General features: G+C 39.0%; 1 protein-coding gene across 4 annotated transcripts; it reads left to right on the forward strand.

The window, feature by feature from the left end:
• Positions 1-32,732: 32,732 nt before the first annotated feature.
• hps3 (HPS3 biogenesis of lysosomal organelles complex 2 subunit 1) lies at positions 32,733-54,730 on the forward strand. Of its 4 annotated transcripts, none has more exons than XM_061738610.1 (25): positions 32,733-33,003; positions 33,945-34,120; positions 34,229-34,300; positions 34,720-34,813; positions 34,993-35,066; positions 37,212-37,424; positions 37,736-37,805; positions 38,184-38,275; positions 39,118-39,235; positions 39,851-40,004; positions 40,083-40,165; positions 41,062-41,236; positions 41,482-41,563; positions 41,767-41,924; positions 42,089-42,190; positions 45,859-45,967; positions 47,193-47,431; positions 47,646-47,823; positions 47,943-48,176; positions 48,633-48,833; positions 48,942-49,124; positions 49,917-50,021; positions 52,786-52,992; positions 53,108-53,195; positions 53,927-54,730. In XM_061738610.1, exons 2-25 carry the CDS (start codon positions 34,070-34,072, stop codon positions 54,052-54,054), a joined length of 3,210 nt encoding a protein of 1,069 aa, XP_061594594.1. In that variant the 5' UTR covers positions 32,733-33,003; positions 33,945-34,069; the 3' UTR covers positions 54,055-54,730. The 4 variants fall into 4 exon arrangements, with proteins under 4 accessions (XP_061594594.1, XP_061594596.1, XP_061594595.1 ...); XM_061738612.1 differs by having other exon boundaries at positions 39,854-40,004; XM_061738611.1 differs by having other exon boundaries at positions 38,187-38,275.
• Positions 54,731-72,089: the final 17,359 nt, after the last annotated feature.

Raw genomic sequence — 72,089 nt, forward strand, 5'->3', positions numbered from 1 at the left:
ACTCTCCACCACCGCAGCGGCTCAGGTGGTAGAGCGGATTGTCCAATGATCCAAGGATTGGTGGTTTGAACCCCACCTCCACTGATGGTATCGCTGGTATGTAGATGTGTATGAACGAATGTGTATGGATGTTCCGGTGGTCGGACAGACCGTCGGTGCGGATTGGCAGCCACATTTCCATCAGTCTGCCCCCAGGGCAGCTGTGGCTACACATATATGTCACTTTTACACCAGTACCTACTCAGGCCGACTCCACTCGCCACGCCTTGCCCTCGTTTATTTTCGATACCCAGATGAGAATTAATCCAGGAGCGAAGCTGCTGTGACGTATTGGATTGTGTGAGCTAAACGAAGAAGACAACAACACTAAAGATGTAGAACCTGGAGGAGATGATATATGTGGTGCTGGGTCTGTGACTTGTGTTTGATATCAAGTTAAAAAATGAGAGTGAAAGAAGCTTCAAGCGGTTACGCTTTTTTTTTTGTTTGTTTTGTCTCAGCGCTGCTGAAAAGTCAGCTGGGAGCCACGAGCAGCTATGAAGTGACCAAGCTCCTGGTAGATCTGGTCGTTCCTTATCGCACGTCTAGATCCTTTTTTAATTCTCTCCTCAGCCACCAGGTTTATGAACATCTGCACCTCAGAGCTGGATCACAAAACAGACTTTAATGCTACCATTGCTGCTCAAATAAAATGAACAAGAAGCCGCGAGTCGCTCTTTCGCTGATTTCCGCCTCCTGACTCAGACGTCTGACTCCAACCCCCGACCAATCGGTGGTCTGTAGTGTGATGATGTCAGATACAGCCGACTCAGCAGCTTAGAACCTCGGCAGAATAGATACAGAAAAAGTATCTACTCGGCACGCCTCCACCTGCCTCCACCCGTAGTGGAGAAGTGCAAAACCGAGGCGAGTCAAGTCGGGCTGAGTAGGTACTAGTGTAAAAGCGCCAATAGTTTACCATTACCAAGTGTGAATGAATGATAAACGACCATTGTAAGGTGACCTTGGGTTCAATGAAAAATGCAAGTGATTATCATTATTACGTTTGCCCCCACTTTATTGTATATTTATCGATAAACGTATATTCATCGTATGTATATGATAGTTGTTGTATATTGAAAGTTGTAAAGTTGTTGATCTATCATCGTCATCAACATAAGGCACTGAGTTATTCCATAGCCAATAAGCTACTAGATCTCATATATGTCCCACCTCCCCGCTGTAGATTGACGTGGCATTGATTTGACACTCGTTTCAGAATTGCAACTAAGAAAGATGGTTCAAAAATGGAGATGGTTTTAAGAAAAGTGTAAGCGAGATTGATGGCTGAACTCTCGATTAGGTGGTTTGATTTCTTGGTTACAGGTTCTGGGTTGTGGTTCTCATATATTGGACTTGGATTCACAGATTTTGGGTTTCAATTTTGCGCTGAATTGACGGCACAGAACACAACTTGAGGAAACCCACTAAAGCATGGACAGAACATGCAAACTCCACTTCCTCGGAATCATTTGCAAGTTTTGCAAACGATTCCCTTTTCAATTCCAGTAGGCATGAACGACGTCATCATTCATGTTGCATAAGCCGGCAGTCAATAGTAAACATTGCGCCCAAGTGATACAAACGCTCGAAAGTCTGGTTACATTTCAGTAAAAAAGACAATAACAGGGCAACTTGCAATACTTGACAAGTGAATATTTCGTCAAAGGCAGGAAATCCTGACAACATGCAAAATCATTTGCGCACACAGCATGCAATAACAATCCCTGAATGCTGCGTTTTCGATCCGCTCCAGATTAACGTCAGTAATTCTCAACTCAGCAGCAGCAGCAGCAACGTTAGCATGTTTTTAGCTAATAATACTGCAGGTAACTAACTAATGACCACTGCCTATCATATTAGTGCCATTTGCCTCATCGATGTCCTTTTTTTCCAAATGAGAATCGATAAGGGAATCGATAAAGAACCGAATCGTTAAGCAGAATCAAAAATGGAATTGGAATCGGAAAAAAATTCAAAATGTTCAGTGTTGCTGCATGAACACAAATATATGACGTCTTACTCAGATGGTTGGGTGGCCCATTTGACATTTAAGCAACATACGGTAAAGTTTTATTTTTGAAAACATCTCCTAATACAAAAACACTGCACTCAGCATTTGAGCTGCTCATGATACACCGTATGTGTTGGTATGATATCTTACACACCCACCCACACACACATGGAAACAAACAAACTAACAATGCCTCGTAACCGATAAAGTATAAAGATCAGAAATCCAACAATGAACGGTTATGAAAAAACTTAAACTCAAAACTTCTCGCTTCTTGAAGATGTTTCACCTCTCGTCCAAAAGACTTCCTCAGTTTTAACTACCGGTAACTGGTGAGGAATTTTTACATTACAAAGATTACATTATGTATTACTTACAAAATATAAATCACCAAAGTTTTGGTTATATCAGCTCAACGTCAAAAAAACAAACAACTTTGGACAAGTTGTTTAGCCTTTAAAAGCTTAACTACAAGTACTGAGGGATTTGGATGTTCCTATCTGGGATCGGTGCAACTCTAAGAACAAGATATTCCTCTTTCAGACTTGTGGGAGATAACGGCAGGATGTTGGCGGCACAGTTGGTGTTACTCACACACAAAGACAGAAACAAGAAGATGTTGATAGTACACTTCGTATTAGCTCTAGGTCATGTTGATGAGTCTATCACCTTCACGAGAGAGACGTCTCAGCTCATCCTGCAAACTGGCAACAAGAATGATCCAACATGTAAAGATTCCGTTATAAAACATGTGTGCACATGTGGTTATCATGGCCATCATCAGGTGGGGGCCAGGGGACACTCTGGACAGGCATCCAGTCTCTCACGCGTAATTGTACATATATTAGTTAATCTGCGTTGCTGTGTTGATATTAATCTCAATATTTAATAGTTCAAGAGGAAAATTGTCTGCCTAGTTTTCTGCTATTTTTACTCAAAACAACCAAACAACACGACCAGGATGAAATCTTAAAATTAAAGTGGCTTGATCTTGGGTGATGGAACATGTTGCTCCCATTCCACTCCTGGTAGAATAAACAAACAACAACAAAAATTCTTCAAGTCAATAATCCCATTCACTCTAAACTATCCTCTAATTATCTTCTTGATTTTCTGAAAGCCATGTTTATCTTCGCTTCAATTTCTAAGGTGCGACCACAAATGCCCAGGTCTGCTAACTTCCTGTGCTGCCCACTCATGTGATGTTTTGTGGTTGCCTGTATTGTGGATTATCGTCCACGTGAAAAAAAACTAAACCAACAAACTCTCATTTGAGGAGAATAGTAATACATCATGTCCATCAAGGTGAAGTTTGGGCCAGAGAAAAAGCTGACCAGAGAACTGAGCAGTTACGCAGAACTAGCTCAATTTCCAACCATATTATGGGGGTCTTAGTCTGGTAACATTAATTTGCTTCTTTAAATGTAGCTTTAAGGCTCTTCACCTCCCTTTGGCACTGCAGCCTCGTTCTCCTGTGTCCTCGTTCTTCCATTTCGTTTACTATTTTTTCAAAAACGAGGCAGTTACGTTACGATCCTTCTAGTTTTCTCTCCATATACTAATGAGCTCTAACCCCTCACTCTCATTCCACTGATTTGCTCTATCACTGTTCTGCAGTTTGTAGGCTTAGTGAAGTTTTTAAATTGTACTGTCTGTGCCTACTTGCCGGTGCATAATTGTGACAAATGTCGATGTAGATTGATGTAAAAGTTGCATCAAATCCGCCTTGAAAAAAATCAGACCTGGGTCTGTTTCAGGACCACATATGGAAGTGATCTAAATCTGATTAAAAAAAAAATAATCAAATCCGGACAAGACTTCAATGTTCACACTACTCCTGAAGAAGTCTGACCTGGTCACTTGACCCCCCCAAAAATCTGATTTGGGCCACTTTTGCGTGCAGTCTGAACAGGGTGAGTTGTAACTCTACAGTTTCAGTCCGATTATTTCAATAACTCATTCTTTTCTAAGTCACATAACACGTGCCACATCTTCTATATTCTCCCCAGACAAAAAGTAACTTTCGACCATTTTCATAGAGTTTTTATGAACTTCAAGGCTTAAAATAAAAGCAATGCAGTTAATGACTAAAAATAACAAAAAGATTGCTTATAAAAAGTTAAAATGTTCAGGTTCTACTTTGTAACCTCGAGTTTCGAGCAGAGAATCTCTGCTCGCCTCGGCTGCTGGTTATTCTGGGTTGAATCGAGTGAATGCAAAGAGGAAATTATGTTCTCAACACTTCCTTAAGCTCAAATGTTTAGGTTTCTATTAAAGCATGAATGATGTTCTGTTCTTGACTGCAAGAGTAAACAGGAGGAAAATACCTTAAGTTGTTTTTAAAATGGATTACAGGAGGTTGTTAACATGTCACATGAAACAACTGACTACATTTCACGATAAAGTGATATACTTATGTGGGTATTTCACACAAAAAGGCCTACCACAAACCCCAGGGCCAGGATTAGGTATAGGTAAAAGCCGTGGAGGCGTGTCCCTAATAGTCATTTGGATTGCATAAGCCCAGTTTTAATGCAAGCCATTTTTCCCACAGAGCCGTGTTCAAACATGTTAGTTTAAACGTTACTCTGGTGTTTTGCATAAAACAAAACAAAAAAAAGAAAACGGTGACCTCTAAGGTTAAAATTAAATTGCTGTCATTCTTCTCAATGGTGTCTGGTGGTTTTGATTGATATTATGGTTTCAGTCCCCCGCTGACACAAGGTCCTATTCTCATTCACAAAAACAACTCAACAGCAGTTTTTTCATGCACCCTGAATTAAACTGATTTCATTTCCACAAATCAAACACTGACAAGCATATTGTGGGGAATATTGGGGTTGGAGGACTTGCCTGAGGACACTTGGACACATGGACTGGAAATCAAAGTACCGAGCTAAAGATTGGGGGAGGACTGACTTACTGTCGAGTCACTGTGGTCCCCAGAGATTAGTTTTTTAGGCAAGATATAAAAGGTTAAATGTTTTAAATCCTCATAAAATTTAAAAACTAATGTCTGAATGTTGCTGAAAACATTTCTATGATAAGGTTTTTATTGTACAATGCAATTGATTTCAGCATGGTAAAAAACATCAGGTTAATTCCCACTCAATGGCACAAGGATACCACCTGCTGATGTCAGTCTGCTAGATTACAAATGAATAATTATTGTGCACTTTTCCTCTTGTTGCCATCAAGACTCCTTTCTCAGGCTCCCAAGTTCCACACACACAAGTATTGTTACAGATGTTGAAATATTTCATCTGGACAGGACAAAATGCCAGGGGTGTACAGGGGTCATACAATCAATGACCTGTGTGGAATTTAGATCTGGGAACATTAAGTTGTTTAATAAAGTAAATAATAAATGACCTTGAAGCTATTTTTAAGAGCCAAATGCCTCATTAAAGACCAATTATCCATGCTACGTATGTGTGTTATCATGAGTCACTATGAAAAAGTACAGCACACAGTTAAGACTAGATGTTGCAAGATAAAAGCACAAACAGTGCTGCTGCCTCTTGCTGTCAGCGGTCGTGACACACCGGGTTCAATGGACTGCCTCTTATCAATGAAAATCTGAAACCATCATCTGACTTGTTGTAGTTAAAACTACAAATGAAAACCAGGTGGTGATTAGTTAATCTTTAAAACATTATCATCAGTCTCATCCCCATAGCAATAGCTGTAAACAAACACAGCTAAAACTAAAATTCCTGAAAATATGTGAAGTATGAGTATGCAAGTGTTGGTTATGCTGGCGCATCCAACTTTACCCTCAATTGCACTAATTCAGGCAAATCTACTTGTACTTGTTCTTTCACGTTCAGCTCATTTGTCCATTCCCTCTTTTTTCAGAGGCGTTGCCGTGGCGGAGCTTGAAAGTCTGCATATTGAATTGGCACATGTTTTACACCGGATGCCCTTCCTGCCCCGCATTGCATTATCATATGCAATGACAATAAAGGCTTTTCTTCATGGAGGATACTATTCCTTATGGGTTGTGTGGTCTTCATCTTGTAACCAAGCATCTCTCGGACCAACGATGCGGTGTCCTGATTCCCTTTTTCTCTGTCACTGATCTCCAGCTGTAGTAGTAGATTTGTTGTTATTCGAACATTGAGCCATGTCATCATCGGTTATTCGGGTTTCAAAGTATCCAATGTTCCCACGTGGGGGGAAGGAAATGAAACAGGTTTTTCATTTATACTATGGACTTTATATCCATGAGCTATTTCTCAGTTAGTAAGAGATATCAGACTAAATAGTCTGCGCATCATGTAAGAGATTTAAGAAATCGAATCCCTGAAAAATGTTCAGTTCCACTAAAATTGAGTGTGTGGTTTTCTTACGTTTGCAATGACTGAACTGAATAATGTTTATACTAAACTGCGTCACTTTGACCTCACCTGTGGTCTATGCAAGCATTTAACCCCCTATGACTGTACTGGCTACAACATTAGGTATGGTGTCATCACGAATGACTCTGTTACCAAGACAACCTCTAGATTTCACATTATCATGCATGGGAAACCGAGCAAATAAAAGAGGTCTGTCTCTCTGTCACACACACATGCATGTGCACACATACTTATAAAAGTGATTAAACCCAGCAAGACTCAGTACTCTTCTCCTTACCAACTGAGAGCTTTGGATGTGTTCATGTGTGCATGTGAACACTTACAAAGTGTGTTTGTCACTCAGCATTGTCCTCACCCGTACAAACCCTTCCCCCTCCAGCAGACCCCTCAGGCATAAACATGTCTTTACACGAATGCTACGTCTTGGCTACCTCCACTAATGCTGATGGGTATGAGAAGGTAAACAACTAGATGGAACGGATCAGAGGATGTGTGGCCAACATGCGTGGAAGTATTTCAGTACCTCTCCTCCTCTCCCGCTCCTGAAGGAGGCGCAGTGAAGTGAGAAGGTGCAAGCGGTGAAGATGATTGTAGACCCCGAGCACCACAAGGTCATATTCTGAGACATGGAGCAGATCCTGGAAAACACAAAGTGCAGTTCATGTTTACTGATACTGTAAATTACATGAAATTCATCTTAAATATCAAAACAATGAAATGGCGGTGACACACTGGGATAACGATACATACCCCTCACATTCGTTGAAGTATATATGTATAATGCTGCTCTCATGCTTTTTAGTTTACACAATCAGCCTCAATGAGGACTGAATATCGTCTAATGGGTGAATTTCTAAAATTATCTATTAATGTTATGTGGTGTACGGGCGGTCACAGGGACATTATAAAACCAACAAAGCAGCTAGTGTATATTAACGATTAATCTGGACATTATTATTATTAGTTTTGAATCAAATGTAGAGTAGAATCGAGACAAATATAATTCAATATGCCAGAAATGGAAAAAGTACTCGTTAGCTCAGGCTTTTTTGTTGTTTGTAAGTCTGAGAAACACTAAAGTTAAAGCATGAGTTTTTATTCTTTTTTATTTTCTTTCCTGTGTCAATCTTAAAGAACGTTCACACAATTTTTTTTAGATTTATCGGGCACATTAGGTGTATTTGCACAATGTATCGGTATTGCATCGTTTATCGCCGATACCAGCTTTTACTCAATATCGGATCGGAAAAGAAATTGGTGGTATCAAAAATCACTAATGGACACCGCCAGTTGCGCTATAGTCTTAATTTTGGCCCAATCCTGCTTCTTCCTATTTATTGACCAATAGTAGAGGAGCTGGACCAAGAAGGGCAGCCCTCCTCATTTCCATAATGAGGCAGAAATGCATAAGGTAAAGTAAAAAGAGGAGACGAGGGAACGTAAAAACAAGGAATGCATGTATAAGGAAAAAATATATACATATATATATTTCTTGATGAAAATGCATGTACAAGGAAAAGGAAAAAACAATATATATATATAATTTTGGCTGACGATGTATATTTATATATATATATATATATATATATATATATATATATATATATATATATATATATATACATATATACATATAAATATTACATATAAATATTATATGTAATTATGTCAGTTTTGGCTCTCCCAATTAATGTACCTCCAGATATAAAACTGTCATCAGCTACAAACACCCTGAACCAGAAGCTGCACCTGATGAAACATGGCAACTGGCTAAAATTGAAAAAAGAAAACAATAATTAACATTTTCTCTATTGATTCCAATTTCCAGTCTTCTTACATGGACTTGCAAATACTGATTTTGTTCAATTTTCTTTTCTTTTGTTTTAGAACTATACACATTAATGTAATCAACAATGAAGTATACCCATAGCTGAGACTTTAACCTCTTATCCTCATAACACTGAGCATGTTTAGTAACTTCCAAAAAACGAAGTTTTGTTGTTTTTTGTCAAATTACATAGACAAATGAGTCTTACTAGTTTCCTTTTTTGGAAAAGGTTGTACTTTTTCCCCCACTTTTACAGATGCAGTAGTGTAGAGAGGCATTAGCAAAAACATGAATCTTCATTTAAATGGACTTTCATCTTGAAGCCAAGACGAAAAAGTGAGATGAGGATTTCTGACCCTTTGACCCCTGGCTACAGTCACCTTTGACACCATCCTCAACCATCATCAACCCTGATTTTGGGAAGCATCAGGTGGTCATCTGAATGAGTTTGACACCTGGACACAGAGACAAGAACTTTCTGGGTCATTCTTTAGTATCCAGGCAGAAAATTAGAAATGATAATGATCATGTTTTGTTTGTTTCTTCCCATCATGCATCTTCAGATCCAGCTCTTAATTCATCTCTTACTTTATTTCTCAAATTTCTGCATTTATTTGTCCTTTTTCTACTACCATGCTTTAGAAACATTTTGCTAGAAACTGTGCTTCTGTTTTATTATCTTATTAATTAAAAAAATCAATCCATAACAAAAGTGGGGTGAGATTAAACTTGCAGGGGGCTGTCTTTATTCTGGGCCACAATGAACCCCAATACATTTAAAAATAAATGTCTTGAATGTTTAGCTTCTAATAATCAAAGGGGACTTATGGAAAGAAAAAACATTTTATACTTGAGTAAATTTATTTTGGCATTACCAACTGCCAGCTGAAATGTAAAATAACACAACCCTGTCATTTTGTTTGGGGTGATCCAAGTCTGAAAATGTCTCTTCATATTTTCAGGGTACTGTGACATAACAGAGCGATATTACCCAGCCTAATCATTCCCTACACTCAACTTCACATTATGCTGGACCTCAGAGGTCGGTACCACAAAGCTGCAACACCAGTTTCATATTGGAGTGGACTCGCCATTACCTTATTCTGTGGGTTTTATGACTTTTGAACCAGCCGATACCGATTGAGATCAGAAATATTTAATTAATACATGATAAAAGTGTGTCAACTTTTCAAACAGATATAACTCCTTTGAAATAACGTCATCGTAAAGATTAAGACTTGACATGACTCTCACGCTGGCTATAAAGGTGAGAGAGATGAGTTGCTGGATGAAGTGTGTTTTTGAGTTAAAAGGATGCAAAGTTCTGCTAAGAGAATATTAAAGTAGAAGGTAGTAACACAGGACATTTTTAAATTCATGCTTAAAGCCTAAAGCTTTTCTAGACAGTAATAACTTCACTCGTTGATTCTTATAAACTGCTGCCATCTCCTGCAACCCCATCCAAAAAATTTAACCTGAGCAAATTAACTGATTTTGAGAATCAAATGATCCTTTCCAAAAGAAAACTATATTCTTTAGAAGGTTTACCAGCCACGAGTTTACTTGTCTCATGAGACAATAGTGTTGTTCTTGGTGGAAGTAAGGAAGCAGTCAGTCTAGACAGTTTGGTGGCTCCAGAAGTGTAAAAGAAAAACACTTGGTTTGCTGCTGACCCCCTCTAAAAGTGTGCCGTTTCCTCCCCTCGTGTTGCGCCTGTCATTACATCCTCTTGACACACGAACGAACGAACGAACAAACACACCCTGACTGACTTCAACACATACTCTGGCATTAACATAAATTACCCATGAAAACAGACAGCAAGTATATCTCAATCATGTGCAGCAGCTAATGTCAGTACACAAAAATACAGGCGTGTAAATGACACTGTGTGTCATCACAGGACACTTCCAGCTCAAATCAAGGCCCTTTTGTTTTGCTTTCCAAACAATGAGTCCATTCTTTTGGCTGATCACAAACACGGCTCTATTTAGACCTTGGTGGACAAACCCATGAATAAAAACACACACAAAGTAAAACTCACACAGAAAAGAGTACGCAATCAACACACAATATGTTACATGATATACACGCAGCGACAACCACACATGCATAACTGAATACCAAACTAGCTAAGTGCACGCATGTGCACAAACAAACTCACTCACCCAAAGATGCCTATGTACAGCATGTACACACAAAGACACAAGCAAAAAAGCTGCATCAGGAAACATCTCATGCAAAAAAAAAATGCACACAAAAACACAAACACATATCTCACAACTGGTCAGTGCAGTGAACGTGTTCAGACAGCTCAGTAATGACATGTTAGTCTCTGAAAGAAGAGAACTATATTTGTTCACACAAACAACACACTTCACTCAAGCACAGGCTGTGCGTGCATGAATATGTGCGGGCGTATATGTGAGAAAGAGCTCCCCCTCCCTCCATCCATCTCATCTCCTGTTGCATCGAGCAGCGAGTTGACATGTTTTCTTTTTTTCTTTCTTTTCCAGATCATGCAGAGCTGAGCAACAGCCTGAACTCTCATACCAGTCCTGCTGAGAGTTGATCCAGCAGTTGTTGATGTTGGTTTTGCTTGGGGAAATGTTGTTGCAACACTAAAGGGGCGAAAGAGGATAAGAAGACAGAGCAGACAATAGTTCTGCACATAACCGTCTCTCCATGGGGCTATAAGCAGGAATTTTTTTTTTACATCTTGCATAAACTGAAATCTCAGTTTTTAATGGGATGTTTTGAACTTGGATATGCAAATCAAAATTCTGCTTTGACATTCTTTTTTAATTATTTAGTGGTTGCATTGTTTTGCCAAAAAAAAATCTGATTTACATCACAGAGAATAAAATGAATTAACTAGATGCTTGTTATTGTTTTGGGAATATTTTGTGTTTGGAAAGAGTATTACAGGAAACGACCCACCAATCAAGAGAAGTAGAAAAAAAACACTCCTGGAGAGTATTTGGATTAAAAGTAGCTAGTGAATGGTGAGAATGTGTGTGTATGTGGGTGTTGGTGAGGTTAATGATGTTGGCTGATCTGGTTTAGGAACACAGTCATGGCAGTCTGACGGCGCAGAGGCACCGAGCCACGTACTGTTGTTACAGTATGGAGGGGAAGTTTATCTACGCTCCCCCGAGTTTGTTGTGAGTTTGGATATATCCAACGGTCAAAAAGCAGTTAGGGTAAAGAATTTTAGTTTTATGAACCCGACGTTATCCACACATAGAAGAGGAAATATTAAATGTCAACAAAAATATCTAAACCACTCATCAGTGTTTTGTCAAATTTTAAATGAAAATCCAGATTTGGATCCATTTGAATTCTCTTTATTAAGATACAAACAGAAAATACAACGTTAATGTTAGACGTAGACCAACTGATCTGATCTGATCGTTTTCGTCCACAGAAAAACAAATACCAGTCGAACTCTAGAAATGAATATTTAAAGAAAAACACACATTGTTTAGAACAAAATGTCTATACACAAAAGGCAGCATTTAATTTAGTGTGACTCCTAACCAGGCACACATTTAACCATTTGATGAGACAGCAATGATATTGACTGATCGTGGTTACCGGTAATGTTTTCGGCTTTTATAATAAAAGAGATTGACATACAAATATGGGTTTCATTAAAAACACTGAAAACGTTTGAGGAAACAGCTCCTTCAGGTCTGGGAGGAGATCAGCAGGTGGATCGGTGACGTGTCTGCAGTCATGTAAACGCCAAAAGGCAAGGCTCTCTGTTTCCTGATCCATCCATGTTCTGATTCCTGCTTTAACCCGTGGGTGATGAATGTGACTGCAGATACAAGTAGCTGAAATGCAGAAGGTGAAGCCATCAGGAGAGACTTGGAATACACTTGCTGCTCCTTCACATTAACAGGAGGCCGTTGAGATAGTTTGGCCGTGTAGTTAGGATGCGCCCTGGACCAGAGGTGTCAAGTAACAAAGTACAAATACTTTGTTACCTTACTTAAGTAGAAATGTTGGTTATCTATACTTCACTGGAGTAATTATTTTTCGGACGACTTTTTACTTTTACTCCTTGCATTTTCACACAATTATCTGTACTTTTTACTCCTTACATTTTAAAAACAGCCTCGTTACCCTATTTCATTTCGGCCTTTAAAAAAAAAAAACTATCCAGTTAAATTGCTCCATCCGGATAGAGTGAATTTGGTTGTGGTTGTTTCAGATGTTCTTGTCCAGTTTTGTTCTTACATCCGTTGCCCTCAGATTCCTGCAACTAAACTTGGATGCACATTCCAATAAAGGTTAGGATAAATGATAACATGCCTCTGAAGTCTGACTTTTTGCACCATTACAATACTTATAGGCAACTAGTCATCATATCTTCTGCTCTCTGAAACACATGTTAATGCTCAATAGTACACATATATGCTTCTTTTAATATATTTGCATTATACTAAGATGCATTCATTTTCAATGGCTTTTGTCCTTAATGGCTTTTTCCCCCTTACATTACTTTTACTTTTATACTTTAAGTAGTTTTGAAACCAGTACTTTTATACTTTTACTTGAGTAAAAAACTTGAGTTGATACTTCAACTTCTACAGGAGTATTTTTAAACTCTAGTATCTATACTTCTACCTGAGTAATGAATGTGAATACTTTTGACACCTCTGCCCTGGACACATCCAAAGGGGGCTGTTTCTGACATGTCCAACAGCGTTGAGGACCCAGGCCCTATTGGAGAGATAATGCCTCTCGGCTGGCTCGGGAACTCCTTGGCATTTCCCAGGAAGAGCTGGAGGAGGCGGCTGGGAAGAGGGAGATCTGGGCCTCTTTCCTTACGCTGCTGCCTCAGCACATCCACACTTAGGGAAGTTGATATATGGATGAAGGGATAAAACAAGACAAGGGGGCCCCAGAACTTTGCACAGAACTGTATTTTAGATAACACATCGAGACTTTCCTTTAAACCGAACAAATTACATCCAACACAGAAGTGAATTTACCGATTATATGTAGAATTAAGATCGGAGAGTTATTTGACATCTCAGTTCAGAGAAAATATTGAACACTGAAGCACATATTTAAAGTCCTGTTAACATTTTCTCATTTTTAACTATAAACTCTCTCTATATACTTGCAACGGACTTGTCAGTTTTCAGTTTCCCCATAATGTGTTCACTAATTACAGCGTTGCATTCTGGGTAAATTAATGGGATAATTCATGCCTTATTGGCTCATCAATCTCATCCCCCTGCCAATGGCTGCGTAAGATTTAGAATGAGGTTGGTGAATGGCTGGATGTTGAAAAATGCCTCCACACTGTTGTCCATTCAGTGGAAGAGCCCCTGATAAAGTTTTATTAGGCTACTTTATTAAAATGCTGTGGGAAACTCTCTTAAAAACAAGCCGTCTTTCTCGTTTTCTTTGCCAGGATAGAACTCCAAAATACTTATTGTAATACCCCATTAGACAGTTTTAGGGGCCCAGGTCAATAAAAAAAACAAAACAAAACAAAAAAAACACATTACGTTTTATTACACTTTCACAGTTACGCTATTATTCAAAGCGACTTACACAAAAAAGCCAAAAAGGGACACTAACATAGACACTAATTTACAGCTCATTTGGATACTTTTTTTTTGGTAATGTTTGTTTCATGAATGTCATTCGTGCCACATTATCCCCACAAAGGCAGCCTGTTGTTAAGACCACCCTCTGTATACATTTTTTACGTGAGGAGAGAAAATATTAAAAAAAGATTTTTTTAAGAAAATTCTGTTCAAAATTAATTTTGAACAGAATTAAAGTAGAAGCACAACTATTAAAATATTCTTTGCAGAAAATAAAGACTGATAGGCCAACAACATAAAAACCCGCCGGCTTTCATGTGCTCACTCCGCACAAAAAAGTCAAAGTCATTTTGGTGCTTCACCCGCTTCTCCATGCATCGATCATTTTTAAGGTAGATAAATGTTTTTAAGACTGAATCGCCAAACGATGGACAATCGTTTCTATTTTCAGCAAATGGCCCTTTAAGACAAAAACAAAGCCTTTTTCAAGAATAATAATAGTACGATACCTCTGCCTTAGCCACCTAATTGGGTGCAAATGTTGTGCTTTTACACAGTTAACTAACTACATATCAAATACCTTTGAACGGTTTACAATGGGTTGAGTATCCAACACAAGATTGTTTATTCGCCATCTGGTGAGGGAACTTAAACTTTGTGTTCCTTGAAGGTGAATTTAGTCAACACCTACTTCAAGGATTGTTTTACAGGAAACTGAAATCAGTAGGAATAACTTTTATTACCTCCACACCATCATATTCCTGCTCCAGCGCTGTGCAGTATTGCGGCAGACCCAGTTGGCTCAACCAGCGGGAGATAGACTGGTGTTTCATGGCGTCACATATAACTTCACAGGAATGTACGTGGATGCGCACGCGCTTTGGAATTCAGACCTTCTTTTCTCTCGGATGGAGGCTGAAACACAATGAAGAAGTAGAAAAATCAATTACATTCAGATGACTAGTGGAAATAAATCTAAATAATCAACACTGGGCCGATGCCAAGATAAGGATTGCCAACCGTTTGCTCTTAGCTCTCACAAAAAGTCAGATTGCACATTGTGCAGATTAAGTCCATACAATTGGAGACATACTAGTCAAGATAACTCCTCTTTCCTCTGTTCAGTGACCTTTCACAGCTAATGGCTCTGGAATGTGCCAGTTTACTTTTAGCTGCATATTTAAAAAGTACAGCCAGACATTCAGACTGCATATTCACATCCTTCTAGGATATCTGAGATTAAAAAAAACACGTTGGGCTGAGGAGATTTAACCGAAAATATCTAAGCCAGTTCACTCGAAGCATGATATAATTGTTTGTAGAAGCACATTAGGCCTTAAAATTGTTCTTTCGCACACAACCAGACCAATGTTGGCCAGATACCCACTTCTACGTTATTTAGCTCATTTCACTCAGCTGTTTGCACACATGCTGTTTGATGCTCAATGTGCCTCACTGCTTAATTTGTAATGGACAATGATGGAAAAAGAAGTCAAGCTAATGGGTCGAAGTTGGTACATTTTTCCAAAATAAACCAACAAAAGGCAAGAAACACTGGCATAATGAGGGCATGAGCAGCTTAAAGAGCACGATTGCTGTGGGAAAAGGGCTTTTTAGACTGAAATATTTATCGTAGGATAAAAAAAGAGCAAATTCATTCAAGTCTGTGGCAACCTTCCACAAACCTACTGACTTACCCAAGTTAGTAAAGTGTCCATTTATACACCATCACTATCATATGGATGTAGAATACTGTGTAGTATCAGTGACAGAAGCTTCACAGGACATGTGAAAGCACCATTAATATTTGTGACATTCAAAAGCAATAATTGTACTTAACTTAGCATCTTATAAAATGATATGCTGTAAAAAACAACAACCAAACATAAAATTAGCAGGGTATTCAGAAAATGAGGACCACTGCCAAGGCCTGTAGGTCACTTTAGATGACACGTTGGCATGTTCCTTCCTTCTATTATGTTTTCATCAAAATAATAATAAAACATGTTTCAAAAGTAACATATGCATGTAACAACCTTCAACTTGAAACATATTTAAAGTTGACCTTCTAGGCCCAATTTGCCAGTTACGGGATTCACTGAAGTGTTGGTATCAAATCGGTGAGATCATTATGTCTCAACAACTCAAAGATTTGTCAAAGATGCTCACTGACATGTTGCACAGACATTACAAATTTCGGACGGATTAAGCCAAATATCTGATGGGGAATCTCTCTTCGAGCTACAGCCAAGGAGAGAGCCAGGTATCCGGTGAGGCACCATAAGGAAACAACTCCCCAAGGGGAAATCAGTGAAGCAGGAGCTTAGACACCCCTCTGCATATGCAATCCTTTGTGTGTTTGTCTTTTTTTCTTATCTTATCATTCTTCTGAATAAATAACAAAACAGCTTGCAACGTTTCTTTTCCTCCTCGGCCCATTTCAAATAATCAGATGAGTTTTGTGTGTGGCTAAGTTGGATTTCCAGCCTGTTTCTCTTAATAAAATATGGTTTAAGAGGCCAATCAAGAAACAGAGCCGCTGTTTGATGTTGTTTATGACTCTGCATCTGCTATCATGTAATTTAACAGGGAAATTACTTCCCAATTAAAAGAATGTGATCACATGACTCAGAAAATTGTGTAGTCTGAATCCAAGTTAAATTACAGCGCAGTGCTCAAGATGCAGACACCAAAAACCAAATGAGTTCTTCTTTTATAAAATATTCAGAAATTTTCATGAAAACTGACACAAAAGCAACTGTATCAAAAAGATTACTGCTGTGTCAGGGGATAGAAATGCCTTTGGCCTTTTCTGAGTGCACTTGTGTGCCATGTGGACAATGATAACTAAAGAACTTGTTTTACCACGGCAGGTCTGCAGCCAGGTCTTACCTGTTATCAGTTTAATGAGCTGTTAGCAACAATGCTAAAGGAAACACTAATGCTGCAAACACTCCTAGTCATCGGGTATTGTTCTGGGAATCAAACTCTGTACTGGTGCTGCACATTCGCATGGGACAACAAATCATTCAAATGAATGAATGATTAAATGTGTAAGAGTAGAAATCACTTGGTGAGGTGAGTCCGTGACAGAAAAAAGCAACTCGTACAACTGCAAATTATCATTAGAAAAGACAAGACAATGGAAAATCAAAATAAGACAGAGAGACATTGCAACTGTTTTGATTAGTCAGAGAAATAGTGACGAGTCAGAAGAGCATAATCATAAAACACATAAAACAAAGTACTTCCAGAATTTTCGAACCGCATTATTAAGCTATGCATCATCATATAATTCAGTTACTGAAAAATCATTGCAAAACTGTTCAAGGGAATTGTGTGGCTTATTGTATTAATATTGGCTTTAGCTCAGTGGTGTGATACTGAAAAAGAAAGACTCAATCTCTTTGCCTTTGTAATACTAGAAATAAATGCTCTCGTATCATCATCATTGTTTAAGTTGCAATCCAAAAAACTTAGTGTGGTAAATATAACTTCTGTTCAGCCTCAGTTTAGTCCAGGCTAAAAAGTGAAGACAACACTTTAGACATTACCTGACATTTTCTGAGAGAGATCAGAGAGGAAGGAAGACGAGAGATGAGTTGTGTTGGAACTTGAGTTTGAAAGGCTGAGAAGTTTTAAGTTGAACAAAGACCAACTGCGGCTGAGGGTTCTGTGGGAAACACTGAAACTCAATCATTGTTTTTGGTTGGGTGCATATCAAATAATAATTAGAGCTTTCGTCTATAGCTGCCTTGCAGAAGGTGTATAAAAAAAGTAACAAAGTTAATCCCGCTCTATTGTATCACAGAAAGTTCCCATTTGTGCTTTGGAGGCCCCAGAAACAGGGTGGGAGACAATAATAAGCAAGAGATTTGGTTATACTTCCCCATTACAACAGGTAACACCTGTGAGCTCTTTCCGCTTGGCACAAGTTGACAACAGCAGACTTTGGAGGTCTTTAACAAGATTTCTATTCTCCTTAAGAAAAAACCTGTGAATACTTGCTCAACTTCCCCTGTTGTCTGGAGTGGAAATGACAACCAAAACCACCTCCCCCTGGCACTGAGTTAGAGTCATTATATTATTAGGTTACATATTCAAGTGTTAATGGTAACCAAATGATGTCATCACTGACCCAAAATGCATTGCATACATAAGGTCATGGCAGGATCTGTAATTCAAAACAGGTTAAAAGCCTTTACTTTAAAAAATATGTATAGTATTATAATATTTTATACACTTTTATTAGGTGGGCAAGAAAAGTTAATCAGGGCATATTAATGACTACAAGTCTTATTCAACATGGTTTCTGTTTGATCAAATATTAAGGGAATCCTTCACAATCCAGGTTTTATCGAAACTAATGTTTCATTGTTATTAACCTTCATTTAACCAGGGAAAGAAACTCTTAAGATTTAAAGTCATTGCCCTGACCAAGACAGGCAGCAGTTAACTGCACAAAAGTTACAAATACATAAAATAACCAACTATATAAACATAAAATATGTACATAAGAACCAACATCACTACATAAAGCCCTAAAATTACCATTCATTACTCAATTATTGTTATACATGTGTTCTGCTTGCTAATTATTTCAAAAAGTCTCCTTAGTGGGCTGCTAAGAAAAAAACATTACAAAAAACAGCCTTTTATTGAGCAAGACCCCCTAAAGCAAGAAGGAGATGACGCCTTCTAGTCCTGTTCATCCTCCAGATGCTGTTGGACTGGTATTTGGGAGGTTTGTAACCTGACATGACTTATCTCTGCTATCAGCTTCACCTGTCAGTGGCCTTCATGTTTCAGGTGGTGTGTGTATATTGATATAACGCTTGCTCATAATCACTTCAGATTATAGTACAAGCACACTTATTCACTAGCAAAGCACTGCGGATCCAACTTTGCTGCTCCGCGTACGATTAAGGGAAGAAACTGTCACAACAAAGAAGGGAATAAAACGTATCTAAATTTACAAACATTTGCAAAGTTTTCAGATTAATGTTAGATATGGGCAGTCCAATATTCACTAAGAGCCAGGAATATAGCTGGTATACATGCAAATGATGAAGCAGATTGACACAGATATTACTAATACCTGAATCAATAAGAAATTATTTCTGTTTTGACAAAACAAATACATAAAAAGATTCTCTTTGCTGTATATGATTTGCTGTTTGTTGTGGATTGTAACGGTCGCTGTGCCCTTCATGTTTAGTGTTACGCGTGGGCAGAGTGCACATGGATGTAGAAGATTGTACTGTCACTATGTTTTATGCCGGCGTTGTAAGTGTGTGGTGGCTGGCCATTGAGGAAAAAGCAGAACAACCAAAGTGTTATTAGACGAAGATGCTGTGACTTGAGCACATGCAGCAAGCCTCATCCTCCACCAAATCACATTAAGGGACGTCACAAGAATGTGCAGGATGTCAGAGATGGTCACTGGAGGTTGTCAGGCTCACCACTCTCCAGAACGCATCTATGACCATCCATCTTCAGGATCCATCAATCACATCTGCCCTATCTATGCGTTTTCTATCATGTAGATTAAAGAAGGGGGAGTTGTTCATATATTATATGGAATCCTGCCAGAGGCTATCACCGTTTTCAGTTTATCTAAATAGAGGTGTGCAGGTCATTCAGGAGAATGAATATGCTCTCTGTTCTATTCACATTTAATTTATAAATGGTACATACTGTATATAAAGTCCCACCAGACATCAGCGGGACAGAGGGAAGATTCATATCCATTTAAATATCAGAGGAGGAGGCATTATTTGAAAAATCATTGATCAATTCTTCGTGATTTTGAGTTGTTTTTTGCTTGGGATGTCCATCCCTAAACGCTACTCGCCATCTTAATACGCATTCATATTTTCTCTCATTATATTGTACAGCTCAGTCCAGATGAATTTGGAAAAATTCGAAAGTTTGTATGATTTTGCTTTTATATCACAATAGGTTTAGAATAACGTAATCAAAATGTGTTCAAAAATATATGCTTTTAGTTTAAAATGCTTAAAAAATTGGGGCATTTACTATTCAGAAGTTACAGCCATTTTAAACTAAGTAACTCCAGTTTCAAGAGCTCATAGTATTTGGAGAGCTGACTGTTAATTTGCCAGGTTTCGTCTACTCCCTTATTACTTTAACATAAATGAAGCAGATAAAAGAGCAGAGTTGATATCAAGTGTTGAGCAGCTGTTTTTAATAAATCAAAAGAAAAATCAAGCAAAGGAGGCCGTCATTAGGTTGAAAAGTGATATATATATGTGTGTGTGTGTGTGTGTGTGTGTGTGTGTGTGTGTGTGTGTGTGTGTGCATGTGTGTACTGTATGTATGAGAGACAGTAAAAGTAATTGATGTGGCAAAGTATGTTTGGCTAATTCCTAAAAGAAAAAGCACCAGTGAGCTCAACAACATCAAAAGGCCTGGGAAACGCACCAAAGACAACTAAAGTGGAAGATCACAGAATCCCATCCTTGATGTAGGAAAACCTTTCACAACAAAGCTCAAGAACACTCTGGAGAAGGTAGATGTATCATCATCGTAACTATTACAACACATCTAAAAAGAGGAGAAGAAAAAAGGATGAGGAAAGAAACAGCTCATAATCTAAAGCATGCATACTGTGTTAAACATGGGGGAGGCAGTGTTATGATATGGGCATGTATGGCTGCCAATGAAACGGGCTCACTGCGGTTTATTGATGATGTGACTGCTGACAGAAATATCAAGATGAATTCTGAGGGCTGTGGCCAAGTCGATCACCGGATCTCGACTCAATTCACCGTGATTTTCAGTCACTGAAGACAAACCTGAAGGCAGAAAGACCCACCAACAAACAATCATTGAATGTGGCTGCAGTGTCTTGTTAAGCGTCTCCCTGGAAACTGAGCACATCCACGGTCTCCACACTTCAGCTGATCATTGATGTGGTTATGTTCACAATTACACAATTCTGTCAAAATATTATTTGACACCACTTTGACACGATTCCTAAATGGTACAGTAAATGCCATAATTTAATGAAACCTCTTATTTTAAGGCTGAAATTCTGTACTTTGATCACATCTTGATGGTTATTTCATATCTACCGTGGCGTATGGAGTGACACGTCTACATTTCTGGACCTAACACTGAAAGCATGTGCTCTTTCTGCCCTAATGCAAGCTTCAAAGACAAATGATGATTATTTTGCCAGGTCAACAAATTTTTTAAACATGTTTGTGTGCACACACCCAGAGATGTCGGCATCATTGGCTATTTTATTATCACATTAGAGATGCACATAATGCTGAAGTTTCAAGCGGGTACACTAACATATTCTTAAACATTACTGGAAATCATTAAAACAAACAGTTTCATCATTTTATCAGTGACGAATAAAGTCTGTAATCCCATAAATAGGAACATTTCTTGTTACAACAAGTACATATGTCATTGTGAATCTGAAACTAAATCGTACTGTCGTAATGTGTTGGGGGAAACCATGAACACATCCCAATCTGCTCTTTAAATATATTTTACACCTCAGAATAAAACTGCCATAAAAAATAAACAGTCTGTAAAATATCGACACGTCTGGACAATATTTTACAGCTATGCAGAACTGCCACAACAGCACCAAATGGCCCATTTTACTTTGGATTTTAAAAGGATGCAGACAGAAAACGGGCTGAAGTTGGTGTGCGTCTCCATGATCAAAGACGTGCCATCAAGTCTCTCAGATTTAACGACTGGAGTTAATTGATGAGCCGGTGCAGTGCGAGGATAGCATTGAAACCAGCTTTGGCTTGCCCCGTCTGTGTTCGACTCTTTACGTCAGGACCTTTCGGAGCATCTTTTAGCCAGATGACGGATGTTACTGAGCAGCACAGACTACTGAACAGCTGTGTATTATTTTGGAGAGTTTTTTTGCACCCCCCCAACTATGAGCGGTTTATCTCATAAACTTTGAAAGGGCTCCACATGGCTGGTTGAGAAATCGTGAAAGATAAGAGGCAAACAGCTACACACATGGATGAAATCTAACACTTTGGAAAGAAAACAGGTTTAGGGAGTTGGATATTGTGGAGGTTTTGTAGTATATAGATGACCATCTTCATCTTTCATACATCCCTATACATTAAACACCATTACAGACAAGTCCAAACATATTATTATCATTATTCATCATGCAAAATTATGTAAGTATACACACACTGCTGTAGCATGCCCTGTGGGGAAGCCACAAGACAGAGGAACTCAGTAGAAACACCAGCACTCTGCCCAAGGCAAACACTTCATCATGCGTTATTCCTAGATGTCTTTATTTTCTTCTTTCTACAGTAGTAGCATGTTTCCTCTTTTTTTACAAATTAAAAGAACATACTCATAAAGATTCTCAGAACTGCTGCCAGGAGATGAGTACAAAAGAGCTGGGGAACAACTAAGGAAAAATGTTCCCAGTAGGGAACAAGTTCAATACATTGAGAAAACTGAACCAGTGCTTCATCCCCTGAGAGTGGCTCTTCCTCTCCTTTCCTCTTCCTGTTGGCTTGACCTCAGCTGTTTCCCATGACCACTGGATCTCCAGAGCACCATTGGACTTATCCTCCTCACAAAATACCAAAGGAACTACAGCAAACAATGAATTAAAAAAGGCAAAGCAGCCAATGAAAAATTAGAGGACAATTTTCATTTTACTCTGCCAGTCCCTAATGGATTGATTGGCTGACCTCTATATTCAAGGACATCCATTTTACCAATCACATTAGAGTGACACATGATCCAGCCAACTGAATTAGACAGCAAAGTAACAGCAGCATCACCACCAAGCCAGTTCCAGCTCTCGTTACTCAGCAGAGTCGCGTGAAGGGAGATTATTTCAAATAAAAGGTCTAAAAAAATTGATACTTGCACTTGGGTAGCAATCTACTGCCCATGTTTCAGGTGGTTCAGTATTTCGTATACCTGACATATGTTCTACATTAGGACAAGCACATCATCTTTATAGATGGATAAATGTAGTTAGCACCTTCACAGTCTTGTACCTGAGACTATACAATATGGTTAACATCAATTTCCCACTTAAAGAGATCATTGGAAAGAGAACTTTAAATGAAAAGGCACTCATAAACCAATGACCAACAAGACCAATGTTATGTATCCTTATTATTTTATCTTAATTCTATTACTTCAACATTACAGATCTTGGGTATAACCAGTGATGTCAGCGAGCCACACTAATATTCAGACAATAAAATTGCTAGAACAACATACAGACTCATACCCATCCCTCTTAATCTTATCTTTAAATCCACTGCAAATATGTAGTGTTGTATTTCTCTGCTTGTAATTTCCCTGGACATTTTTGGATATTTTTCTTCTAATGTTAACCCTGCTCTTGGCCCCTGGAATCTCACTCGATAGTATTTTGTGTAACACTCTTGCGACGACGTCACTATTGCAAATCTCAGCTTCATTCTGCTGGTTTCTTACAGAATACAGGCAAGTTCCGTGTTTCTCTTTTGTATTTTTATGAATTGAAGAGAAATTCACTGAGACTGAATTACCCACTTTAAGGCTTGTAGAAGATATCAGAGAAAGATATCTGAAGCAAAACAAATAAAGATATTATGGTTTCTAAAATGGCTTCTCAACATCCCCAGAACTATTTGAGATGTGAAAATAGATGTGACTCAGGAGGAATATCAATTTCTCCCAGTGGTTAGTTGCTTGCCTTAAGAACATGTCTGAAGCTGTTTTCAGAATGTCTTTAGCTGGAGGTTACAGTAAATGCAGGAGTAGATCAAATTTAACAGCAGTGTGAATCAGGTAAGGTACTCAATAGACGCATTTCTACCAACTGCACCTGGAACTTAAATGCCATGGAGCTTTTTTCGAAGAGCTAAAATATTACTATGCTCTTTGCATTTCAACTTATGTCAAGGCTAAAAAAAAAAAGGCAAAGGAAGTCTGTGAAGTGTGAAGCAACCTCTCTCAGCAGTGCATGCTGACTAAAGCAGAAAAGTAAGTTTGCAATGTATCTAAAGTGAAATACATGTACAATTATAGTTAAAGTCTTGTTAAAACTTTTAGCAAACATGCAGAAAAAGAGCCCTCTGGCAATAGTACTGTTGTGCAACTTATAATTAACAGATTTTTATCAGATATTGTGGAAATCAAAAATTGCACAGAGCACTTTATAGAACAGTGATAGGACTCCATCAATCAGAAGCGCTAAGAATCACAACCCCCCGTGAACTTTCCAGGTAATCTTAAGAATACTACTTCCCTGCAAATGCAAGCATCTTATTTCAATGAGGATATGTGTTGAGACGTTTCCAAAAGGTGGTTTATGAATCTGACGACTTCATCTAGCCATCTTTGTCTTTCTCACAGTTGGCCTCTTTTACACACACAAACACAGATGCATATCAAGCATGGCTGGGCTTGCAGGTAAGTGGCCACGCAGCAGTAAACATCTTATTTGTGTGAAACGCTAGACACCGTTCACTGTGCCTCTGCTCTAAGTGTAGGGGCTATTATAACACTGCACCACAGCTTTAGCTGTTTTTTCCCCTTGAAGTGGTTGAATTCATCTTTAAACTTCCTTTTTAGTTGTAAAATTCAAGATTTTGTATCCTTATTTTGCAGCTTTATTAGATATCAAAATAGAAGCATCCTGGAAACATTTTACAAGCCGAGAAGGACAGCGTGACCTATTCAGAAGTGTAATTTGACTCTATAAAATGGTCCATTTTCCAGTCAAAGTTAATCTCCTGTATTTCTCTCTAACAAAAACGTATTATATTACTTTATTCACCTAACCGTCAACAATTAGTGTGCCAGTTTTGTCTGTAAATCAATCCGTGTACTGCTTGCTTTAGTTAAATGCATATCAAATCAAGGATCTCAAACCCATTTTAAGACCTGCAAGCAGACATGTTTCTGCAGTTTGCTGCTCTATAAAACATCCTGCACAGAAGAATTTACTACTAGTTATCGCAGAATTTTATTTCTTTGAAATTTGGTAGATTCAAACCAGTCAAATGTAAATCAACAATGCCAAAACAAAATCTTTCAACATGGTTCTATTGCAATTTCACCTTCTGTGTATATCTGAATGACAGTCAAGTGCAATTAGTTCTTACATAGAGACATTTGTGCAAGAAATTAAATCTCAAGCCAAGTTAGGAATTCTATATGACAAAAAAATATTACAGGCCATGACAACAGCTCAGATCTGGATGATGGAGAGAATTAAACTCATTCATTTGCATGGCTCAGCTCTGAGATAAGGTGGGACATAAAGATGTCTAATTTTTGCAAACAGACCTGCAAACAACATTAGAGCTTGTCTGTTTTACTGAATACGCCATGAAAGTGGTTAAAGCAGACAAAGAGGAACACGAAGCTGCATTTTTAATCAAATTCAATGCACATAATAAAGTCCCATGCAACTTTGAATTGATATTGTATTTCAACCTTAGCAGTAGCTCTCAGTGGGTATCCTGCTTCTGAATGTTGCATTAGTGAAGAGGTCCTACCCTTAAAATAAATTGTTTTTGAATCGAAGTCCAAATTAAATCTTGAAACTCAAATTGCCCTTCAGGAAACCTGTCCTACCTTGAGAGAGTTGCAGATGGGCTGCAGAGAGCTGCTGCAGCCTGCACACTTGCTCAGTCCAGGACTGCTGAGTTGACAGCTGAAACCCGCGGCTGCCGCGCAGATAATGCCAGTGTCTTCTGGAAAAACGTTGCACTGCAAACTTCCCTCCGCGGATGACACTAACACGAGTTTCTGTCGACAGCTCTGGAGCTGAAGCCTGCAGAGACCCGCCAGCTCCAACTACCTGCCTGCACCGATAGAGGGATGCCACCTCCACGCACCGATAGATAGCGCCTCTGCCAGCTGGAAGTTCACTGCTCACAACGATAAACACAAATAAACACATGAAGGTGGTGCTTAGGCTGCTGCTTACCTTGTGATGCGGAGGCAGCATGATGACAGATACGTGCAAATCAAGTTCGCGCTATCCTAAATGGAAAAGCCCCCAGGTGTTTTATCTTTGCAGGGTCGGGAAATCAGACTCCTCAGGAATGTCTGAATTTTCCACAATGAAAATCAAAGTATGCAATTTACATAAGAGTTTCAAGGATTTCGTATATATTTCAAAAATGCCAGTGTTTTCAACAGTTCAAACCTACACGTTATATTCTTACATTGGTTACACAGATATTGTTCAGGGAGACCTAAACACGTGACAACAGTGCACTTGACTTTTGGAGTTCTACTGTAACAAACAGAAACGAAAAAACTAAATTAATTTTGACTTTTGTATGATTGAACAACAACGTGGTTTCTTAAAGACTTTCAAATTGACCAATGGCAAAGTAACACGCCAAAATACTTGAATTACAATCGACAACAATAAAAAAATATAAAATATAAATATAGAGTATAAATCTTTCACTAGAAATATAATTTCCTGTCTGTTAAATAAAATAGCGTTATGCAATTTTCATTCAACCCTCCCCTGGGAAGAGCTCACCACCAGCTCATCAACTCACAATGCACCTTTCAATAACCATGTCATATGTTTTATTCTTGTTTTATTTTTCTGATTGTATGTTTATTATGTAAAGCACTTTGGTTCACCTGTAGGTCGATGTAAGGTGCTATATAGATAAAGTACATTTACATTTACATGTCTACCTCATACTGCTGCACCTTTCACTTTTAAATTGCATATAAAGTATGTTAATAAGAGCCATTTGTTTATTACTGTTTGTAACTATTTAAATCTGGGTTCAGTGAGCAAAAAAAAACTAAAACCAATTCCCTGTCTGGGTTGCTCTGCACCGCCTGCCTTCATCATCACCTTCTCCTCAGGGCCAGCTGTTTAAGGGCCAGACCAGGTCAACACGGTTAGTTGTGCTCCATATCCATGGTAAACCAGGTCACTTGTTTATGATGCTCGTGAAAGAATGTAGTAACTCTGTTATCGCTTTGACTCCAGAATTTGTAATTAACCATTTCTTCGTGGTTTCTCCTCAGCCACCAGTTATTGTAGATGCACACGTGGCCCCCCCAGGGGAAGTCTGCTTCTGCCTGTGCTGCCTTCCAGGAATGCAGACATCAAACAAATCCACACTGTAACACCTTTTCTTATCTATATTAACATTTCTTTGAACCAGCTATAACGACCCACTGCATTCTTGAGTCCTCCTTGTTGCCTATAATGTGTTACAATGTTCACACAGGATGCTACAAGAATCTTTTGGCTTTTTGTTTTATGGGTCACCACAACAGATCACCTGTTTTTCTCTAGCCCTGTCTGCATTTCCCTCTCATACCAACTCCATATTCTTTCAAAACACCAGTCTCCTACTGAGTAACATTGATGGCACTCCTTTAAATAAATATTACAGAATGTCAGTATGCAAGAGCTTGGTCTGCCTCCTTTTCCTCCTGCTTGGCAGCTCCATCTCCAGCATCCTTCAACCGGTGTAATTACAATCTATAACTGTCAAAAACCATCTCAGTTGCCTTCAGTGGATCTCACAAGGTGCAAAAGCACTGCAGTCAGACTCCAATGTGGTTTTGTTCTGTCCTTGATGTGACCTCAGGCCCCATCGGGAGAGTTTCTGAAGATGAATGTTTCTGATCACTCACTTACTCATCCTGCTTGGCTGAATTTGTGAGATCACAAATTGGCCCAAAGTTCTGAAGATCATGATTACCTTCTGTGCTTTTTTTCTTAAACAATGTCCTGTTCTTTCTGCACTCATATATGTGATGATGCTCTCAACATTTTAGCCTCTAAAATGAACCCATCCTTTGTACGTGACTGAAGTCTCCCCTTGTACGCCCTCCTTTGCCAAGATGCAGTGCAACTCCTTGTGACCTTCTTCATATTTCATCAGTAAAAGGAAAACACTTTTCTCAGGGCAATTTTTGCATCGGTTGTCCTTATGAAACAATACTGCTACTTGCAGATCATAGCCATATTTTCTTAACCTGACTTCCACTACTCTTTCCTATTATCCCCATTGTGCAGCTCATCAGCCTGAGCTCTCTGTTTCAATCGCATTAGGCATCTTCTTTTGTCCTTAAATTGGCAGTAGTGCACTTTTTCTTTATTCCCCAGGCCAAGGTAATGTTGAACAATCTCTTTACTCTGATCCTGTCTCCTGCAGACATTTCTATACCTCTTCTGTACCTCTGCCTTGTTCTTGATTTAAAAGTGTGGCACCTTCACTGTTCTCTATTTTCTGCACAAGTATTTACGACTCCGTCCATACGCTCCTGCACAACCTCAATCCACAGCTTAGTCTTTTCCTTACTCTGTCTGAATGACACACCAAGCACCTTCCTGCCACACTCCCTTGTATTTTCTGCAGACACCTGGCAGTAGTTTCCTTCCACCTGAGCCTGAGTCAACTCCTTACTGAAGTTCCCACTGCAGCTTTCCTTCAACTCCCACCATGTGATATTCTGCTCTCCCTTTGCTCTTTTCCTCTTTTGTACCAGAGTCATCCTGCAGCATCATATTCTGTCTGGCTACATTCTGACCTGTCACCACCTTGCAGACTCTAATCTCTTTCATGTTGCACAACCCTTCCCATTTATCTGGGCTTTGGACCAACTCTAGGAGAACTCTGCTTTGTTGTCTGTCAGTGGTTGGGAAGCTATAAAATAAAGGCTGCATATTTTAATCAGTAAAACAATACTTGATATTCTCTGCAGGTACAAGCATGCCCATTTTAATGTTAATAATTGCATATGTATGCTCATATTCATTGTCTTTTAAAATGAACACAATCTGCTGCATTCCTTCTCATTCCCCTCTTGTATCTTTGGTCAACACCTGCCCCCGTGTGGTAGATTTGATTCAGTGCATCAGTTGGACTCCGGATCAATAAACATTTGAGTGGATCAAAAACACAAGTTATGCCCGAATGTTGAACAATATCCATTATTGTATTAGGATAACTTTGATTAAATGTTTTGATTCACTGCAAATGCTGACTATTATATGAAAGCTTTGATTTTGTATATATATTTGTATATATATATTTGTATATATATGATTTTGTATATATATATGTATATATATACATATATATCTATATGTATATATATATTAATATTAATAAGATGAATATATGTGACATATTAAAAAAAAAATATCATATGTATTTAATATTAACAATGCACATATATATGCCTTAGGTTCTTACCAGCATGGTATTAATATGTGTGCAGACAAAAAAACAAAAAAACAAAAAAAAAAACGGAACGCCAAAATACGCAAAACCACAATGTTAATTTGTAAAATGATCAACATCTGATCAATCCACCATACAAGAAAACGTTTGATTTAGTTATTTCAAACTAAACATTTAATTGAGATAAATCCACAAAAAAATTTAAACAAAATCACTTTTTGTTGTATAAGAAAAAGAAAATAATCATATGATAAATAAATAAAATCACTCCAAGAAAGCAAAAATGGCAAAAGTGATTTTCATTCATGTCTTTTACTCAGTAGAACTAAAACAATAATCGTTCGGTCTAAATCTGTCCTTTCTTACTTTTGTGTCCATGCAGCGATGAAGAATTTGTGGGGAGGAGTAAAATGCCAGAGGAATGATAGAGAGCTGACGTAAGATATCAGTTTACATGACTCATTGTTGTTAAAGGTAGCATTTTTCAATCTTTTACATGCATCACACTGGGCTTTTTTGCCCCTTGGAAACAAATGAAGATAGGAGCTTCAACACTGCTTTTTTATGCTCACATATTGCAAACGTTGATTAAACAATATTATGCACATATAAAATGGAAAATACAGATTATTTCTCTATGAATACAGTTAAAATAACTTAAAGCAATCACCCAATTAATAAGTCTTAACACTTGTAGACAACCTGTGTTGACCAAAATGCTTCACAATTAAAATAAAAACATGGACTATAAAACTAATTAAATACAAATATTCATAAGACAAACAAAAACGAATTGAATAAAAATATTCATAAGATAAATAAAAATGTATTAAATAAAGAAATTCCCATATAAACCCATTAAAAATAAAAGAGTAAAAAAGAAATGACTGCTATTATGAGGCAAATGCTATTGTGATCAGGTGGGTCTTCAGCTTGGATTTGAACAGAGCAGGCCAGTGATGGCTCGTAACTCAAGGAGCGAGTGCTCCACCTCATCCAACCTCTAACAAGTCTGGGCCAGCTGGATGCAGAGCTCTGCTGGGTTGAAGAACATTTAAAGGCTATATATAGCACTAAAATACCAAAAACATAGCAAAGTTTCCCAAGGTCACCACGGATCAGGAAGGGCTTGACTTTTGTAAGGTGTTGAAGCTGCCAAAAGCGTGTCTGACAACCAGACGTGTCAAGTAACGAAGTACAAGTACTTCGTTACCTTACTTAAGTAGAAATTTTGGTTATCTATACTTCACTGGAGTAATTATTTTCAGACGACGCAATTATCTGTACTTTTTACTCCTTACATTTTAAAAACAGCCTCGTTACTCTATTTCATTTCGGCCTTTAAAAAAAAACTATCCAGTTAAATTGCGCCATCCGGATTTAGTGAATTTGGTTGTGGTTGTTTCAGATGTTCTTGTCCAGTTTTGTTCTTACTTCCGTTGCCCTCAGATTCCTGCAACTAATCTTGGATGTACATTCCAATAAGGTTAGGATAAATTATAACACGCCTCTGAAGTTTGACTTTTTGCACCATTACAATACTTATAGGCAACTAGTCATCATATCTCCTGCTCCCTGAAACACATGTTAATGCTCAATAGTACCATTATATGGTTCTTTAATATATTTGCATTATACTAAGATGCATTCATTTTCAATGGCTTTTGTCCTTAATGGCTTTTTTCCCCCTTACATTACTTTTACTTTTATACTTTAAGTAGTTTTGAAACCAGTACTTTTATACTTTTACTTGAGTAAAAAACTTGAGTTGATACTTCAACTTCTACAGGAGTATTTTTAAACTCTAGTATCTATATTTCTACATGAGTAATGAATGTGAATACTTTTAACACCTCTGCTGACAACAGAGTCAATCTTTTTATCAAATTAAAAATTGTTATCAAAAGTCATGTCCTGGTTTCTGACATGGTTAAATTGAGGGGCAAGGCCATCAAGACCTATAAGACAAGTGAAGATATTGTACTTTTAAAGGGAGTAAACACAGTACATTCAGTTTGCTCTCATTTAAACAGGATGTTTTGAAATGCCCAGAGTTTAATGTCATCTAAGCATCTGTGGATGGAGTCCATTGTCTTGGATGAACTACTAATAACTGGCATAGATTTGAAAATCATCTGAAAACCAATGAAAGGAAACATTACGGCGTGAAATTACTTACCGGTAATAGCAGCATGTACAAGGAAAATAAGACAGAAATGGATCTCTGTGGCACGGCCAGGGGTCAACGGGCCAGAGATAATGTACTTCTGACGGGTTTGAAAGGAGCTTGAAGGCCGTTAATCAGTCTGTTCAGTCCATCTTTTGCTTTTGATGAGTCTGGCACCACATGGGGTGACTGTAAATGAATAAATGAGTAAAACAATAAATGAAAGTGTGGCTGGTGCCTGCAGACCCCGCCTGTGTATTACACATGTTTTTTTTAAGAATCTACTGTCCGTCCTTTGTAATTGCAACTGAAATTTCCTGAACCATCAGGATATGGACTTTCTTCCTGACCTTTTTGCTGTCACAGTTGTGGTCAGAAAGTGGGCAGGATCTGCACCTGATGATCTGATGCCACGGGGTGGTTGAAGCACTAAGGCCTTGATCACGGTGGAGTATCCAGATGTGGATATTGCCATCTGGCATTCCTGAATAGAGACTACAGAAAAAGTTCTTAACATCATCACTTTTTCAAAAGGTATCTATCTCAGTCTCATTTATCTCATTTAATTAATGTAATATGTACTGAGTATTGTGCATTTAAAATAGCACTTTATATTTACTGTGCAATCGGGCAATCTGCAATATAATTACGCACCTAACACTTTAAAACTTCAGCACTCTGCACTTTAATCAGCCCTTTGATACCTAATTTTAGCATTTAATATTACTGAAATTCGTATGGTCCCCTGACCCTTGGCCTGTATGTTTCATGATCCACTATACTTTTCATTGTTTTTGCTTTTCTTTTCCTTTTCTGTCCTATTGTGTTTTTAAGGACACGCTTTCTCTCTTGTAATTGCTCCTCCTGCCTACTGGCCATGGAAGCTAACTGTTCTACTTGTCGTTACTGTTGTTTTATTGATTTTATTATTTTATGTTGTTGACATTAACCTGCCGAAGGGACTAAAGATGAAAATTAGCCATTGGCTATAATCTTGCATATTTACATGTATATGTTCATTAATATGTATTGTCCCTGTTATAAATAAAATAAACTCAAACTCAAACTCAGTCCGAAGCCAGTGATGGTTAAAGAGGAGACAGCAAAGGTATTTAAGTTGAAATTAGTTTTTTCCTTTTTATAATTGGATTTAATATATACATTGTATAAGCTCTAAAAATAGCTTCAATTGATATATATTAGAACGTTATTTCAACTTTTATTTATTTTTTTTGGGGGGGGTTACCTCTTCTTTTTAAGTTATTAAGGAAAGAGAAAAAAAACTAATAACGTGCTTTTTCCAAACATGGATTGACTTTTACATTGTTTTGTGAAAAAGACCGAGCTGCTGCTGATGTTGAGAATCTTGGCTCACTAGGCTTTGAAGAGAATCCACCCTTTCACTAATGGAAACTTGATAGCCAATAAGAACATCCAACATAAACAAGCAGGCCGATCAGCCAATCACAATCAAGAGGAGGCGGGCACTTTGTTGTTGTGGTTGAAGGTTCACTTCCTCATTTGCAGGCGTGAAATCAATAAACTGCAGCAGAGACGATCGAGTAGGAAGAGAAGAGAAAGCTAAAGATTTGAAACCGATCTAACAAGGAATCTGCCTCTAAGTTTCTTTAAATTCCCTTTCAGACAAACTGCAGCATGAATAACTAGTTGACATACTTACCTGCTTTGAGTTGCTGCTGATGCTCACAAGACCGACATGTGATATCGATTAGTGGAACCACACGGACAACAGCGGCCCTGTTTCAGCTCCTGGATGGCCGCTAAACCCACATTTGAAGATGCACAGTAAGTTACTCGTTTTTAATAATGTTTGTCCTGTTACCAACAAGTTTCACTTTTGATTGTCTTTATTTTAAAACTGTCACAAGACGTTTTAGAGAGCAGCCTCTGGGTTGGATGAAGGGCGGATGCGTGTAACTCATCAGTTACACGCATGTAACGTTTGAATTGTTCACATACAGAGGTGTCAAAAGTATTCACATTCATTACTCAGGTAGAAGTATAGATACTAGAGTTTAAAAATACTCCTGTAGAAGTTGAAGTATCAACTCAAGTTTTTTTTACTCAAGTACAAGTATAAAAGTACTGGTTTCCAAAACTACTTAAAGTGTAAAAGTAAAAGTAATGTAAAGGGTGAAAAGCCATTAAGGACAAAATGTGTACTATTGAGCATTAAAATATGCTTCAGAGAGCAGAAAATATGACGACTAGTTGCCTATAAGTATTGTAATGGTGCAAAAAGTCAAACTTCAGAGGCATGTTCTCATTTATCCTAACCTTTATTGGAATGTACATCCAAGTTTAGTTGCAGGAATCTGAGGGCAACGGATGTAAGAACAAAACTGGACAAGAACATCTGAAACAACCACAACCAAATTCACTCTATCCGGATGGAGCAATTTAACTGGATAGTTTTTTTTAAAAGGCGAAATGAAAAAGAGTAACAAGGCTGTTTTTAAAATGTAAGGAGTAAAAAGTACAGATAATTGCGTGAAAATGTAAGGAGTAAAAGTAAAAAGTCATCTGAAAAATAATTACTCCAGTGAAGTATAGATAACCAAAATTTCTACTTAAGTAAGGTAACAAAGTATTTGTACTTCGTTACTTGACACCTCTGTTCACATATGATCTGGTAGTATGTATACTGTTAAAATTACACAGGTATTACCTGCACAAATAAAACAGACTGCACAAGTATTTAGTAATTTACACAACATTTTATCCAGCTCCGTGACAGATCCCTGAGAAGTCCCTGTGGATGAAGCCTTCAAGAGAATAAAATACGAGAAATTACACCAAGAGTTAGATTTCCATCCTGAGCTGACTCCTCCGTGCAAAACCAGGACCAAACATGGTGCACATCTATAACTGCCATCCTTTTGCCTCCCAGCAAATTGTACAGGTAAGTGAAGCCCATCTAAAACTGAGTCAGTGCAACGTTTCATATGAAAACAACAATAATGATAAAGTAATAATGTGTCTGTGGCCTTGACCGTTGTCTCTGGTTCAGGTGGAGCAGGAACCAGGACTGGTCTGCTGTGGAGGTGGGGCCCTGTTCGTGGTGGCAACTGGAGGATGCAAGGTCATCTTGACATATTTTTTTTTCTACAGATAGATGACCTTTAGGAACTGTTTTTTTGTTTATTAATTGCCAGCACAATATTCTAGCAATGGTAATTTTAACATCTTTTCTACCCGTCAGTAGTATGTCTTAATGACGGCATTGTAGCTGCAGCCTCAATATGACGATGGCCTTTTATACACTTTAACAGCTTCTATTTAGACTAAAATGAAACTTTTACATCTTACTGAAATTCTGTCACAATTGACCATTTAGGGACAGTCATTTATGTAAAGTTGACATAGATGTGCAGGAGCAGAAAGATGCGGTATGTTAGACCAACAAGCTGTAGGAATAAAAAAAAACATCTGTAAACTGCAGAGTTAATCAACTGAATGTTTAACATATTATGTTTTGTGTTGTGTTGATTGAATCAAAAGGTGGAGGTCTACAGTCTTGAAAAGGAGGGCTGCCCTCTTATCTGTCGCTTTGCCACCATGGGCACGGTGAGACGCATCCAGCACAGCAAAATAGGTACAGACAGCCTCTCCTTTAGTCTGCGAGGAAAAATTATATTTGTGCTCATATCTTCTTCAACAATGCATGCTCTTATTTGTGTCTCACATTGCATGTTAGCAAAGAAAGAGAAATAAAAAAGATAAAGGGTGAATTGAACAAAGAAAAAAAACATGTTTCCTCGTCTTTCCCCCCAGGAGACTACCTGGTAACCATCGAAGAAAAGAACAGCGCCACCTACCTGAGAGCCTACACCAACTGGCGTTATCAGGTACAGCAAACCCATAAGCCACTGCAATGAAACATTAAGAATAAACTTCACGCTCTTTTTAAAATAATTATTTTTTAAGGTTTTGTGATAAAATATTAAATCATGGAAGCTTTCCAACAAATATAGTACACGCTGTGCTCGTTCTCTCAGTTAAGATCTTCCCAGGCAAAGCCTTAAGGCTGAAATGTGTTACAAACTTTAGGTTGAACATGACGACACAGTCACGCCGTTACTGCACAGTCGCAGTGTGAAGATAAAATCTGACTAGATCTGAGTCAGGCTCGTAGCTCGTACCAGACGGACTGACCAGGGGAGCAGACTGGTTGGCATGGAGAGCTCCTTATGTCAGTGGCGGAGTAAAGAAAGCTGCCCATTATGAGCAACAGCAGACGTCATGTGAACAGTGTATTCATGAGGCGGAGGAGCTTGTTCAGCAGCAGACTGTCTGTCTGTCGTCCTCGTCCTGCTGAACTGAAAATCTGAGGAAGTCTTTTGTCCCGCGGGCCATGCAGCTCTGCAGTGCATCCTGTTGACTCTTCATACTAACGAAACAAGTTCTATGCACATGCATATTAACCTTGTGTCTTTAATCCAGTGTGGTATTAGTTATTAGTTAATGCCACTGTACCTGGCTTTTTCACCTGCATAGATCTCTTTTTGCTTATATTTGATGTTTGTTGTTTTTCCTTCACAACCTATTGGGTGCTTGAATTTCCGTTGAGATTGATAAGATATTATAAAGTTATGTTGGCATTTGAGTCAGAGAGTTAATGTTTTTTAAGCATTAACTCAAAACATTGATGCACTATAGGCGGCGCATAGAGGTGCTGTGTTAGAGGGGGCTTCAAAGCCATGAGGGAAAAAATATACCGTATTTTCTGGACTATAAGCCGCTACTTTTTTCATAGGTTTTGAACCGTGCGGCTTATACAAAGGTGCGGCTATTCTGTGGATTTTTCTTCCACCACTCGGGCGCTCTAACTGGAATTAGAATCAAAACTAAGACAAAATAAATGCAAAGAAGAATACGCTACTTCTTCTTTAGCAGATAGAAGTAGGTAGAAGCAGATTTCAAACAGATAAATAGATAAATAAATACCGGTTATTTTCTCTTGGTTCTGTCCCGTTTTAATCAGCAAAGTTGCTGCCGTGTTAAAAGACACTGTTAGGAAATATCTATTTAGGTACAAACATGTACATCATTTACAGTTCAAAATCCTTCTTTACATGTAGTAAATATCTAATCTAACAACATAAATATCTGCGGCTAAATATCTTTTTTTTTTTTTAAATAGAGCGGATGCGGCTTGTATGCAGGTGCGGCTTGTATGTCTTTTTTTAATTATTTTTTTAAAAATAGAGCGGATGCGGCTTATATACAGGTGCGGCTTATAGTCCAGAAAATACGGTATATATATATTTTTTTTTTCTCATTTTGAATCGTGTTGTTACATCTAAGGACAGATGGAGTAAAGATGGAGAGGCAGGAGAGAAAGCTATCTGGGGCACAAAAGAGAAAGAGGGGGAAGGAAAAAGATTTTGAAGAGATGAAAACAAGCTTTTCAAAGTGGTTGAACGACAGTGGGTAAATTGTATCAGTGTATCCACTGTTGTCAGGAACAAATAAGGATAAATAAGATTTATACAAATAAACACTGACGAAAAGGGAATACCCCTCAGAAAGTAGGTAGTTGCGCCCCTGTTTTTGAGTGATGAGACACTATTTCATAATTTTACTGAGCTGTCTTTTTTGCAGGAACAGTTTGCAAACTGGTCCTTAATGTTGGTGAGTGGTGATGTTCCAACGACAAAAGATCTCATAAAAATACTTTTTATAATCGCCTGACTAATGCCCATGTTACAAACTGTCATAAAAGCAGTTTAACTTATTAGAAGTTCAGGAGGCTCCGACCAAACCCATCTATTCTGAAACCAGCTTGATAGCGCGTTGAATCCATCCCATTCATGTTTCATGGACGCTTTCAGGCAGCTCTTGACAATGGTGATGTCACTGTAAATGATTACATTATTAGACAGCTGCACAAATATATTTACATCTCACTGGTACTTGAAAGAAGCCTCTCCAAAGCTGTCGGTATGATGCCAGGGGTGCTGTTTCCATTTGCGGTGTTGCTCTGTGTTCAGGCGGAGGAGAAAGCCCGCGTCGGGGTGCGTTTGCTGGGCCACCTGCTGCGCGGGGCATCGGTGTGGGGAGGAGTGCAGATGGAGATCATCGAGATCCCGCTCTCAGAGCGTCCTCTCGCTGTGGCGTGCTGCTCCATAACAGGAGACCTTCTGGTCGGCTGTGAAAACACGCTGGTTCTGTTCACTTTGAGGAGACAGAACGAGCAGAACTTGGTAAGAGTCCCAAAACTGCAAGGAAAACCTTTTTTATTTTTAGCATGTTTCAGGGAGAAAGAGCAGCTTTGCTACAAGATCAGATCTGTGGTGACGTGACACTATCAGTTAGATGTTAATATTAAATGTTTCCAAGTGAAAAAGAAAGAAAACTGCTTTGGTTCAAAAACAATTTGCACAATATTGTTCTTTTATGGCTTCACACGTACCACAATGTGACATCTTGTTGTTGTTAATTGTTGACTTCAGTCATTTTAAGTAGACATTTATAAACGCTGTGGTTTAACTTTTGCATCTTCTGAATAAAACAGCAGAACCAGAGTCAGCAGAACCTCCAGAGCTCATGGCCAAATGCTCAGCAGAGCTGCAGTCAGAGTCAAGGTAATGTCACAAAAGTAAAATAGACGTGGCAAAGTCTAATTAATAATAATCACAGTCCACAAGATAAGAAGCGAAATATAGACAAGGGAGATGTTCACACATCACCTTTTGTACTAAAACAGCCATCAGATGGAAAAAAAACTGAGTCCAGATGTTATTAAAAATATTAGTTCTGTAATGTGATCCGGTTATGTTTGTCATAACACGTTAAACATGCGGTCTGTATGCAGGGTTTGTGTTGTTAACATCTTGTTAGGAATCAAAGTGGCTTTGATGAAAGGACAAATGTCCACTTTGCTGCTGGTTGATGGTTTTTTGTCTCCACTCAACAGACTGTTTTTTATTAAATTTTAATTTTATTTATTTGTTTTTTACTAGCAGGTCAAACTTCAAGTTCAAATCAGCACTTGTCCGTTTTAGATTTTGAGCGCTCAGTCATCCTGCATCTTCCAAAAATGACTCCTAAACAGGTACTTTAATCTCTTGTTCAGCTCCTTTTTTCCCATTTTTTTTTTCTAATCCTGTTCCAGTTTCCCAGTAAATCTGTTTCATAACTGCTGTCTTGTGATTTAGTCGCTGTTCAGACGTTATAGTAATTTTTTTCATTCTCTTTATGACTGAATTATCTTCATAATCAGCAGTGATGAGTGGATAGAAATTGTATACTCTTCAATGCAGGGTAAATAAAAAACGTGCATTTGTGGTATTGTGGCATTGTGGCATTGTTTAATTTCTAATAGATAACAGTAATGTTTTGCCTCTTTTTATTAAATTTGTGTTTTGTAGACAGAATTTGGTATATTGTGAAAGAATAATAAGCTTTAAGTTATCAGCAAAATAATTCACATTAACAGGGATATTAAAGGTTCTCCACTTAAAGTCACACAGATGCAAAAAAGCACCAATATTTGGCATTTATTATACATGTAACAGCAGTGCATTCAAATACAGGTAGTTAACAGTTAATAAGTTAAACATTTTCTTAACTTAAGAAAGACGAACATTAAAATCCTCTCATGGTCTGTTAGTTCTGTTAACAAGAATATTAGTAATAATAATTACAAGGAACAAAAAACTGATTGGAACAATTCAAAATAGAAATCCTGCATGTCTAAAATATATTGGCTCCTCCTCTAACAAATAGCGAGAAAATAAGGATGGCAAAATCTCTCAGAACAGTTCACGGAGTCTCAGATTCCAGATGGCCTGTCCTGGCGTGTCGGGGTGTGATGGGAGACTCACGACTGATCATGTTCTAGTTTCGCTGAAACTGCAACTGCTTCAATCCTGTCACTGCTGAACCCTGTCCCAGGTGGCTCTGTGTGGAGAATATGTGGCGGTGCATGCTGAGCTGGAAGTTTTGGTACTGAAACTGGAGGCAACCTCCGAGCCTCAACCTGTGGAGGAGTCATCAGACGCAAGTAAAAGAGGTAAAAACACCCGATTGATACCAGTTGTTTTCCCTCCTTAATGCTCCATGACCCATTTACTCTGCAGTCATGGTGAGGAATACATTTACTGCTGCAGTTGTAGCGCAACTTGACTGTAGGCTGACCAAAAGATACAATTTAGGGGCAAAACTAGGAGGCATCATCGAACCTTAGATGAGATAAACATTTCTGAATATGAGAGACTGAATTACATTTCCCTGATAAGAGAAATGAAAAGAAGTGAGGGTGAACTCTGAAATAATCACTATTTCTGTAAGAGTAATATGGGACCATTAGGGCCCTTTTTTTTCAAGGGTTGACAATTTCCTGAGGTATTGATGACATGCAACATGGTGTGAAGTTTGTTGGGGATGAAGATAAAGAAGCTGGATAATTCTGCTCTGATTTAGGTCTGTGATGTCACAGTACCTTTAATTATTCACTGAATTACAGTTTTACAGACCAACGTGGTTCCAAAACCACTTTGTGTGTGCTGCAGCTTCACGTGTGCTTATTTAGTTTTTTTTTTTTTTGCTTGTCACACAAAAGACCCAACATGCTGTCTGTGTTTGTAAAGTATCATTTGCAGAAATGTTTGCATATTTGTGTGTGCAGCAGATTATCTACAAGATCCGATTGACTTTCTGCTCATCCCGAGACACCAAGAGCTGCTCGGTGATCTAGCTAAAGACTGTGACATCCCTGTCAGCATTGAAAAGACCGGGCTGGAGGAGAGAGGACAGTACACGCTCTCCTACGTCCTTTTCAGGTGCGTATTGCGGATTTTTCGAGCTTTATAGTGAGAATGTTTCTGACTATTCAAACTGTGTTGTCATCTTGTTTGCAGACGCTTTTCTCCAGAATTCTTCCAGGGTTGCTGCGTGGAGGAGATGCAGCTCCACTCGTTGCAGCTTTATCCACTGTTCACCAGTGAGTGCCACATATGAGACACAAACAGAATAATCAATATCGGCCTGACGTGAAGTACTCAAACCTCCCTGAATTAGAAACAATAAAATAACTAAGTGCTACATTGTCAATTTTACAGGTTAATTTCTAGTAAAATCATTGAATAACAGATATGTTTATATTTTTCTGTTGTATTTCAACAGCAACATGTTTCACTATTAGAAATTAAAAAACTAAAAGATATGCCTCCCGATTCAATTAAAGAAGCATCAAAGAGTTTTTTTAAGGTTAAAATACCTACTTTAATTTGATTTAAAGGGAATATTTGACTACTTTTAGGAAGCTTCATCTAGCTTTCGTGGGGACTGAGTAGTCGAGACTCAAGGAATGACAGATGGTGTAAAAGTGACTTCACCTCCATGCCTTTAGGGGGCGATCTGGGCCAATGCAGTCCAAGAGTACATTTTCATTGTCTAATTCTGATACGATATAAATTTGGTAAAGATCTTATTTGACAGTTTACATTCATAAATACAAATGTCTTGCGTCAGACCTTCGTGTGAAGGCGACAGACCTCAGGAACGCCTCCAGATAGCTGTCAAAATGGGCCATTCATGTCAGCAATAACAGAACACTTGCAACCATATTGAGATGGGAACTATGATTGAGGAAGGATACAAACACTTCAGGACAGAAGTGATTGGAGCCAATAAGATTTAGCTCCAGGGGATGGTAAAGCTAAGTATCAGATATAAATCTGATCTGGGACCACATGCTGACGTTGTCAGAAAACTGGACTTGACGACTGGGAAAAAAGTCAGATTGTAGTAACATCAAGGGAAAAATAAATACATTTATAGCTACATTTTTCCGGGTAGCGTGATCGTAGTCCAACGTCAGTGCGGCTTTCTCCCCAGGTAACCAGTCGGTGTCTTCGGGGGAACCAGCCTGCGTGTTCTGCTTCTTCTCTCTGCCCAGCGCCGGCTACCTGTACAGTCTGAAGGGCGGGGTGGAGCTGCTCTCGGCCTACCAGTACCCCGAGAAAGTCCTGCAGGCGGTGCTCACTGATCACCTGCTACATGTCATAACAAAGTACGTCTGTGGCTGTGAAGTGATTGTCTCTGCTTTGCTCAATGTAAATCCAAGTCTGAGGAAATTCCTGACCTCAGATACATTTCTATCCGGGATAGAGGATATTCATTTAATCCATTTGTACTCTCCTATGTACAAAACCCCCCAGAATTTTTTTTATTTATTTTCCATACTGTGGAGATGTCTGAAGGGTTATATGTTAAAAAATAAAACAAAAACAAATGCTTTCACGGTGTCCCTGGCAGGAGCGCGGTGCAGTGTTTCACAGTGCGTTGTGCAGCAGTAGCAGCCAGGGTGGAAGACCCTTACATCGACACCACCATGAAGGTAGGACTCAGTCTTTTCCTAGTAATTCCTCAATGAGGAAAGTTGGTCTGAAGCCTCTACTCCCTCTTTCTTGATGCCACATCCTGACTGAATCTTCCCGTCTCCCATCACTGCCACAGACCGGAGAATTAAATCCAGCTGCGCGCGTATCTTGAGCTCTTTTGTAAGAACAAGTGTTTAACATGTATATGTGTGTTTGAAAGGCATGTCCACCTTGCACTCTGGACGTGTGTGCACTCAGAATGCAGTTATTTATCGGTCTGCGGTCAGTGTGTGTCTACGGCCGCCATGTGATCCTGCTCTCGACAGCTGACACAGAGGCACCGGAGGAGCCTGAACGCCCCACACAGCGCCGGGGCCTGTAAGTCACACACAATCAGTACACAGAACATGCACAGCAGCCTTTCATGTTTATTAAAGCTGTCATCAGGTGTTGTCAGCGAGTACCTGGTTGTGGGAAACAGAATCCTCATTAACATTTACAAACCTTTTTTTGCTGTATATATGTGTGTGTTGTTATTTTAGCGATTTGAAAGAACACAACGTGCTGACTGGTATTTTCCTAGCGGTGGGAATCGATCCCGCAACCTCGCCAGCACTGGAGAGCCTTCTGTCACGCCCCTTCCTGTAAGAAAAAGCCAACCCCACCAGTGTTCGTTGTCACTTTTAGGTCGAGCTGCGGCGCAAAAGCCCCCTAAAATACCCACCTCAGCAGATGTTAGTAACCAAATCATGTCATCAGCTCTTATTTTGAAGAGAAATATTGCCAGTTGGAGCTTTGTTTCTGATGAACTTTTATAAAAAAAGGATTCTTCTTCATTTTCAAATGAAGCAGTTTGTTTTTTTTTTTTAGATTTTTTCAGTAAAATCAGTTTGGTTTCTTGGTCTTTGACAGTAAGCACATGTAAGCTAAACAGTCCTCAACTTACCTTCATGGGCTTTGTTAGACTGATCAGAGTCATGTTATAATTTGTTTAAGATTATGTTGAGAATCGTTGTTTATACATCAGATTTTTTAACCTATTAATCTGAAGTGGGGGCTAAACCAGTTAGTCTAAAAGCTGTTTTATTAAGACGAGACGATTACCTGTGATTCCTACAGGGAAGCTGCACAAATGAAGAACAGCTTCCAGTAGTGCTAAGAACTATGAAAAGTCCAACTTAAGTATCAGTGGAGAAAATTAACGAAGTAGTTAAAGTTAGGTTTTAATCTTGGTGTTACTCCGTCTCACTTCAGGCCCTCCAGGAGGAGTGAAGTATATAATCGTCTGTAAGAACAATAACAGCATTAATATAAGGTACAGTGTAACAACAGTATATGAAGAATGGCAAGCTGTATTAAAGCTATATCTTACTGTAAATTTGAATATTTACAAAGTAAAATCTTGTTGTTATAATCTTGGTTTAAATTATATTTAACTTAACTCTTCATGTGAGTGTTTTTATTTTGTTTTGCGTTAAATGAAAAACACCAGGGCATCCCTGTGGCGTTTGAACTTCATCATCAAGCTCCTTTTTGTGAGGAAATCTTTTAGTGCAGAATCCTTTTTATTTAAGTTTAATTTTTTTGTCTGTCTACAAGGGAAGAGACCCAAAGACAACCTGAAGAGACTCTGCTGAGTAAACTGATAATCTTTGTGTGGCGTTGCAGCTTGGTCCAAAAGAGACAACTGTCCCCGTTTTAGAGCCTAAACCTAGTTCCCCGTAACCCACCTAACTCTCCTCACTGTGTGCGCCCTCCTCACACACTAATCACGTGTGGATTCAAGTAAAGAGATCTGTTGTTTATTCCATCAGCTAACTTTATAACCTGACATGGAATAGGCATATTTACATCTTCAGTGTTTCCACATGTGTTTTACTGACATGTTGAAACATCAGAACATCTTCATTGGTGGATGTTGCTGTGAACGCAAACACTTCACCACACACGTAAACTCTAATGTTTTTGGTTTTATACAAGGATTACAGGGGCACCAGGAGCTCTGGTTGCCAGTTTCCCCCGTTAACCTGTTCACTAACAGCTCACTAACTGTTTATTTGGTCATCTCAAAAACTAGTTCTGCAGCTGATGTTTTACATAGTGGGATAGATACTTGCATAGGTAACATAGATGGATGTCTTTGATTTTTGCAGGTTAGTTTCCATTCCTGCAACCACTCCTACTATCGTTATCTTCTGTCAGAAAAAAAACAGACATCTCTGCAAACCCTTTATAAATGGAGCCAGACACTTCCGATTTCTGGGAGGTTATTGTCCACGACTTCATGAAAAACTAACAGATTGAAAACTTTAGGATGAGCTGCACAGTTTTTTGATGAGTTATGTCGGATAGAAATGCAAAGAATGCTGAAAAGATTTTGGCACCAGACAGTGCACAGAGTTTTGAAATACAGAGGTTACTGGCGGGGCGACAGATGCACAAGACTTTACAGATGTCCACGGAAAAGTCACTTTTGTGAAACTCAGACAACAGATTGTCCATTCCTGTAACGCTAGGCTACATGCACTTCGTAGAAATGCCGCACGTTTCAGGTTGAACGCTGATGCTCTCTTGAAAAATGAACCTGGTCAGTGCAGAAAACTGTAAGGTTGTTTCATTTACGAGGCGTTCAATGACAGACGAGGACGTTCATGTTGAGGGAATGGCTGGATGTGGATTAGAAAATACTTCATCACAATCTTTTTCTTTAGGGGGCTTATTGGGTCTTTGGCAGCTGTGTGATGGGACTTTAGCATCATGCTCAAGAGACTCACATCCTTTAAAAGTGAATGTGACTCATGTGGCATTGTGTGACCTGTAGAGGTAGTAAAAAAAAAAATCTTTACATGACAGCTTTGCGTAACAATTTCCTTTTTAAATCATTGGGGGGGAAAAAAAACAACTAATTTAAGTATAAGCCGTTTTTGGGATATATGAGAGTTTTCTGTGACTAGAATAGACCCTTTTTCCATTTTGCACAGTTACTAACGGAAATGGAAACGCACTTTGTGTTTCAGTGGGAGCATAACAGGGATGCTGATGCTGGAGTGGTCTTGATAACTGTATTCTAATTCCTTCTGATTTAGTTGTTACATCTGATGGAAACCAGATGTAGAGAGTCTTTTGAGATGCAATCGCTGCTGCCTGTTACGTCACGCTCAGTGTGTGTGTGTGTGTGTGTGTGTGTGTGTGTGTGTGTGTGTGTGTGTGTGTGTGTGTGTGTGTGTGTGTGTGTGTGTGTGTGTGTGTGTGTGTGTGTGTGAGATCATTGTTCAGCCTTGTTTCTGAGAAAGTCATTTAGAAATTATGAATCAAAACCAAAATATTGCAAATTTTTTAAACCCTGTTTTTAATTTAGAATACCAAAAATACAAGGTACTTTTAGAAAAAAATATCACATTTACTAGATGCAGACTTAGAAATGTACTTTTTTTTTGCTTTTGTTTTTGTTGTTTTTTTTTTATGAGGGTGAGACTCAGGAAGCTCTGCATTAAAATATTGACATGGGTTCTGGAAAAACCTCTGAAATACATAGTCAGATAACAGTTAGTTAGTTGTTGCAAACACAAGTGCACGCTGAGAACATCTAAGATGGAAATTAGTCACCGGGCTGTGAAAGCCAGTCCTGCTGGCTCACAGATCCATATTTGAAGTTTTAAAATAATCGAGCTTAAAAGGAGAGGGACCAGCAGTTGTTTATGGGCCCATTCTTTAAAAAAAACAAGCATCCATCGAGATGTGGGAGATAAATTCCTGCACATCGTTTATGAAGCATATGTACATGTAGAATGTCTGCTGCCATCCACATGATGAGCTTGTTCAGAGAATATATTTCTTATTTCAGCAGTGCAGTGTTAAACTATGTTCTGCCTGTTCTGCATGAACTATTAAGTACAATGAAAGAGATTTAATAATTCAACAGAGTAGCTGAATATGTGTAGAGATATTTAAATAAAACCTACAGCAGTCTCCTCAGTTCCCCAACACTTAGAGATATGTACTGCTAAAAGACGATGTAAGGTGATATAGTGGTGAAAGCGACCCAGCAGCAGACTATTTAAAAAAATGTTCCTGCATTGAAATGAGGCATTTATTTAAAAGTGAAAAAAGCTGGTTCAAAATCTTGAGTTTTTGCTGTATTTTCAATTAAATACAGGGTTCAATAATTTGTTATTGACATAATATTATTACATATTTGTGTTTTTTATAGAGCCTTCTGAGTTTTCTGGAAAGAAATTTGAAAAACGGGAAAAAAAAGTAGTGTTTTGTGTGAAATCACTGTTATGATCTTCTTTTGGATGTGTGACCTCAGGAGCAGGAAGTGGACGATCTCCTCTCCCAAAGAAACCAGTGCAGCTGGGCATGGATGGAACCTTTACGTCATCAACAGCGTTTCTCCCTTCACTCTCTACAAGGAGATGGTACCGCTGAACGCACACGCACTGACATAATGCTTGTAAAACTCTACTTGTTACACTTTTACAAGGAAAAGCATTTTAGCTCCCCGGAGTTAGGTGGTATTCTGCATTAATTTTCCATAAACTGTGATCCGATCTTCATCTAAGTCACAACAACAGACAAACGCAATGTATTTAAGATGAAAATGCATAAACTATATTCATTTTCCATCGGTTTTTGAACGCACCTATTGGACATTCACAATGCTGAAGGACAAAAGAAAGTGAACCCATCAGTTCACTGTTTAACAAATTGTCTGTGGGTGTAGGTGCCATCCAGCCAAGATGACTCCAAAGGCAAATATCTCTGTTCATGAGTCTGCCACACGTTAATCATTAAACAGGGAGGATGTCCGTTGCAGAACATTAGGGGAGAGATGCTACTCCAAGGAAAAAAAACACAAAACAAGAACAATGCTGTGCACCCAAAGTTTGCAGAGGAAGAATATGCTGTTCTATAAAGTAAAAAGGTACAGCTTAACAACATAAAACAGATGAATCCCTTTAGTGACGTATGGTGGAGGGAGCATCATGATTTGGGCTTCCTTTGCAGCCGCATGGCCTGGACCACTCGCCATCATCAAGGAAGTGTTCACAAGCTGAGCTTAGAAGACGTTGCAGCAGGACAACGACCCCAAATGTCCGTGTGAAGCCATCACAGAACAGAACAACACAGGAAAAAATACAAAAAATATCCTCTAGCACTGGCATGGCAGCACCTGTGTCCAGTTAAAAGCAGCAGCAGCAGCTCTAAACCCGCAGAAATCCTGTGCAATGACCTCAAGAGCCAATCAGAACGAGGTTCCTACAAATGTCAATTCTGTATGGAGGAATAGTCAAAAATGACTCCTGAAAGATCTGCTCCAGGTCTAAAGTGTTTTCTTGATGTCATTGCACCAAATACTGACTTCAGTGTTTACCATAACCTGGGTGGGTGCATTCAACAGGGACAAATCTTTTATTCATTTCACTTAGTATTTGCCTTTTGTTGTGACTTTGATGAAGGTCATATCACATTTTCTGTTTTAATTAATTCAGAAATTCAATTGATTTCCAAAGGTTCACATACTTGTTTACTCTTAAGTACATTCAGAAACACCTGATCAGAATTCAGGTCTCTTGGAGAGTATGTTCACAAGCGTTGGGGTTTTACTCACGTGCGTATGTTTTTCTCATGTCCCTGTGTCAGGTTGAGTACAGTGAGCGCTTCGCACAGTTGCACCCCCAAGCCCACAGCCTTCGACACCTCCTCAGTGAAGCTCACCTCCTCATCCGCGCCTCCTTGCTGCAAACGGCAGTGCAGCAACAGAGCGTCGACGTCGACCCTGCAGCGCTGGCTGATGAAAACCAAACAGCGCAGATGGAAAGACAGGAGATAGAGGAGGCGTTCAGAAAGAACTGTGCTCAACTGGGTGACTGTTTTAGCAGGTAACACTCCAACACACCTGCAGGGTTGTTAATGACATGCATTTAAAATACCCAGAGATACCTTTATGTCCAAATCCATTTGCTTTATGGAGGCCTTGAATTCTGTCATTTTGACCTGGATCTTAAATATGAAGTCCGACTGGTGAGCAGATTGGCAGCCTTTTTTTTTTTTTAACAAAAGATGATTTGACACATTTTGACATATTGCATTCAGGGGAAGTCCGAAGGACTGCCACCTGGCACTGCCGTACTACAGGATGTCCGGCTTGTCAGTCACCGAGGTCATGTCCAGGAACCGCCCACTTCCAGACAGCCCTCACTCCTACGGCCCTGGCTTCCTGTTTTACCTCAAGCATTACCTGTTAGAGGAAACAGAGCACACCCTTAGCCAGGTAAAGGTTTACTCTGCACTACTGCTATCTTTAAGTCAAATGTAAATGGATATATGAAGGATTAAAAAAAAAAGAATAAATTATTATAAAATGACTATTGAAACAAAATGTACCTTCAGGAAGCAGCTGATGACATCATCCACATTTTCAGCCAATCTGAGCCCTCCCTGCTCGTCAGCGTGTGTGCCAGTCCGTGTATGATAAAAGTCAGCCCTACCAGAACTCTGCAGATCCTGCAGCGTCTCGAAGAATCAGCCGGGGTCTCAGTTCCTCTCACAATCACCATGGCAATCATGATGCTGCATCAGGGCGACATACCGCAGTTCACGGAGCTGATGGAGCGACACGCTGAGGTTAGGGGGTGGTTTGTGTTTCTTTGGGAGGGTAGCAGCTCTGGGTGCTGTACAGTACATATTTTTACAAAGAATATGAAAAGTACCCGAACATTTGTTGTTTTTTTTTCTCCAATGACAACTGTATATTTGTGAATGCTTTGCTTCCATCTAATTTTGCTGTTCGTTGTGTTTGTAAAACAAGTGAGGGGAAAAAAAGGAAATGCCTCTCAGTTTCCTTTTCATGTTGCTGAGCTGAGGTAGATATGGTGCAAGCATAATCTAAACATTTAAGTTTTCCAAATCCAACTTGACAGTCTTATAAAATAGGAAACAAGCAGTTGAAGTCCAATCCTAATGATAACTTTAAAATTATTCTTTTGTTTGTTACTTTATAATAAGTTAAAATAAACACATATTTTTTGATGTCATCAAGAAAGTAAATCATTTTTTCCCCTTTTGCGTGTCCACGCTCAGATGCTGATGGTGTACGGGTTCATCGAGGAGCCGAGGCTGCTGGTGCTTCATGGTGGAGCACGCGACCAGCACACACTGGTCCATCCCACAGCGCTGGCTCAGCAGCTGGCTCACTCGCAGCCCGGGCTGCTGGTGGCTGGCATGGTGGCGTTACACGAGAACAGCAAGGTTCAGCTGGAACAGGCCGATCACATCTTCAAAGTGTGTGCCACTGGAACCTTAAAATGCATTGTTTATTATTATTGTTTCTTTTTGTCTCAATGTGAGAATGAGATTAATAGTTGTAAATGCAGTTTTATGTGTGTGTAGGAGCTGGGCTGTGAGACCAGCTTACAGGTGGATTTCTGGGAGGCGACGCTCATAGCCTCCTCGCAGGATGCCGTCATTCAGGAGCTGCTGTTCCGCCTGGCGTCGGTTTACATCGATCGACTGACAAACTCCGCCGGTGACAAAACACCGAAACGCAAGTCGCTGAAGAGCGCAGACGATCTGGTACTCCCACTGTGAAGTCTTTTTTTAGTTTGATTTCTTTCTGCTAACTTTTTAAGTTTGAGTGGTTTCTGTCTGGTATTTCTGTCAGGAAAATAGTTTAACTTTTTTCACACCAGAAGCATTTCGTTTCGTTTTTGTGGTTAATTTGGACGTTCAGAATTTTTTTTTAACCCACATTAAGTCGCTGCAGGCTTTTACATCAGCAAAGCAATTTCCCTGGCGATTTTGCAGTTTTTTTTTGTTTTATTTTTAAAAGACATCTTTTTTTTCTCAAAGTTTCCCTTCCTTCAGAAACACATCTGACCAGTTTGATCACAGCGACTCTCGTGTCCAATCGGATGAATTATGTAATGAATTGTGAGCCATTAGTCAATCAGATCAGTCAGGGCTCTGAAATGAAGGAGTAATTTCAGAGAGGCGACTCACTCTGAGACCTTGCTAACAGACCTAACAGACAAACACTGATCTTGAAGAACATCTTCAAGTGATCGTGGTAAACAGTGAGATCCTGAACTCAACTGCTTCTCTCTTCTTGAAAATGGGATATATCTGGGTATTTAGTTTTTTCTTCTTTTTTTCTTTTTTTTTTTGCTTTTGTCTGTAAAAGCAGCAGAAGATCACAATTATTTGATGTTAACTCCAACCTTTTTGCTGCATGACATTTTGTGTCGCACCTGATGTGAACAGGCAAACGTGTTGTTATTTTCCACCCTTCACTTCATCTTTAGTTCACAATGACCTTTAGAGTTCAGGGATCGGTCATTAAGTCACTATCACTATTGTGCGTTTCAGATCAATTCAAGCTCTCATTACGGCGCTCTGTACCCGTGGCTCACTGTTCTCAACCCGGTTCACTTTACCAGCTCCCAACACCAGGAAGCTCTACACAAACTCCAGGTATTCACTTCTGTTTCTAGATGTTTCAGTAAACATGGGAAACCAGCTGCCTTGAAAAAACCTCCAAGCTGTTGTCTGGTGGGAAGAATTACTAAGAATGTCATAAGATGTTATCGCTGGACCAGGTGTACTTATTTGATCATTTGTTAGGCTGATTCTCCCATTTACAACATGTAAATACTGATTACATTCAGCTGTGTAAAAACATGCATCTGTATTTAAAAAAAGATATTTTATGTCTCAGGACTTTGTTAATAAAAAAATGGTCCTTGCCATGTCTCAAAGGTGAATACGACAACAACAAGAAAAAACAACATCTTAAACTTTAATGATCTCAGCACATTTGCCAAAAGCCCAACAGTTTATTTGCACAAACACCAAGGGTGCGTCCGAAATGCCATACTAAAAAGTATATACTAAAAAGTATACTTACATTTGGCACACTTTTGAGTAAATATCAGTGGTCTGCATTAATTCGGACGTACTATCAAAGATCCTCTATACACAAGATAGCGCATTGCCGTTACTGGCAATGGTATGGAATGGTATACACTGCCGGTCTCCTAAGTGGGCGTGGCCGCCCCTCTCCCCACATCATTTTGGAACATACAACACTAGATACAGTACAACTTTCTTCCAAAAATACTTAAATAATAAAAATAACAGTATTATTAAGCAAAGAAGCAAGTTTTATTTTAGTTTTAAACTTCATTTTATCCGATGGGAAAAAGATGAGAGCCAAATCTCGCGAGAGTGTGTTGCTCAGATAGAGACAGGTCTCAAACAAAGTTAATTTTCTCCTAATCTGTCGGTCTGAAAATTGCCATTTTGGTGTCAGAATGTTCAGAAGGCTTGTGGCTTTTAAAAAATGGGTCCCATATTTACTTAGGTTACTATGGGGCGAAGGAATTGGTAATAATCTGTGCTCACGTTCACTTTTCCCATAGGACTCAATAGATTCAGAACCTACTTCCGGTCTCCTAAAGGGGCGTGGCAGTCACGTGACACAGATACAGGAACTCGAACCTTAGTGGGCTGTCTCGTTTATAGAACGTCTCTGGTACTATTAAGAGCGCACACAGCACTTCCTGCCGTAGGGAGGGGGGGGGGGGGGTGTTACCATAGTAACCTGTCACAGCAGCGGTAGCAGCTCTCCGCTCTTTCCCGTTTATTCTGGCCCAAACAAGATTACATTATATAATATTATTAAATAAATACAAATATTACAATATTAATATTCTTAAAATTATACTTATGACATATACGTATCACTTAGCAACCAAACGCCGCTGCATTGCATTGTGGGAAGTTTCTGCTCGGCTAGTGTCCATCAATCCACACTAAAGAATTTCTCCGGAATGAGTATGGATAGAGCATACTATTGAGTACGTTCTAATGTTTCGGACGCACTAAAAAATCTCGCACATTCATTTTGCATACTCATTAGGGTGGAAGTATGCAATTTCGGACGCAGCGCAAGTGTCAGGGACGCAGGCGGAGGTAGTTACTGGTTCACCCATGAACTCTGCCAACCTAAGTATTCTTGAGGGAAATGGCAGGTCAGCAACAAAATAAATAAAAAAAAAAAAAATAATAAAGCTTCGAATCACAAAAACAACGTCTCATTTGCTCTGACATGCACTGTGGGCTGTAAGGTCTTAGACAGGTGTGTGCCTTTCCTAATCAAATCCAATCAGTTCAATTAAATGCATCTGGACTCCAATGAAGGCGCAGAACCATCTCAAGGAGGAAAAAACACCACAAGTATAAATGATGGGCTCCTCTGTGTTTTGTATTTGGCGAGCTGAAATGGACAGATGAACCAGTAAACGGCTCCACGGCTCCCGGCCAGAAAGAAAATGGTTCTGCCTTCCTGCTCAGAAATGTCCCAGTGACAGAAGCATTCAAAAGGAGAACTCACCAATATTGCCATCACTGGATTGATGTTTAATGTATTTCCTGAATTTTCAGTGAACCTTGAGTTTTTTTTGTTTTTTTTTGTTTTTCATTAAATCTCATGCTGGAGAAAAATAAAAAAAAAAACAGCCCAGTCAAGGTCCGGAACTCAAGCTGACTAAAGCTCTGCAACAACACCTCATCAGAGATATGTATAAACGAAAACATGCAAATCTCAATGAGCTGCAGGAACTTTGTAACCAATAGTGGACCGAAACTCCTCCACAGCAATGTGAGACTGATAGTTTTTGCTGAAAGTTGTTGAATCATGGCTTGTTCTTAATTAATCGTTCTTTTTTTGTAGCCATTTTGAATGACAGAAATGTTTTTCTTCATTGTTTATTCATCTTAGGCGTCATATAAGTTACAAATCTGTCCCCTTGAGGTTAAAAACCTTTTGTCATCAGCAATTAGACAACACACACACAAATGTACATGCAGAGGTTTGTAAACAGCAAAAAACTAATTTCTATCAAAGTAAAACGCAAAGTAAAAAGCTTTGTCAAAGATATTTTGCTTAAAATTAGACGATTTTGACTAGATTTATGGAATCATTCAAATAGATATAATCAGGATTATTTTCAACCAAATGTCAGATCTAAATTAGTCAGGAACGCTTTATAATTTAACATTATGCAGCTGAAATAATAATTTGAATAACCAAATTTTCAAGGATGAAGAACCCTTAGGTGAAAAATGATAAAACTAGGAAATGCTTAGTGAATAAAAATATCATAACTTTTAAAGTTTTTTTTAATTTGTTCTTGCTCAGTGATTGTTTTCTGCGCGTGTGTGTGTGTGTGTGTAGTCTCTGCTGTGTGGTCCTTCTTTCTCCGTCGGCTCCGTCGTGCCTTTGATGGAACGCCTGTCAGACGAACCCTTGTGGGGTTTCAGCCTGCACCTCCTCTGCGCCACCAGAAAGGGGCAGTATGACCGAAGTATCGAGCAGCTGTTGGACAGATGTCCCCAGGCCATCATCGCCTACGCCAACCACCAGTTACAGGACAAGTATATGGTCTGTAATGACCACCAGTCAAATATATCACTATTGTCCTTTTATCAATGTTTTTTCAAGTCCATTTTTATTATATCTGTTTCCTGTCTTATACTGGCATGTCTACTATTTCAAGGCACTCTGGTGGCAGAAACTTCTTCCTGAGCTCTGCAACCGGACGAGAGTAGCCGCAGAAAACAGCATCCTGCTGGGTGCTCTCAAAGGTACATGCTACTCATGGAGAAGCTGCTTTTTAATTCATGTTTATGCTGTAGTTTGGCAGAATGGTGGCTCATATTAGGATGATTCATGCCTGAGCTGCTGATGTATCTCCCGAGAGTGGATGAGCAGGTTTGACAACAGTTTTGGTGTTAAATCAGGTTCTTTTGAAACACTGAAAGCTTTAAAGTGATGTATTTGGGAATTTAGTAGCCTGGAGGTGGGTTGTCAGTTATTTTAGTATTTTTCTTTCTAATTTGTAAAATTCAGTATGGTATTTAAACTTGCAATCCTTTTTTTACTGTGTAGTAGAACGATGATTTTTAAACATTCGCTTTTGGTAACATATAGTTTAAAAAAAAATGAAGGGTTGATATCTTTGCTTTCTAACTACTAGAGTATTGGACTCTAACTCAAACTAAAGAGCAAGTACGCTCATCAACTCATCCTTAACCGTCATCTTCGGGTGGATGATGTCACCAACAGATGCTTCTGCTGCTGTCATTTCAGCCTGTATTTACTGTTTCAGTCAGTAAAGGCAAACTGTCTGCAGAATGTCTTCTGTTTTAGGACATAAAAACTTAAGTATATACAGTTTATAGTATTGCACTTGTATCAGTCCCAATAAAAAAATGTTCGGAATCGAATTGGGATTCCAAAGTATTCTCAAATGCCGTGTCAGCTGTTTATTATCACGTGTGTTTTGGCGTATCAACCCTGGTTTATGTGCCAACAGAAACTCTGGTCGTGGTTGCCATGGAGACGAGCCCAGCAGAGTTCTTGGAGCTCATCCCTGACGATGGCACTGCGTCGTACTTTCTGCCTCACCTGTTGACGTGCAGCCAGAGACACTTGCTGGCCTGAGAAATGCACGAACACACACTACTGGCAGCTAAAATACTGGACATATTCTGGAAAGTTTTGCACATTTATCTTTGAACTGTGTTATTGGAGTGCTGCGGTGTTCAGTATTTTGCTAGTCGGGGGCTTCTCTAAGCTTGAGGAAGATTCAGACAATCCTGTGTTTTAGGTGTTATTTAATAAATCAAATCTAACATCTTTGAGTTAATGTAAAAACGAGTTTAACTCCTGCTGTCGGGGATGCAGGAGAACATTTCTGCATCTTGTTCACCGCTGCTTACTATCCTCTTCAATGTACAGTACAACTAATGTGACAATTAGTTTTTAATTTATTTCTTTTAAGATCTTGATCCTTTTTGAGTTTAGTTTGTTTCTGCTGGGAATTTCCCAGCTTTGAAGTCAGCTGATTAGATCAAGAAAAACCTGCTTTGTTTGTGTGGTCATGATTGAAAGTTATATGAAAGTGTTTTGGTTTTGTTCTCACACCCGTATCACAGAAGCGTTTCCTCATTTGTCACTTGACTAACAAGTGTTTTGGAATTTAGCCAAGTGCTTAGCAGATATGCATAAATGTTTTATTGAAAACGAACTGCTAAAAGATACTTTAGTTTTGTTGCTTCCAAACACTGTCTTGCATTTTGTTGCACCCACTGTTGTTTTCTTAATTAAAGTGATCATCTCCACATAAAACCCTGTTTGTCTGGTGTGTCGCAGCTTATTTCATGCTTAGGTTTGGGGTCAGAGTAGCTAATGAGGCAGATAGAGGACATACGCTGCTGCTTCAACTGCTTTGGGTGATTGAAGACCATTTCAAAATTAAGTATGTGCTTTGATAAGTTACCAGAGAAGTGAGGTGTGGGTTAAAGTAAACATTTTTCCACTCTGACTTTGTCCTCCATTAACAAACACATGATAAGATAACAGATCAGTGCAGTGTGGGATTTGTTATCAGAGCTGCTGCTGGAGTCTGCAGACTTCAGTAGTTTTTGTCAATTCTATTAGTATTTCTTCAACAGAATAAGTGAGGGAAAAATATCAAACCTCCGGTATAAAGAGCACCCTCTGAACATTGATTCAGTGGGAAGTCGTTCTCATGACTGTGCAAGGTGAACAGGTACAAGGTGTCTCGTGAGGTTTTCTCTTCTGCCTTGACAGATAGTTGGAACGTTTCTTTGTCATGTAATCACATATGAATGCAGACCGAGACATGCTTGCCAATAGTTGCACCCGATGGCCAAATTATTGGATTCACTTAACCTTCATTTGAGTAGCGCCAATAAACAAGTTATTCCAAGGCTGTTTTACACAGAACATGGGTCCAATATAGTCCAAACACAGCTCATCGCTAACACATATCCTCTTCCCTATAGCTAGTAAAAGTCTGAATTTATATTTAATAATTATTGTTTCCTAAGATGTCCCTTAAGCAGATCTACACATATGTAAATTAAATTTAAACTGCTATTTAGTGGAGTTTTAATTCAAATGTTATTAATTGCACCCATTTGACTTGTTAAGATATACGTTTTATTTGTAAGAATACTATGCTTTTAAGATTAAACATATTAGACTTCATATGATAAGTAAATTATAATATATCTATATGAAAATTATTGTGATTAAATTTGATAAGGCATTTCACTGATTTTTTAATCTTTTATAAATTTAAAAACAGCGACTTCTCTGTTAAAGCATTTCTTTGTGTAGTCGTAGTGATAACTAGCTTCAATACTCTGATATAAAACAACCTTGCCTTTGTTGAAACTTCTTTTTGAAAATGCATCATTCGGTGGGCCATTGAGATTTGCAGATATGACATCACAGAGCTAAATCAGTCACATCCAACGTCACATCTTTATCTTTACTTTACAATTGCTTTAATTAGAAGTGGATAGCAAAAAAAGCTTTAATGCCAATTTTAAAAGAGCTGAATGGAGTGGAGTTGGATGAGACTCCACCTCTAAACCGGCTGCTCTGACCAAAGCTGTAAAGATGTGTTTGATAGATAACCTAAGTTATAGACTTCACCATTAAATCTATCCTTGTATAAAATAAATAAAAAGTTAATGGTATTTTGTAGCTTAACAAAATACACAGTCACTTTTTTTTTTTTAAACTTCTACCACTGAACAAAACAGCAGCTTTTTATCTGTTTTCTCAACCAATAGCAACTTCCAAGTTATCCACAAAACCAATCACAGGCCAAGTCAAAACTGTGGGCCAACTAGAGCTGCAGACTCTGATAGGCCTCAGCTTGAGTTAATGATAGCTCAGCTGGTCAGATGTTTGGAGGGGCTTTCTTCACCTGAATGAAACCTGGAGGCTCAGCTGTTGGGCCGGAAACTGGAAAGTGAAGAGGAAACTTCTTTGGAGGGGAAACAATCAGGAGGGACAAGACAACTTCTGTCCAACGGCAGAAAAAGAAGTTGGACAAAATAAAAGAGCAGAGAAGATAGTTCAGAAGGAGAGTGGGGAAATAGAGTCAGTGAAGTTGGGGAGAAGTAGGAATTAGAGGAAAGTCAGTTCTTTCTAGTCATATTTTGGAGAATGAAGCTGCGTGGGAAGAAGAAATTGTTGCAGACCATCACAGAAAACATTGAGATGGTTCTGTTTTCCTCAGAGGAGTGCTGTGTGACGGTAACAACCTCAGAGAATACAGAAGACAGCTACTACCAGGTTTGTCTTCATTTGCCTTCATCCCTTTTGTTAAATTCAAATGTCATTTGTTTGAAGTTGGTTCTGAAACATGTCTGCATGTCAAGTTTCTGACTCGTGAATGAGTACTATTGATCAGATGCTGCTGATTACACTTCAGACCATCCATGTAATCATCATGTGATGAGCACACGGACAGTGTTTACACATTTAGATGCAATATCCTTTTGTAAAACCACATTTAGAAGTCAAATGAAAGGCTCCATTTTGCTGAAGATCACAAATAGGTGTAACATTTTGTGCTTTTCCTCGGACTTTGAGTGAAATGGAATGTTAGATTGTGCCATCGTTGAGATTAATTCAACAATTGTAACAAGAAATTGGTGGTTTTTTTTGGGGGTTTTTTTATTTAAAAAAAAAAAAGCTTTTGTAAATGTCAGAACCCTGCAAAAATACAAGCAGTGAACCTCATGGTCACGAGTAAGAATATAGGAGGAAAAAGTTAGGTTGCACAAATATCTTTTCTACTTTAAGGAGTCTTGTGTAATATGAGTTTTGCATAAAAGTATTACACACCAATTTGTAGAGGGCAAACTTACATTTTATTTTTTTTATTTAACCTTTTTATTTAACCAGGAATGTCCGATTTGATATTTAAAAACCTCCTTTTCAAGGGAGTCCGGGCCAAGAGGCAGCAAAAAGTTACATTAGAACTTTACATAAAAGTAAAATTACATATAAATTACATGAAACAGTTACAGGTTAAGGAGTCTCGCATACTCAGTTGGCATTTAAAGTCAGTCAAAGAGATAAGTTCCCATAGTTTCAAGTCCTTTTGCAACAGGTTCCATGCAGAAGGGGCAGAAAAGACAAAATCCCTTCTTCCCAGCTCAATGCGGGCAAATGGAACAGTGAGCAACAGATTATTACTTGAACGCAAATAATAAGAATCAACACTTCTCTGTACGATCAAGTTACAAATGTAAGAGGGCGGTAATCCAAGCATGGCGTTGTAAATAAAAGTGATGGACAAATAAGGCCATTCCACTCGAGAGTACAGTTTACAAAGATTGGTCAAGGCCCTACAGTTTTTAATAAACCCCAGAGAAGCTTAATACAAGGAGTTCATCTTTCTCAGGCATTGAGCTGAAGCATTCATATACAACAGATCTCCATAATCTAAAATGGATTAAAATGTTGCAGTGACACAGCGTTTTTTAACATCAAAGGAAAAACTAAATTTATTTCGGAAGAAAAAGCCAAGTTTCAGTTTGTTTCTTCACGTTTCTCAATATGGGATTCGAAAGTTAGAGCGTCATCAACCAAGATACCAAGATATTTGTATGAATGAACCTAACATAATTGTTTAAGAACACGAGAAAGCTGACGACTCCAAATCTAGGTAGAATGTTTGAAAAATAAGTCATGGTGATACAGTAAACACAAAATAAATGCTTGTGTTCACATGCTATGTAATCCAAATGATTTTATTATAACTTCTGCTCAGATGCTCTGGCAGTCAGAATTAGCATTCCGCTGTCGGACACAATGAAATAACCTCAACCTTAACAGTCCCTCTCCCTGGAAATGTTATGGTTTTTGCAATGTTTATGTAGTGATGAGGGCATACCAGTCATGCTGCACAACACAGTTCCTGGATCCATATACATTATTTCCCCCAACCTCCACTCTACTCTGGCAGTGTTTATTCCAAATTTCAAAGACAGAGAACAGTCTATTGGAACCTTTTTAAGTATAAAAAAATGACCAGCACGACACAGCAGAAATATACAAAAGGAAGAAAGGAAACTGATTTTAATTAGAATATTCAAAAAAATAAAATAAAAGTAATTCAATTCAAGTTGAATTTTACATGTTTACCCAGCCTTATTCAAAGAGATGTAGTTTCCTTTTGAGATGTTCAGATGTAATACTGCATGAAAACTTTGCAATGAATATTTGCAGTCGTCGATCTAATTTCGACAGATTCTAGATGGGCCACCTGGTAAAGCTGATGTAGCTGAGTGGGATCATACCCAGAATCACCAAAAGGATGAGCCCCCGATAATGTCTAGATCACATTATCTCCACTCTTCTCCTTTTTGAACACAGAAGTACAGATACTTGGAACATCCTCTCGCCGCTGACGATGAGGATAATCTGGAGCCACGTATCCAGGACCAGCCGAATCAGCGGGACAGACCCAGAACAAAGCTCCCTGTCCTGGGGGAACCTCACCACCGCCTCAACATCATAGACATAACAGAGGAAATGGAGATAGAAATGGATGTTAGTGATCGAAATGGATGGATATATGTTTTATTCATGCCAAATACACTTGGAATGGCTTTGGTTCGCATGTACATGTGGTATTTAAATACTTTTTCATTTTCAGCCTTTTTGAGTTCAATGCTCTTCTATGCCACCATTTCAAAACAAAGAAAAGTTTAATCCCAATCTCAAAGCCAGAGATGATTGCTACTTCCCAAACACAAATTGTGAGCTGGTTCCACATGGGAGGAGGCTGGTAATTGAAGGCTCAGGTTCCCATTCTACTTTTGGAAAATACAAAAAAGCCAAAGGTTTCAGAACAAAATCCTCTATTGGGGTAATATGGACCTATGAAGACCTTTTTTTTAAAAAATAAGATGAAACATGGCCCTCAAGGGCTTTATGTCATTATATATAAACTATCTCGTGAATTTGACAGGAAACTATCAAGGGGACACTAATGCTCATCACAATTCTCACTGCAGCATTGTGGATCAGCAGAGTAACTTTAGGACATCCTGCTAACAGAAGTGCAACAGTTCAGTCATGAGGTGAATTGGTGGACTAGTTTTTCTGCATCACTGATTTTTTTTTTGTTTTTTTTTTTACAATATTACAAAGTTAAAAAAAAACAACCTGCTGTATATTTTTAAAAGAACAGATTCTGGTCAAAGATTCCTTACAGTAGTACTAAGTGCCAAAGTCATGCCATCCAGAGTTGTAAATGACTAGATGATCTACTTTTGAAGTGTTCAGGTCCAAAGATGACAACCTCAGTCTTATTTGAGTTCAGCAGCAGGAAATTGTTAGTCATCCACATCTTTGACGTCAAGATGTGCTTGTACTCCAAATACGGTAGTTAACAGGTCTTTCCTGGTTTCAGAGATGGGTAAAGCTGAATATCATGTACATGACCAAGGAAGTTCATGCCATGCTGTCTTATGGAATTATAACCCTGTGGAACACCATGACCACCTTGTATGAACTGGACTCCCCATTCATATGAAAAATCTGGAATAGATTGGAAATTATATAAGACATGAATTAAACCAAGCTAATATGGTTCTTTTAAATCAATAAAACCTCTGTAAAAGAACACTGTGATCAACTGTATCAAATGCAGCACTGAGTGCTAACAAGAGAAGTAAAGATGCAAGTCCACAGTCTGACGCAATGAGGAGTTCGTTGGTAACTTTTAGCAGTGATGTTTCTGCTCTATGGTGTGATCTGAAGCAAAAAATTGCTGAAATTACTTTTAAGTTAATAAAAAAAAACTCATTCTCTTTTCTTTTCCTCCCTGCAGTCTTTTCCCCCCATCAGACTTTCAGACATTGAGCTGGTGGAGATAAAGTCAGGCGATCCTTCCATCGTGACTCCGGTATGACCTCAGGATTCCAAAGGCTTAAACATGTTGGGTGTTGGGTTAAAAGTGCTAATCAATACCTATCAGTTGTTCCATCGTTTGTTTGTGTTCTAAGTTCAGTGTGAACTTATGATATGAGTTGCAAAACACAACAGGGAAATGGGACATGCTGCCAGTTCATGACGCAGAAATGTTTTTATGTCAACATAGAACAGCATTACCGGTAATGAAAAACAATATTTTAGCATGGGAGGGACTACCGATGAAGCCTTTTCCCTCTACCTGCACGGAAAAGCACCTAACTCTGCTTCCAGCAGTCGCTGAGTAGACCTTCATGCTGCTTTTTCTTTGTTTTGAAAGCCTCCTCCGTTTGGTCGTCTATGCCACAGTTGCTTCCACCATGACCATGTATTTGAAAGACAAAGTCAGGTCTAAGACCTTTCCCATGTCTTTACCCCAGGTGTTATTCTGACCGGGGATATGAATCTGCTGTCTCTTCACTCCCCTTCCTTCCAGCCTTGATCGTCTTTGCATCACAAACTTTTAATATTTAGATATGAAAAAATTAGATATTTTTCTTTTTTAGAGTTGGAATGCTATAGTTGTTTTCTATTGTTTGCTACAAGAGGCATGATTTATTTTTTAATTTGAAATTGTTTTGTATAAGAACATTGATTCATAATCTGTCAACATGTTTTAATCTGTGTGTGTGAGGTTCTTTTTGTAGGTCCATTTAGTGTTGTAGCGTCCATTTATGTTGTGCTGTGTGTTCCAGCCAACCCATAACAGAGTTAATTACATCAAATGGAAGAGGATGATTCCAAAGAAGTCTGAACTGGTGGTTAAAGACGTGATCTGTCTTCCCAGATCTCACTGCATGTCACAGCTGGAGAGGTGAGGGCGTTGGGAGTACATCAGTTTCATGTGTGCACATTTACTGGGGGATCTGAATGTATGAAAGCATTTCTATGAAAATGTGTTAGACGAGGAAAATATTTTTAGAAGCACAAATACTCTGAACGAAGTTGAGTTGTGTTGAGGTAAATAGTTTTCAGTGTTGTGTGTCGTCCCCCCCCCCAGACAAATGACTCCCGAGAGGAAACAGGCCCCTCTGGGTGCCATGGGACTCACTGCTCGGATCACCGTTGACTTCAGCTGGTCAGCCTATCAGATGGAGAGTCGGCTGGCGTTTCTGTTTAGGGGACGGTTTGTTAAAAAAGCAAAACAAAAGTTTACCTTCACATATCTACAGGTGCATTTCTTACCTCCATTTCACTAGTTTCACTCTGTCAGAAGGAATCCTTTGCAAGTCTCACTTATATTTGACGGTTTGTATTGTGGAAGTGCGTCCAGGGTTCCAGAGCACTGTTTGTGCCCGACACCCCTGCAGAGGGCTGGACTGGAGAGCATGTACTCAGGATCTCTGGATGCAGTGCTTTGTATATCCTCAGCCATCACGACTATCCACAGGTACTCGGGTTTCCAAAGCTCAGTGTCACTGGTGGAGACTTTAACACTTGTAACAATTATAATCACTGCAAGTGCAGTTCTGATAGAATGGCTTTCAATTCAGCCCTCATACTGTACACATGTGGCACATTCATGAAATCTGAATGCAATTGCACATGAATTACCAGTTTACTAAAAAAAACAAACAAATGCTCCATAAAACTTAAAAACCCAGTATCTTCACGTACAGAGATCAATCACAGGTAGGAAGGAAGTTCCTGCTGCTCATTAATTAGCCTAAATGTCCTCCAGGGAGATCATTGGAGACTCATCTTTAACTCCTTGGTGGATTTGAGTGTTTTATCCCAATAGTTTACTGTTTGATAACTTTAATGTTTTATTTATTTTACATTATATTTCACAATTGTTTTAATATTCATCATGTATAATGTATTTATCTCATCTTCTGTGAAGCACCTTCCTTTAAAGATAGATAGATGGATAGATAGATACCTTATTGTTCCCCAGAGGCAAATTCAAGGGCAGTAGCTCACAAACATCACATACAACACATACAGCAAAAAAAGTAATATAAGTAAATAAATGTAAAAGAACGCAGCTGAACAATGACAGTAGAAGATAAAAAGTACTAAAAATACTAAATCAAATAACCACATAGTGTGCTTAATGATGATTATACAACAGTGAGGCGCATGCAGTGACGGGACCGGGCCAGGGATTCTGTATGCATGGTACAGTAAGTTGCTCTATGAGAGTAAGTGTCATGGTGATTGTGCAAATAAACAAACATGGCGAAGGTGGAGAGGCAGACAGACTAAGCAGAGAAGTCTATCTCTCCTTTCCCCTTTTAGTAAAGCTTTGAACAGTTCAATGGCTCTGGGGACAAATGACTTCCTCTGTCAGTTGTGCATGACAGTGAGCAAAGTCTCCGGCTGATCAAGCTCTCCTGTTTAGTTATATTGCTGTGGAGTGCATATCAGTCTTTGTCCAAAATGTTGATTTGTTTGTTCAGGTTCCTTTTTATCTGATATTGAAGTGATGCACTCCAGTTCAGCTCCCACAGCAGTGGCAGTTTTCCTTAGTCGCACAGCATCCCTCTTAATGTTTCCTCCCCAGCAAACCACGGCATAGAAGAGGACGCTGGCTGTGTCTATTTTTTTTTTATCACTTTCTGGCTGTTTTCATTTCTTTGAGTACCTTTTTGTACTTATTTGATTTCCTTTTTTTTTTTTTAAAGAAATGCTAGCCTTAATTTCAAGCTGACATATAGGGCTCCACTGAATCCTAGGTCTTTGTCATTCTGCCTCAGCCTTCACTGGCTTACTGTTTCCGTGAACCAAATAGTTCCTAAAAATGTACTTTGTGCATTACAAACAATACATACGCAACCTTGCATTGGGGGTAAAATTATAGTTCCACTTGTATTGCCATCTGCTTTTGTTTTTTTTTTGGTGTACGCTGTCTTTGCAGAAATACATGTTAGTGTACAAGTTCCTGCAAGTGAAATATATTTTCAGTCATTTACCTTTTTCTTTTGATTCTCCTGTCATGCACATCTGCAGCACCTTAATTTAACATATTATTTTGCTAGCAGGTAGACTCTGATAGTTCAGCAGCTGACCCGTCTGGGGTGAGCAGGTAAGAAGTACTTTCTGCAAATAAATATCTAAGAATGATCCTAAAATAAAAGAGCTGAATTAATTTTCAGCAGTGAGTTTTGTCTTGATGCCAGCACAGAGTGGAACGTTCAGCTGGTAAGACAGATCCATCCCCGCATGTGCAGGACTCCAGAAAGAGTGAGTTTGTTTCAACCTTTTCATCAACATAAGCTTGTTTGGGATTTGATCAAGATCCGCGATGACATGAATTTTTCTGCATCTGCATGTGCAGCTCACACTCAACCTGGACACGCTGCTGAGTTTGTACAGACAGGACAATGTGAATGCAGGTGTGGAAACTCACATCTGGGCGAGGAGAGGAGATGTGCTCCACAGTGCTCTGAAAGCAATGAGGAAACCGGGCTTCTGCTTCAGGTCAACACCCGCCGTCTCCTTCAGTGAGGAGACCGACACACACCAGGAACCTATCAGGGACTTCTTCAGGTTCTTAGTTCACTCACTTATTCAACCGTCGCCTTGTTCTTGCTCAGGATGGGGATTTCACTCAACTGAAGATTTGATGCTTTTGGGTTCCTTTACTTGTCTGATTTTTATCTTAACAAATTGAACTGTTTTTTTTTTCTTAATGAAGAGTCAACATACTTGCATTCAATTTTTTTTTTTTTTTTTTTTTTTGTGGAATTATTTGTTTGGAAATCAAGATCACGCTTTGTCAAATCATTAGAACCTGAAGTGGAACTTTGTTCTCACACAGGCTGAGTTTGCTGGGGCTGCAGCAGAGTTGTGTGTTTGAGGGACATCCTGGACGTTTGTTCTTGACGTACGACCTCACAGCGCTTGAAGACAGGAAGTATTATGAGGCCGGCGTTCTCATTGGCTGGTCGTTGGCTCAAGGCGGCCCGGGACCTTACTGTTTGCACCCTGCGTTATACCAGGTTAGCTGATTACCAGAAAATTAGCTTTTATACAGTGTATGTTTATTCTACAAGCTGTTGTAGTAGCTGTTGCAAGTTTGAATTCAAATCATACCTAAAATGAGAAGTAAAAGTTCCTGGAAAGTGTTCCTAGTGTTCAAAGGACTTCCTGGAGTATGTTGCACCATATAATACTGCATATAACTTGCACTAGTAGCAGCGTTTTGTCGTAGCTCTGGTCATGTTATTACCTTTTTTTATTTATTTTTATTTTTTTCCTTTTGAGTGATCTTGACATTCTTTCTTTTTTTAAGGATTTCTTTTTTCAGTTCTCACAAAGAATGTGAGATTACTTTAGTTCTTACTTAACTAGTTTATTCTGCAACATATATATGTTCCCTTTGTGGATTAATGAAGTATGACTCAATTCACCTGGAATGCATCTTTGAGAAATGAAATGATCTCATCAGTCTCAATTTCATATTCCAGTTTAACCAACCAGCATGAAAAGTTTCAATTGCATCTATTGCTTTGTCTGATTTAAATCAGTCAGTAAGCAACATTCTTCATCCTCGGCGTGAACATACTGCAGCGGCGTTTGTATGAGCAAAGTTTAATACTTTGCAGTGTTTTTGGCCAGGAAACCTAATTTTCTGACCTGAATATGGAATGCAGGATGATTTTACAATGTAGATGTAGAATAACAATTTTATTCTTTCAATTTTTTTTTTAATTTAAGCTGCTTTTAATCTAAAATACTTGCTTTTTCTATTCATATATTTTCTTGCCATGCTTCATATTTACTGGTATTTTGAAGTAACTTACTAATAAAAGTATGATGGCAACAAATCATTGTTTATAGAGCAATACGATGCATTTTTATATCTTTCAGTTCCCTGCTGCTTTTTAAAACATCAGGTTTTTGATGTTTTCTTGAATACGCATTCAGCAGCTACAGCCAGATATGAATGTGCTGGTTAAATTTTCATAACCTTGTAAACTGATACAGTGGAACCAGAAAAACATGTTCCTTTGCCGCAAGCTGACAAAATTAACCAATTGATGGAGTTTTAACTCCAGTGAAAAATACGTGCATGATTTAGAGCAGAGTGTAATTTTTCTTTTTCTGTTTTAATTTCTTGGTGTGGGTGCATTTGATTTTTTTTTTTTTGCCACAGCTTCTGTGTAACCAGAATCCATCACTGGATGAATTCAACTGGCTGGACATTGTTGATGCTGAGGTCCAGATCCGATTACAAGAGGTGACACACAACATGCACCTGTATGGAAACCTTCTCACTTGTGATATGCGGGCAATAATTTTCATATATATATAAATATGATAAAAATAAATGTGAGTGCTCTGTGAAAAGTCTTCAGTTTTTGGCGGAAGACTTTTTTTTTTTTGCCTACTTTATGTCTAGTGTTTTTCCTTTTATGTAACAGCTGCATGGTTGCAGAGATGTTAAACTGCTGTCTCCCAGTCTGTGTGACTGGGTGTCGTGTTGTGGGTTTCATGGAATCTATTCAGCCCGTTCTGATGAAATACCATCCATCTACGCCCGCTTGGTGAAACACTACCTGTACCACAGGTGATAAAACACAAATCAGTTCACACTGCAAAAGCAACTTTTACCAGCTACCACGACTTCTTTTAGTTGTATTTGTTGCTGCTAAAGTTATCTGAATCTCTGCTGAATTTCAGGGTAGCCAGTATGATCTCCCAGTTCATCGAGGGTCTGAACAGCTGTGGTAAATTGTGGGATCTGGTGAAGTCCCACTGGGAGATGTTTCAGCCAGTCATGACAGGTTCACAGCACCGACTAACTTTGACCCTGGAGGAGTTCAAACAGCTCTTCGACGTATGTTACAGCCCTCCAAATTCTGAGTTAAGAGCTGCTGAGGAGGCTACAGTCTTCCACTGGGGAGCCATCCTCACCATGGTCAGCGGTAAGCCCTGAGGGAGGGAGGGAGGGAAGGATAGAAGCTAAGTGTAGCGCTATGAAAATTCAGGGTTTTTCATGTTGAGCTTTGAGAGTACTTTAACACATTTCTTTCTTGTGTGCAATCAGATGATCAAGCCGATTTTTCTTTACAAGACCTCCTCATCTTCATCACGGGAGCTCATCATCTTCCTCCTCTAGGGTTCCCCAAACCGATCTCGCTGTGTTTCTACTCACAGGTTGGTGTCCGTCAGATCAACATTAACTACTTCGAAGCACTCCCAGTTTGCACGAAATAAGACTTTTCCCGTGAAACAGGTCCCGCTTCACATTGTGTTCAGCTGCATGTTGCGTTAGCACATAACTGAGAAAGTTCAAACTCCAGCCTGTGTCACCTGATGAATGAATGTCTTTTCAGTTCATGTTTCCAGAATCTCCCCAGAGAACGTTCTGGCGTTTCAGAGTTTCTAGATTTCAGTCTGGCTGCTTGCTTGTTGTTGTGTTTTAAGTTTCTATGTACACATTATTTGGGTTGTCTAGACAACAACATTACTCAACTGAAACAACGATGCTTTATTCAACAAGGAGAAGCATATGGACAATGCCCTATAGTAACATTCCTGATGGAAATTCTGATTCAGCATTGTTCAAATATAACTTATTGATTGGAGGCATATTGCCTGGTTTAACCTGCAGCTGAAAGTTAGCTGATCTTAATTGCTTTGTTCTTAAAAACATGTCAGAATATCCACTAGATGACTCTTTTCCTGCATATTTGTGACGGATGAAAAGGTGATCATAACAAGAAGCAGTTATTATTTAGTATTCATGAATACTGGGACTTTGTTTTAAAAAAACAAAACAAAAAAAAACCCTGAATTATTAAACATGAGGAATTATCCTCTGGACCACTTGTGTGGTCGGCCCAAGTGGGACTCGGATAAGAAGCCCATTCGCATTTGGAGTCATTTTATTTTTTAAAGTCAGTTTATATTACGGATGGGCCCCACATAGAACAATGTTGGCCTAGATAGTTATTAGCGGTATTGCCATCAGGGTACATTGACATTAAAACAGCATTAAAAACCAATGTGGGTTAAAGTCTGTATTCAAGATGACTAAAGTCACAGGAAGGCGGGATGCTGCAACAAGTTAAACAATAGTTAATATCGGTGCTGCGTTTCCTTGAAGGCAGCAATTGAGGGAATAGAAGGAACTGAAAACAATGTAATATCTGCAGCAAACATGCTTCACACCTGACGGGAAAAACCAGCCAAAGTAACTTCCTGCTTCAGCCCTGGTGGGACTACTGTGTATCATTTATGATACCATTGTGAGTTGCCTAACTGACCTCATATTTGGCAACCTCCCAAGTTGTAGACGGGCTTTTGCTGCTTAATCGTTAACAGCATTAGATTGCTAGATTATAATTATTATGTATAACTATTTCCCTGTTCTCTAGAAAGCCTTAAAAAAAATTAAGTAGCACAGGGATTTGACATGAGTATGAAGTATTGTCTTTAAGGCAGGTATATGTGGTTTCTGGATCACGTCACATCTGCCGATATTTGAAACACACGGAGGTCTCGCTTCTCCTTCTGGATTGATTTGGGTGTTGAATTGCTTACCCCTGACTTTTTTTTAAAACCAAGAAACCAATCGAGTAAATGCAACAGCCTTTACCTAATCTATTATAGAGATGGTTAGGTTTTTATCTCCTGGAAAAGGAAAACATTCATTGCAGCCCGTTTCATGATGGGGTGCTATTCAGACATTTGGAAGTGCATGTAATTCACTAAAAATTGAACAGTTGTATTTTATTCACCACAGGATAACAGAACTACACCATAAACAATATTGGTACCTTGAATAACACACTGTTTAAAATTCTTTAATTTAATTCATGGTTAAAAGCATTTGTTTTACGGCCATGTCTGTTTAATCTACAAACATGCTTCCTTTGGGTACATAGTGTTTTTGTTTCTGTCTCAAATGAAATGTTCATGGCTCAAGTCATTTCTGTCTTTGTGAATCACTTTTTCAGGATGCGACTACAGCAGCCGTGTGTCTCCCGTATGTTTCTGTCTGTTCTCTGGAGCTCTTTCTACCGAGGGGAGTGGTAGACACAGTGGACTTGCTGGTGCTGCTGAACAAAGCCTTACAAAAGGCTGTGGGCTTCACATATTTGACAGACGATGATGTAGAGGAGAACTGAAGTGGTGACATGATTATGAGAGGGGGGACCTAATGGGTATTTGTCAAGACAATGCTGACTTTCTGGAACTCAAAACCTGTTTATGTGCATCTGATCAACTTCTATCATTAATTGTCTGTTTTAGTGGCTTTCGAAAAAAAGTGACATTTGTGTCATAAATAATGTTTTTAGAAATTAAAGAGGGGATGACAAAAGATATACCACACAACAGCTGTTATGATTTTTTTTTTTGTTGAAATAAATATTCAAAATTCAGTTAAGAACCTGTTTGCTGTTTGCTAGGAAACATGATTTACCTTATAAATAAGTTTGTTTTCAGTTTTAAACCTTTTAAATAATTATTCCAGCAAATCATAGATGAAGATTTGAAAGTCATACACTTCATACATAAAGACATGCTTGCTCTGCTGTTTCGGGTACTTGCAGAACTACTCGAACGTGTTGCAATACTGTACAATTCATACTTGGGTATGTAAAATGTTTTACGGAGAAAAATGTTTCATGTTTTATAGTTTTCTGTTCTGATGTTTAAATTATGTTTAATTCTCTGTTTGAAAGTCAAATGTGGAATAAAGTTTCTTTCAGGAAGATGTATTATAGTGTAAAAATATTTCAATTTCAAACACTGGTGCATTTGGTTGGTTGCCTTGTATATTAGGGCAATATAACAGACCTGGGGCCTCATTTATAAAAGAGTGCGTAGGATTCATACTAAAAGTGTACGTGCATTCAAAAGCCGAAAATCACAGTCCACCTGGAAGGTTGCGCACGTGAATTCGCCTCATATCCCGTCCTCTACACGCCCACTTTTTACAATGAATGGGCAATACAAACTACTTGACTGTATTTGCATATAAATGAGCATGCGCAGCGCCTGCCTGCAGCCAGTTTCTGCTGTGCGTCAGGATGAATGAGACGTCGAGCCAGGCAACCGTGCCACTAAATTTCACGGAGACTGAGATCGAAAAAAATAAAAAAGAAGTGGTGCATTTGAAGGTGGAGGCCAAGAGAAGAGTGGCCCGGTGTCGTACGACGGGTGTCGTCGTACCAAAAAGTGATTGCCTGCCAGAATCTGATTACTGGCCGCGGGAGCGCGCACAGCAGCCCGTTGAGCGATAGCGCTAAAACATCAGATTTTCAGATTATGAAGCTCAAGAATGAGATCAAGTCATATTTAGGCAGAAAAAACTTTTCATTAACTGTATTTGGCCTTCAATCAATTTTTGGCAGGTAAAAAGACCCATTTTCAGGGGAGAAATCAGATTCTGGCAGGCAATCACTTTTTGGCATGACTACGGCACGGCGTGTCCTGGCACCGCTGCTGCAGCATCAGAGCGTCCCAAGCGCATGACGCAGCTGGAAGTGGCCGCGTCCTGACTGGCGCTGTGCTTCAAACACAGAGGGACACGATCAGCGCTATTATATTACAAGTCTGATATGTGATGACATTAAAAGTATGACATTAATCTGGCTTCATTTCACCACCTCACCGTCTGCGTCACCAGTTCCTCATATCTTCAAAATGTTTGTGCGCTAGGATCAAAGTTTGCGTAAAGATACGCACATTTTCCCGTTATTTTTTTTTTAATCCCAACCTTTGCGTAGAAGGTGGAGTGCGCATCTTTCAAGCCCTTATAAAAACAGCAGTCCAGTAGAATGCCATTATTCTCATCATCAATAAAAAGTCTCAGAAGAACTGATTGCAAGATAATTCATAAAAAGATAATACATTTCAAGGATGTTTTTTTTTAAGTGCTAAATCGTGGTGTGTCCATTACCTGTAGATTTGCACAAAACCCAAATATAAAAAAGAAGTCTGGCAGTGCTGGATGTGACGTATCTGGTCTACCTAAAGCCGATTTTCTTCTGTGAAAGTGTTATGGGAAGGCGACTGAGTGTATCTGGGCAGTGTAACAGAAAAGTTAATAAATAAATGGGGAAAAAAAGTATCTAAAAAAACACAGAAGAAATACATTCCAATAAAGTAACATACAGTTGCTGTAAAGCTTTGCAGCAATAGAAGTGATAGAGAGTTGTGTGTCAAAGTCCAAGATCAGAAATGACTTATCCCACTTTAATTTGACACAGTATTATGTAGGTATTCTACACTCAAACTACTGAAGAGGTAAGTTTGTAAAATGAATTGGGAGACTTAGGGCCAATCCCAATACACCCCCTACTTTCTACCACTAACCCTCACTCACTACCACTAGCCCTCACCCACTACCACTAGCCCTCACCCACTACCACTAGCCCTAAAAATGAAGCCACTTGGGTAGGGCCCTTGTAATCGTCCCTATTGGGACACCAATTGCTACGTCACTGTGTGGTTTACGTTCGGGTACATAAGCGACTGCGTAGTTACGTTTGCACATACGTCACACCATATCAGGAAGCCGAGAGCTAAAAGCAGGCTAGAAGCTGTTTTAATTTCCGCTGTAGCACTGTTAATATGCCACTTTATTAAGTTTTAATATTTTTTCAGGCTTAAAAGTAACCATTAAGATCCCCAACCTGGGCTCAGTTTATCCAAATAACGCCTGTTAAGAAATTTGCTCCGACTTTTTCGGGGGGTGAGAAAAGCCGCCGGCTCGGGAGCTGATTTATGGTTCCGCGTTAAATCGACGCAGGGCCTACGCCGTAGGGTACGCGGCGACGCGCACCGTACGACGCGTGTTGCCGCGTAACCTACGCCGTAGGCTCTGCGTTGGTGTAACGCGGAACCATAAATCAGCCTTTATTCTGGCGAGATCTGAAGATGCAACGCAACAACGGGCAAGTGAGTGATTATGTACATTCACTGAGTGAATATTATGAAAGTAAAATATATATTTCTCGCTAGAAATGTAATCAAAATGCATTTTTATGCAGAAATTAACTCAAAATATTGATTTTATTCACTAAAAATTAGAAATGTCCACCATGTTTTTTTGTTTGATTCTGTCTGCAAATGATGATGTTGTGGTGGATATACACACACAGGACAATGGTTAATTCTCAGAGTTATAATTCACGGCGACCTCGCCCATGTTACAATGCCTTGTTGTTTCCTTTTACTAGGGATATTCTTTCCTTTAATTATACGTGCTACTTTAAGAGTAGAGACACACCTCAGAGGTGCTGACGTCTTTACCTGCGCGACAGTTTTCTGATTGTGGTTTTTGGTTACGGTATTCATTGTGTTAATTGAATTAAATGGAGTGCTCTCCAAAGAGGAATTAATCTCCGTCGTTTCTCTGCCTACATCAACTGCACTCCTACAATGTAAAGCAGGGGTGTCGGACTCCAGTCCTCGAGGGCCGGTGTCCCTGCAGGTTTTAGATGTTTCCCTGCTTCATTGCACCATGATACAAGTGACTGTGTCATCAACAGAACTATCCAGACTTTGATGACAAGCTGGTGACGATGATTAATTAGAAGCAGTTGTGTTAAAGCAGTGAAACATCTAAAACATGCAGGACACCGGTCCCTTCTGGGATTCAGTTTGACACCTGTGATGTAAAGCATTCTGGGAAATTTTTCTGGCCCTTGGTCGCAAAGTCAGCATCTGAAATCCCTAGCTGTGAAGAGGTAGATTCATACACACTA

Source organism: Cololabis saira, chromosome 13, assembly GCF_033807715.1.
Source record: "Cololabis saira isolate AMF1-May2022 chromosome 13, fColSai1.1, whole genome shotgun sequence".
NCBI classification, from domain to species: Eukaryota; Metazoa; Chordata; class Actinopteri; order Beloniformes; family Belonidae; genus Cololabis; species Cololabis saira.

What these genes read in the sequence shown, in the direction of transcription:
- hps3 (XM_061738610.1), top strand. Translation starts at nt 34,070, where the DNA reads ATGGTGCACATCTATAACTGCCATCCTTTTGCCTCCCAGCAAATTGTA. An exon ending in CCCACACAGCGCCGGGGCCT is followed by an intron (nt 41,925 to 42,088) that starts GTAAGTCACACA and finishes TTGTTATTTTAG; the next exon opens with CGATTTGAAAGAACACAACG. An exon ending in TGAAGAGCGCAGACGATCTG is followed by an intron (nt 49,125 to 49,916) that starts GTACTCCCACTG and finishes TGTGCGTTTCAG; the next exon opens with ATCAATTCAAGCTCTCATTA.